This window comes from Hypomesus transpacificus, chromosome 16 (genome assembly GCF_021917145.1).
Source record: "Hypomesus transpacificus isolate Combined female chromosome 16, fHypTra1, whole genome shotgun sequence".
Taxonomy (NCBI): domain Eukaryota; kingdom Metazoa; phylum Chordata; class Actinopteri; order Osmeriformes; family Osmeridae; genus Hypomesus; species Hypomesus transpacificus.
This window is the reverse complement of record NC_061075.1, coordinates 1465525-1531539: the sequence shown is the minus strand read 5'-3', so window position 1 is coordinate 1531539 and position 66015 is coordinate 1465525. Positions and strand designations below refer to the sequence as shown.

Here is a 66015-nt window from a genome sequence, read left to right as displayed (position 1 = left end):
TGATCGTTTCGAAAATCGATACCCCCCCCCGGCCATTAGTCCTGCCAGAGGAGAGCGGTGGGGTGTGTGCGTGTGTGGTGTGTGTGTGTGGTGTGTGTGTGTGTGTGGGTCCTCCCTGGGGGGGCTCCATCAGCAAATAATCCTCTTCACCAGCCAGAGAAGATGCCAACCATTCATCTTAGCACAGGAGTAGCCAAAGCAAAAGGGTTGAGTGTGTGTGTGTGCGTGTAGGGGGGGGGGGGGGGGGGGGGGGTGTAGTGAAAGGTTTGTGTGTCTTTGGGCTATGCCATGTGCTTGAGGGATGACGACTGCAAAAAATCATTTATAAAAGTACAGTGTATTACCAAATTGGGAAGGCATGCAGTTAGAGTACTGCGCAAGAGGCTGCAGTTGGCTCAACTTCCTTGTTCGCCGTGAAGTTGTTGTGTGTTCATTAGCAGAGGTCAGGTGAGGCTCCGACCTCCCCCCTCCCCTCCCCTCTCGCTCCTCCATCTGGTTCAGAGTCTGTCCATATCCCTACAACTGCTCCCTTTCATCCCTCAACACACCCACACACATACACACTGGGTGCACACACACATACACGTACACACAAACCTCGCTTCACTGCTGAGATCCGCATTAGAAAACACCACTGAGAAGACACATCACGCTCCATATCTGCACCTCTTGGCTCTCTCTGTATTCATTGACAATGACAACAAAATAGGTCATTTGTTGCTGGGTCGGACTCCCCGAGGGCCTGGCTGTGGTGGCCAGGGTCTGGTGACGATGCGTGGGGGACATGAGAGGAGACAGGAGGCTAAACTTTGTGCTCCACGATCCACAAGACCCTGGGTGGTTTTTTGAAGTTCCGATCTGACATAATCGCTTCCTGATCCTTGATTACCACGTTCTGTTAAATCTGTGTTGGGGGGGTGGTGGGGGTAAGCGTGGGGGGGAACAAAAAGCTAACATTCCTCCGTCTCATTATCGTATGAAGTATAAACGAACAACAAAAAGAAGGACGTGCTGGACAGAAATTGATTAAGGACATGAATACATGTTTCCAGAAAGCGAAACAATCGGTGTTCCATTTCAACCAACAATATTAGTTGTTGTGTAATTAGCTGCTGCAGGGGTAATTAACGAGAGAAAGAGAAATAAAAAGCCACTTACATTATCCTTAGCCCATTGCCAATTAGGACGCAATTACAACCCTGGCTTCTTGATGTGATGACGTCATGGGCCACATAGACTCTTTAAGTCCCCCCCCCCCCCCCCCCCTGGCTGGCGGGTACGCGGTACGCGGCGCACGTAAAACACAGCCCTCCACAACAACACTTAGCTGCAGGAAAGGCCTCGCAGAGGTCACACGTAGTGGGAGGAAACTCTGAGCGTGCGTGTGTGTACTGCCTGGGCGTGCGCGTAGGCCTGTGTGTGTGTGTGTGTGTGCGGTGTTTGCGAGGGTCTCTGTGTGTGCTGTCCGCACGTGGGAGTGTCGATGCCGGTCGGGCCGGCGGAGCCCAAAGCCGGTCATTACGCGGCGGCGGCCGAGCACCACTCCTGAAGACGCCCCCCGCTGAGGTATGGACAGTGAAGAACAGCCGGGGTCGCGACCCCGTCCTCCAGCACCTTAATGCACTCCACTCTCACAGAGCACTGCCTCTCTCCCAGCACCAGAGGAAACAAACACCACATAGGAACAGAGAGCTGAGGGGCGGGGGGGCGGGGGAAAAAAAGGGATCCCAAAGAAAAAAGAGGAACAGAATCTCGGAGTTGCATGTAGAACTGCATGCATGTGAATGCGCCCGGGTTTCTTTTCAGCGTCGATAAATGAGTTTAGACCTTCCATCAGGCGCACGTCTCACACACTGTCAGGAAGGGCCTTTTTAATAGTCTGCCTGGAAAACACAACTTTGGATTAAGGGCTATTATACCCAAGGTCCTCCAGTTCTGCATTACGTATTCATTAGTTTAATAAAAAGCAGCTTGTCGGGGAGGTGAGAAGACGAAGCAGTGGGCTCAGTTATTCAGCTGTGTAGCAGAGAGTCAACAGACAAAGCTTGGTACCATCCACACCTTTCCCCTACCCCCGAAAAGGGGGAAGGGTTCCTTCCCTTTTGTCCTTATCTCCCAGAAGATGCTTCAAAGCCTGACCCAGCATGGGGTCAGGAACAGAGACCACATGGTCACACAGTATCAGACAATGGAGTATAAGGGAGAACTTTCTTTTGTGGAGTTACAAACATATTTCTCAAGGACTACATGGCTCATGGACACTAATTCAATGACAGTAGTCGATGTGTTATAATGTGTGTTTTCTCATTTACCTAGAACGTGTTTAATTGATGTTTGATTATAACTCCCCTTCAGATATAGTTAAATCAGTCAATCTTGATATCAAAATAATTGTATCATACTAACAAAACCAGTTATGAACGTTGTATTGCTCTATTCTGAAGTTTAAGCATTTCATGGACATTTGAGATAATGGAATTTAAACTATCAGCCACTTCACACCTCTGGGCAGATCTCAAGACGACGCCCAGGTGGAAGTAACTGACCAATGAGAGAGGTCACCTTCACATGGATGACCCCCTGTTCTTTGGAGTATAAAATCGCCGAACTTACAATCACCCCCGCTTGTTCGTAGGATTAACTTGGGGTGAACGCGTCACTCCCTAACCTTTACCTCATAACCTGCACCTTCACTTTGCGCCCGGAACTTTGACGAGAGATTCCGTTTCCTATTCGTTGGATATAACGAACCATTGACTCCAGAACATCCAGACAGCTTCTGCTGCAGCTGCTAAGGAGGGTTTAAACACGTCGAGTAACAGAGGGGTCAAACCTGGACTTGTGTTGACCCTGAAAAACCAACAACATTATCTAAGCTGTGGTCAGAAATATAGTGACGAGAACAACTGGAATGAAGCTACAAACAAAGAACAACCACATCCCAAAATGATGACATAGAAACGAATCCCGTTTCAAATAACGCAGTGGTTCGTATCAGGATAGAGTTGAGCAAGAAGCCACCCAGCGCTGGTGACACAAAACGTGTCGCAGTAAAGCGACACAAAACGTGTCGCAAAGGCTGGTGGAACCATCCGCGATGAGAGAAAGCAGCCCTGATCATTTCCTCCTCTTATCAGGGGATTTCCGGAGGGAGAGAGGGTCAGAGGAGATGAGAGCGGGCTGAAAATCCAGCCTCAAATTCAGGGCCCAGCGTGAAGTCGTTTCCTCCTCAGCCCGACTGGGGCATCTGGATCGTGAAAACACTTCCAATTACCAGAGCTTCTCGTACTCACAGCTCTGTGGCCCAAAGGGGGTTCTCCCCCAGACTCCTGAGGACCCCGGGGGCTGTCCAGGGAGAGTGCCTGCAGGGCCCCCAGACTACGGGCATTATCCCTGGTCAGCTGACCCCCGGTACACAGGAGACCTCCATCACGCTCACTGGCTCCCCCAGGATGTTTCAGAACACTGCATGTTCACATGGGGGGGGGGGGGGGGGGGGTAGCACTTCAAATTTTGATCACCTGGTCCTCCTCTCTTCACTACGCCGGAGAGGCGACCTCGATTGCGAGTGGTTCAAATTGCGTGCTGTTCTTTTCTCACACCCCGCCCCAGCATCCATTGGTCCGTTTTGTGGAATGTAATTATTGTCGAATCTCTGAAAAATCGATTCTCCGTAGCTCTGGTAAGCCATCTCCGTTGTGCTGATGTGGAAATCTTGCACAGTAACGAGGATGAAGCCGACTTTGGACAAAGAGCATGTGCTAAAATGAGTAATATGTGAAATATAAAAATGTTAACTCAACATAACGGTGTCTCACTCAGCACTTGTTGCATTGGGTGTTTTAACATCTCTCATCTAAGCATCGGTTTCAGCTGTATTAAGCTAAAGGTTCCTAATAGAAAAATAAAATACAAAAATGTGTTGAATTTAAATAGATTTAGATCATCTCCAAATATATTCAGTCTCTAAAGCCCCACATCATACAAAAACATCATGATGGTATTCTCATGTATGCAAATGCTATTCTAATAGCTAATCATGAACTTTCCCGACCATGCTCTTTAGAATATTGATCTCAAAGCAGGCCATAAAAAGCCTTGTTAGTCTAAAACGCAAGGATATTAAATTATCCATTGTGGATCAATTAATGGAATTACTATTTGAGGTGCAGCGTCCTTATTAATATGCTAATGTAATCCTGACAAGAATATGGGCTAAATCTTCACTGCGAGTCTCTAAACAGAGGGCCCAGTGAAGTGGAAAACGCAGTATCAACCCAGAGGTATTTCAATCAACAGATCTGAGGACATGTCTTTGAAACGACAAGCGGGATAATGAACTAATTAGGATCCAGTCGATGTGTCAACATCACTTGCTAGACACCTGGTTTCATCTCGGTGATGAGCAGTGCGTTCCGTGCCAGAGAATGAAGACAGCTTTCTGTCAAAATCCTACAATTTGACGTTGACATATCTTTCAAAAGTCAAAGGTTTATAAAGACTCAAAATTTGGAGTAAATAATGCTAATAATAAATCAAAAACATATACTGAATAAACACCATTTTCTATATGAGTGGCATGTGCATGCATACAAATGATTGGGCAAAATAAATGAGGCAAGTTCTTGTCTGAAGGTCTGGATAATCTGGCTTTTGCGCCCCTTACGGCTGTCTCTCGATCAAACTCCTCTTAATCCCCTGGATCCTGTTATTACCACGCTGCGGAGCCTCTCTGTTTCAGAGAGAATCTGCGACTGCCGATATGTTTTCCCTTCCAGGATTCCGCTCTGCAAAGATAATTGACATGGATGATGCAGTGTAATTAAGAAAAACTTGGGGATAGCATTACCGAGGCAGATATTTTTCCTGATCCTTTTTTTGATGATGGGAAATCTTAATGACTCTTATTTGTCTCCTATGAGGCATTGGGATACGTCTAGCAGATGTTGCTTGATATGGAGCTAAGCTGCAGCTGCCCTGATATCAGTCGATATCACAAGCCTACACGTCTGCGAATACACTCATCGTTGGAGCTAGCAACGGTTTCAGACAGCGAACATCCCACGCCGATGTCTGCTTCTGGAGTAAGAAAAGAAAAATGCTTTGATATGAAGCATATCTTAATAAAAGAACTACAAATACAACTTTGTTGGGTTGTCACGGGTTCCAATCTTAACGTGTGTGTGTTCTCTTCCAATAGGGAGCGGAGATGGTTTTGTTCAGGACATGGCTTGGTAAATGTCTGAATTGGTTTAAGATTGTATCGCTTTGGAGATTTTAGTCAAACCTTTTAGGACACTTTCCTTCTTTGCATTTCTATTTGTGTCGCTGTGTTTTGGTCTCACCTGAACATCAAATATCAGACTTTTTTTCCTGAAGACTCTTGCCAACAGGCCTCAGCTTTTCCACAGATATGTCCTCAAAATAAGATGCAAGAACTTTTAAATAGGTTGTGGGAATTTTGGGCTGGGCGGCATTTGTCGCCAGGGACATTGTTTGGATGTGCAATGAAAGTCTGGGACAGCACTGGCATTACTCAAAGCCACGCAACACTCAATTAACACTTGGTTAGCATTATGGGAGAGCAGCTCTCCTGGCCCTTGATTAATATGTTCTCTCTTCCCTTGCCAGTCAATCATGAATCATCCTCTGTTATGAGGAGAGACAGTTGCCCCCCCACTGAGAGGGAGGAAGGGGGGTGGGGGGGTAGGAGGCACTGGAGGACAAGTTGGAAAAAGCAAGCTCTCCGTTCAAGTTAACCTTCAGCTAGGAGGACTGATTCTCTCCAGAGTTGTCAACAACACAGGATGAATTGTACCGAAAAAATTGCTAGAGACCATAACAGCGAGCCCAGTGCATATTTTTATTGAAACTATCATAGAAAACTGTGTGGCTTTGAAACGACACGCATCCCGTAGTTGTGAAAGCCATACAGAAGACTGATGCAGATCTGACATGAGAGATTCAACTTTTGAAGTTGGGCTGTGTTTCAGACTAGCTTCATATTGAAAATCAACATAAAATATTAACATACTGACGGATATTCGTATTTTGCTTCAGAAAATGAATCCTGTTCAAAAGAGGAACAAGTAACAAGCTAAGAAATGGAAGATGCTATCTGTCCTCTACATCTGAGCGTGGAGTGAACCAAAAGGTTCTACTCAAAAGCCACATTTAGACAGAACTACTGAAGACAAGGTAGCAGGTGGACACTCTAGTAGCAACAAAATAAAAATATATTACAGAAAAAACTGATTGACGGGTGCTTTCGGTCGGTTGTGCCCATTTATTCCTCTCAAGAATACATCAGAGATTTCTGAGAGAGCTTTTCTGTCAGGCACTGTGGTCGGTGGAAAACCACCTGACAAGGAACTAATGAAAATGTCACCGGCTTCTTCCTCCATCTTTACATTTCTCTAAACTCTCGACTGCCTGTATTAACATGGGAGAAAAGCTGTTTCCCTGTCAGCCCTGACCTCTCCCACAGTATTTGGTTAAAAGGAGAGAAGAGGCTATTTAAACCTGCACGAGGCCTTCTGTAGCTTGACATAACGTGCTTGTGACACTGTGAGACAAGGGGGTTCACGGGTTAATGGAAGTCATGGTAACCAGCATGATCACAGTCTGAGACAGGGCTGGCCTCCATTCCAAAATCTGGGGAGAATAAAAATGTCAACGCAAGACAGGGTAATAATAATCATCGCGTGTGGATATTCTTACATTTTCCGGCTGACACAGAGGTTGTAAGTTACACTTCATTTACATTTTGCTTTAACTGTACTGTGAAGGTATTTTTTTGAATGCAGTATTAGATAAAGATGAAATCTGAAAAGGTTTCCAGATAAAACTTGAAGAAATATCTTTTTTTTCACTCTAGGGTTCTATTTTGGACCCCTAAATTATTCTTTCTGACCTGAAAATTGTTCAATAAGAAGCCTAAGAACCTGATCTAAAAACGATTCTGGTAGGTTCATTGAGGGTCTTGCCTTTCACACCAGTTCTAACGGTTTGAAACACCTTCTTTTGACTGTACACACAACATACGCGTGCAGTCGATGCACATTCTGAAATCACCGCTTCTGTGCGTGCAGAACTGAAGACGTGTTCCCGGTGCTTCCGCAGTGGCGGGGGGGGGGGGGGGTCCTAGACACACACTAGATGAACCACTCCCGTTCCCTGCTCTTCAGAGGAGTCCCTGGTCAGTCTGCCTCGGCTCGGGCATGTCCATTTCCTGCCTTTGCTGGATCGTAAACATTTCATCAGGCCATCTGTATTAAAGCGAGAACCCATTCGGGCGCAAAGCTCATGGGATGCTCCAACAATTGCCTGAAACACACAAGTGCTCCCGAAGACACCCTCTTTCGCTACCAAGGGGAGGGGGTCTAACTCAGCACTGATTTAACTCTCTCCGAACACACACAGGGGGGGGGGAGAGAGAGAGAGAGAGAGAGAGAGAGAGAGAGAGAGAGAGAGAGAGAGAGAGAGAGAGAGAGAGGGGGAGAGATGGGGAGCAAGAGAGAGAGAGCGGAAAAAAAGGTGATCATGCCTTTCAATTAAATGCCGTTTCAAGATGCCATTTTTACCAAGCATCCACGTAATGTGCTAACCAGGATCTTTTCCAAAGTCCTCGGATTCTAATGGATTTGACTATCACATACAGTACAGCTCGTCCTTCTCGAGCTCTGGCAATCTGAAAATCTAATTAGAGCTCAAAAAAGCCATGGAGTCCAGAGACTGTCTGCAAGATCTGTTAATTGCTTAGAGATCTTGGCCCCAATGACTATTCCACTTGCTGGAAATTTCCAATTTATAAGCCTGTTTTGTCTGCCTGGGCTGTGCACCTAGGTGATTTGTTCATGGCTCAGAGCATTAATCATTGGCATTATTTATCAGGTCCTCTGAGGTGATATCCAAACAAAATGTTAACCTTAACGTGGCCCAAATTAATAGGACTGCGATCAGTTTATCGGCGCCGAGATGCGTTTTTCCATTATAGGTGATATGGTACATTTGCAATTAAGCAAATCTGTTTACAGCTTTGAGGTACTTTAACAGCGGATGGAATACTACGCAAATCCCATCAATTAGCCTCTTTTCAAGGCCGGAAAATAAACATAATTTTTCTAAATGTGAATGCGGTGTGATAGGCCAAATTAAACGAGACACTGTAGCAGTGTTCATCAGTAACATTGCTGCCCACTCTCCTCCAAATGTATTAGTGCTTGTTTGCCCGAGTTGTAAACCCTTCCTAACGTATTGTCATACATTTCCCGGACACTGACCTACTAATGTACCAATCTAAGAAAACAATTTGCAGCCTCCTCTGTCTCCATTTTGTGGACATGTTCCAAAACGCCTGACTAGAGTGGAATTGATTCTGTGTGACCATGATCCAGTGATCCACACAGAGTGGAACTGACAGTGATTACAACTGAGTGGACCGGCGCCACCGGGTCACCTCTCCAACCCGCCCCGCTCTCTGGTGCCTACAACATCGCGTTCGAACCCTTCCGCAAGTCCGCAGACAGACGCAAGCGTTCTCAAACCATGATCCTCCCAGTGCGCGACCATGCCTCTTTTCTCGCTGTGGAAAAACCGCGGTGTCAAAAAGAGGATCAAATATGTACGGGAGGAGTTTTAATAAGCTTAGATGTAGCTAGCGAACAAGCTGCCAAATGAAGTAGCACTCGACTCATCCAACTCAGGCCGCGAGGAGAAGCAGCGCAGTATGGGGAAGAGAACATGCCACACGGACGCTTACGCATCTTAAGCCTGACGTCAGAACCACGGGGGCTTCAGTGAGTGGTTTTAGCTCATCAGACTGGACATTTACGCGATAAAAGCTTCAGTGACCGGGTTTTGAGCAGGTCTTTCGGGGATTACAATTAGAATGGGATTTGTTTGATTTGATATATCTTTTTATTTATTTTACTTGTGCCCATTTAAGTTAGCACCCGAGACCAAACCCAACAAAAACTCCTTCTGAAAGATAGCAATGCTGGAGCCATAAACACAGCCTGTTAGATGTGGAGAGTGTGTTTAAATTCCATGCAGGCAATGGCAGTAGCCATTTCTATCTTGACATAAAAACAAAGAAACAAGTAGGAGGAGGCACAGCACAAACACCTGCAGCAGGAAGAAGACGGAAGGAGGATTCAGCCCTCAATCCGAAAGATATGGGAGAACTAATGAAGACAAACCAGCATATCGGAAGAAGTTAAAATCTCTAAATTGTCCTACTTCCGTACACAACATGCTGTCTCCTTCCTCAGGACTCTGGGAACTGAAGGCTAGTCGGTACAATCTTATGGATGACTTTGAACATGAGGGGATATCAACTCTCCTTGCCACGCGCAAATCACCTCGGTGTTGTCACTTTGATGACACCGCAGGGTGTCTGGTAATGAGTCCCCATATGGCAGCTCTCCACCCCGACGACACGCGGGGACTGGTGACGGCTCTACGGGAAAACACACTCTGAAGTGGTAGTGTGTGTGTGTGTGTGTGTGGAGGGAGAGAGTGTTTCCCATGTCCAACACAGTTTAATCCACTGGCTAAGAGCATGCCTTTTGGACTCTGTTCAGCTTAAACCATGATCTGAAGAAATTTACAGTAGGCTGCATTACTCCACAGGCGGCTCGCAGCTGACATCATCAGGGCGTGCCAAACTCATTTGACAACGACCCCCCCCCCCCCCTGCCTCTTCCTTAATCTACTGACTCCTTCCTTCTCCCCTTCCCTCCCTCGCCCTCTTATCACCATTGCGTGCTCCGTGTCGCTAAACCCCAGACTTCCCCCCCCCCATCCGAGAGGTCGCTTGGCAGGGAAGGCACGCGGGGAGGGGTGGGCTCCCTCCGTTCGGCTACTGTGGGGCAGGCTGAGGGGGAACTAGAGGCAGCCGTGTGGGGCTAAGATGCTACATGCCTGGGACACTTGTGGGCTGCGTGCGGCGTGGAGAGGGCGGCATAAGAGCACTACGACGGGATTAGGATTAACGACCTCCGGCCGCGCTACCGCTAATGTGGTTTTCTGCTGCGCTATACGACGTATAAGCTTCACAGGGATGGGGAGGGAAGGGAGATGGAAGGGTTGAGACAGGGAGGCAGGGAGGGAGGGAGGGATGGAGGAGAGAGGGAGGGAGGAAGTGGAGAGGGAGGGAGGATGGGAGAAGAGGAAACAAAGGCGCATGAGAGGAGAGAAGGAGACAGGAAGCAAGGGGCAGTGGGGGAGGAAGGAGGGAGGGAGGGGGGTTTTCATTGGCGTATCAACCCAGCGACACGAAGGCGAGTCTCTCCTTCATCCCTCGCTCGTTCCCTGGTGCCCGGCTGAGGCCTGTGTGCAGGGCCTGTGAGGGTGTGGAGACTCCGGAGAAGGAAGCTGTCACCCGGAGACACGAGGAACATCCCAGACCAGGCGCTGAACACGGCCAACTGTTTCCTCTCAACACAAACATTGTTTCTCAGCCCAGCTTGGGGATGTGTTCCGTCCAGCAGGCAGATAGGTCTCCAGCCTGTTCCGTACAGCAGGCAGACAGGTCTCCAGCCTGATCTCGAAGGGCATCTTGGATCATTTCTGACGGATTTTTATAGGAGGAGTGAGTATACACCCCATGGTTGGCCTCAGGGTGGCCCTCTGAACACAATGCTACCTGTCACACACACACACACACACATATTATCTGATATGTCAAATACATAAGTGTTATATGGTAAGTTCAATATTAGAGTACAACCTTGGACCTTAAAGTAAATTCAGTGGCAACCTTCAAATCTCGCATTTTCATTTTGTAACAGAAACACTCAGATGCAGCGATAAACAAACAGAAAATTGGGCAATACCCAGTAGATTATAGTCAGCACAGTAGATTAGGAGGCCCGATGTCACTCTAGAGAGTAGAGACAGGAACAAATAAACACAAATCCACGATCAACAGAATCAGAGAGCCCAAACCCGACTTTTTAACTAACTGTGAAAGGCACAGGGACAAGGAAAACGCAACAAATCAAGCAGAACCCCACATCCATCATTCCATAAAGCCAGCCGCAGCCCCTGCCCCAGCCTCTACATTAGCAGCGAGTTGTAAACTGGAAGTGTTAACTCAACGCTGACAACGGAACCACAGGCCATGCTACCACACACTGTACTGTCTCACAGAGACCCGTCTCATTTATCCACCCGGGCTCAAGCGCTACGCTACGCTCACATCACCCCGCCGTTTGCGTGTTCGCCGTTTTCTCCTTGCTAATGAACCAAGAGCCTGTGTGACACGCCAACATCATTTATCAGCACGCGCTTAGACCTGTTAAAGGACGACTACAATCACTGCTGATTATCAGCTAAATCATTCCATGTAGTATTTAATGTAATATTGTATAACATGGAGGAGGAGGGCCTCACTGGTATTTTGTGACATCACAATAAACCTTCGTGTAGGAGAGGATGGAGCAGTTGAAAACAATGAAACCGCTACAAATAACACACACACGCACACACACGGCTGTGAGTTTCATCTGAGTGTTTCGAACGGAAAGTCAAAGTCTAATGTCCCTTCGGTGGGTGTTGTGGAAAGTTCCGGTTGGAATAACCGCTCGCTAAGAAGAGGAGATCTGCCGTGTTGGCATTGTTTAATAGCTTCCTTCATACCCCAACGATAATAACAGCTCTCTGTATTCAAAACTCTGCTCCATTCATCTTAGCTCGACTTCATTCATTTCCCAGCCCCAGATAACTTGCGAGAGGGAAGTGCTTGCCTCAGCTCTCCAGACATTCCTCCCGCTGTGCCACATAGTTCCGAGTCGCCGTGGCAACAATGGGCCAATCTGCTGCTCGCGCAGGATCGCACGGCCAGATCCCCCTCCCAGAGGAAGTCAGGCGTCGCACCCCCGACACACACTCGATACGGCCGCTAAATCAAACACGCTTCATCTGAACCGGCGTGCAGACAGTCCACGAAAGGGCCGAGCTGAGCCGACGCAGCCATTGGACAGGATGACCTCCCACAGGAAGTCAAAGAGAGCCTTACCGTACCTGGCACACAGGAAGAGGGGCCTCCGGGTCTTGGACGTGTCCACGCACCCCACTCTCCCGTGCCTCTCTGGTCCCTCGAAGGGCGTGTCTCTTTAAGAGCCGAGCGGCTGAGAGGACTAGGGGGGGCCCTGCTGGTCTCTCCGCGTGGCTCCTGCAGGCTGCCTGAGTTACGAGGGGTTGTTCCCAGAGAGACGCTTAACGGCTTCACAGTAAACGCCAGAGGCGAGGTCAGACTTTTTCTTTTTTGCCGCTGATCTAATTGCGCGCCGCGTTTGAGGGCCATCACGAGTGGACCGGCGTCGCACTCAATCACATTAGCTCCCTAACTGCGTTACCTTGAGGCAGGGTGAGCTTGCGGGTTCATATTATGTGGACCTACCGGTCACTGTCAACAGACACTACATTGCGGTCTGGAAGAGATGGGATTTCCTGTAAGAAGAAGAAAAAACGTTTACCAACTTCGCTGTCTCTGGAGCTGAAATGTGGTCGGATGATGTTATTACAACTGTTTTATCCAATATTACTTGTCTCGGTTTCGACAGATAGCACAGCAGAGGACAGGGCTGTGTATCAACTGGTGAATCACTCCCCCCTTGAGATTTGAAGCAGTGTTCTCCGGCCAACGCGTAAACACTGTTGCTTTATGCAATAACCACAGCTTGGAGAAAGTCTGTGAGGTCGGTCTGTTGTCAGGCAGAAAACAGAGATGGAGGTCACATGTTTTAGCACGCCCCCCCACCCACTAAAAAAAAACTGTGTTCCCCTTTCAGGGGGGACGGCCAAGCGAGGGGGGAGGGGGGCGCGGGGGGCGTTGTTAGGGAGGTATTCATCACAGAGGCCGATTTCACCGAGGTGGCGAACCTCCAGCCGTGTGCACCTGACGCATCGAAACCATTAGCCAGCATATCCTCTCCCCCCCCTCCCCCAAACAAAGAGACGAAGAGAGAGCAGGGGCGGGGGGGAAGGTGCTGACACCACAGCTAATGAAGAGAGCTGAACACAGGCTGGCCTGGGCAAGGCTGAGTCCCAGCCTGCTAATCTAGCGCTGGGGCGGGGGGGGGGGGGCGTTCGAGGGGTGGGAGTAGGGCGGGTGGTGGTAAGTGTGTGCATGGTGGGTAGCGGTAGAGGGGTGGTGAGGGAGGGGGGGTTGGGGAGGGGGGAGGGGGGGGGAGGGGGGGGTTGGGTGGGGGGAGGGGGGGTTGGGAGGGGGGAGGGGGAGTTGCATGCATGGCAGCAGTGGCTGTTATTGACTGCATTGGAGGCTATAAATCATGGGAGCTGGCCGCTGTGTGAGAACGCCCCAGTGCTCCGCTGGATGAGAGCGGCGCCTTCCAATCTGCTCTGAGGTCAGAGATGCAGTGGACTGGACAGAAGGCAAACAACGCCATGCTAACCACTGCTGCAGTGTCCCGAGAACAGAGACCCGGACAGTCTCACACTTCCGCTCTGAGCCAGACTCTCGACACACACACACACACAGCACCAGGCGAGTAAACATGCGGCTAAGAGAGAAACAATCACACACACACACACACACAATCTCAACTACCCTTTCTCTGCAAGTCCACCGTAATATTCACACCCTTGCATACCCATTTAGCCAGGCTGTCCATCAAGGTGTGGACTGGAGTTCAGCTGGAGGAGAAGGGAGGAGGTGGTTTTCATTTTCCAGTGACATTTCCCTCCATGTGGCTAGGCAGGCCAATCAGATGGAGCGCTCATGCAAACTCATCAGTTCGACATCGGCGGGACCCGCGTGCCTCAACTCCTGAACCAGGAAACAAGCAGCGTTGACGTTTTATGTGCCCAGACCTCCCACCCCCCCCCCCCCCCCCCCCCCCCCCCCCCCCCCCCCCCCCCCCCCTCCATTTACAGCCAGACTGCATCAAATCTCTGCTAGACTCTGAGGAGACCTGCAAAATGCTTCCCTCTTCCACACATCAGTCAGTAAAAGCACAACCCGCACGAGCAAAGCGTGAATCCAATCGCTGTCCCAAGGTCAATTTGTGACAAGAGGAAAAACAAAGTCAAACGCAAATTAGCTTACAAGATAAAGAGAGCAGCGTCGACTTCTCATAGCTGTGAGAGCGGCGTATCAAATGTCTTATCCCCATTGTGAATCTCGCCACCCCTCGCTGTCAAAAGCGCCTTGTGGGCGTGTTAGGCATCCTGAGTGGCCGTGGAGACGAGCAAGAAGAAGGCAGCCGGTGAGAGAGAGAGAGAGAGTGAGAGTTGTGGAGGCTTACATTATTTACATCGCTCTGAATATTTCCACAGCGTCTGAACTGGTCTCTCAAGTGGCTGGGAAAGAGAGATGAATGGTCAAAGGCATCTTTTATAAATCTCTCCCCTCCCTGTCTCTCGGTTTTCTCTCTCTTACCGGCTGTGGCTCCCTGGAGGCGTCCAGCTTTTGATGCGGCCTGACAATACAGAGAGACAAGACAGTCGGCCTTGTTTAAGTTTTCAAGCACAGCACTCGTCTCCTGGATAAAAGCACAGGACAATTCTGCCATTGTTTTTCTGTCTCGTCCAGTATGAGAAGTCAGAGGGATGCCAGCGGGGGGGGGACAGCAGAACTATCGCTCCATGTGGAAATCCAAAAGCAGCCAGGAGTCACAAAGTCCAACACATCAGACAAGACAGAGAGGTCAACTAAGCGACTATCAAAACCTGGTATATATTGAGTGCATGTATCCTGATATATCACTTGCACAGGCTTAAATGTGCAGCAAAGAACGACACTAGACTAGTCACTCCCACGGAGGAAGCTGACGTTTTGGCACAACCTACGGATTGTTGATAAAATGTGTTTCACAAAACACAATGGTTCTAACTGGAAATATTTACCAGTATAGTAAATATTTGTAGTATCGATGGTAAATGGGGGCAGCGTCGAAAGAGAAAAAGGAAAATGGAGAGGAGACAAGGGGAGAGGAGACAAGGGGAGAGGAGACAAGTGGAGAGGGAGCTGTCACTGAGCTAGGATGCTACAGGTAATGAGCAGCCTGAACAACGACAGTCTCCTCCAGCCAATTAGGGAAATGGGTCAAAGATGCTCGGGTAACACAAAACGAATCCTCCTTCCAGACAGAGAAAAAGCTGTTGACACAATCACAATCACAATCTGGCTGCATTTCTTCTGACCTCTCTCTCCCCCTCTCTCTCTCCCTCTCTCCCCTTCTCTCCCCCTCTCTCTCTCTCTCTCTCTCTTTCTCTCTCTCTCTCTCTCCTCTCTCTCTCTCTCTCTCTCTCTCTCTCTCTCTCTCTCCTTCTCTCTAATTCTCTCCCTGTCTCCCTTTCCCTCTCCCTCCCCCTCTCTCTCCCCCTCTCTCTACCTCTCTACCTCTCCCCCTAATCTCCCCCTCTCTCCCTCTCTCTCCCTGTCTCTCTGTCTCTCTCTCCCTCTCCCTCTCCACACACACACATGGTTGAGCTTTGTGAAGACCACTCCAGACACATCAAAATGGATTCAAATAAAAAACGTATGCTTAAAATCACTCTCTAGCATAAGACAGGACCCACTGTTGCCCGTAAATTCCCTGTAACCATTGTTCTTTTTAGAGGCATGGTAAACACAGTGGACCATTTTCCATCTGTTACTACAGTGTAGTGGACATCCGGGAGATCTGATGGATCATGCAGCCATACCACCTGCTGTGCAGTCACTCAGAGAGAGACATACACAGCACGGCATTTAGAGAGGTGGACAGAGAAAGTAGAGCAAAGAGAGAGAGAGTAGGGAGAGAGAGAGAGAGAGAGAGAGAGAGAGAGAGAGAGAGAGAGCAGAGAGAGTGAGAGAGAGAGAGAGAGAGAGAGAGAGAGAGAAAGAGCGGAGCGAGAGCGAGAGCGAGAGCGAGAGAGCGAGAGAGAGAGTAAGTAAGTAAGTAAGTAAGTAAGTAAGACTTTTTTTATATAGCACTTTTCATACAAGAATTGCAGCTCAAAGTGCTTTACATAAAATCAACAAAAACAATAATACAAGTGTTGATCTAACTAGCCGCACTCTATTTGCGGTCTCTCGAATCCGTCTTAGATCCGAGCTGCCACTTGCAGTTTCTAAGAGTAAGAAAGGGAAAGAGAGAGAGAGAGAGAGCAGGGAGAGAGAGCGAAAAAGAGAGAGAGAGCAGGGAGAGAGAGAGAGAGAGAGTAAGAAAGGGAAAGAGAGAGAGAGAGAGAGAACATAATAAGAAACTCATCCTAATAGAGAATAACACCCTTCTTTTGATTTGAAATCTATGCCCTTTTCTATCAGTCTGTTTCCCCTCTTCTCCACATTTTTACGGCCAAATTCAGCAGGAAAGTGCAGACATGTCGAAGCCCATTCCTTATTAAAATATAATAACCTTATATGCAATTTCAACACATCTCTTTTCCCATTGATATGCAGAACCAGAACAGAGAGATTCTTTTTTTTTTTTCGAAAGGAGTGTTTTTGGAGAATCCAATCTTCCACCCCTCAGGTCTTTGTGAAGTCAAAATGGCTGGGACCATCACTAACCCCAGCATTGTAATTATGCAGTGACTGCAAAAAAAAAAAAAAAAAAGGCAGAAAGAGAAAAATATATCATTATAGCAGACAAAGAGCTTTGGTATTGCTTTCAAGTAGAGATGAGAAGACGTTCCAATGAAACCGTTTGCAGTGAGGTAACCTGTGGCTGTTTTGATCTACTACATGTTCCTCTTCTTCATCAACGGCAGAACCTCTTATTAGTTTCTGGTTCTTCAAAAAACGTGACGTTTTCAACATTAACTTTATTTCAAAGCTCCTTTATTTTCCTATTTCAAACTGTGAAGGACAACGAACACGAATAATTGATTTATTTGATCGTTGAGCTGTGTATCTGGGGGATGGGGCAGACTTGAAAGGATTGTCATATTACCTGTTAAGCATCATATTGAATACTGCTCGAGTTTGACAATACATGAGAAGTTTGTTTGGAATTTGTAATCTAAACGCAATCTAATCGAATCTAATCTCCTGTTCTAAGGTCGTTTGCATCTCTTTGTTTCCCCAACGATGCCGATGCCTATTAAAACTTGAATCCAGACTGGACCGAAACAGCGTTCAGAAACACAACCCCGTTATGAACCCCCGAAACTCACAACAACCCTTCACGAACAAAAATTAAAATCCTAATGACTTTGTTCTGAATTTCCTGCTCTACATTTTTTATTTCAATTAGAGGAGGGGAATTGAAAGTGGGAACCCTTCGCGTGGGTACAGGTGGCACAGGAGGAAGGCATGATGGTGTCGAGGCTGTGGGTGGATACTGAAATTAGGTAATTAATGGAAAGAGAGGGGAAAAGAAACTGATGTGTAATTACTGTATCCATATACATACACATATTTAAATACAGTATACTGTTCATGTGTATATGTACGTATGTAAAACATGAGTACAACCAATTGACCAGTTAACCACCATCTCCCTCCCTACTCTCATCCTTGTGTTATACTTTATGCAAGTATGTTTATAGAAGTATGTACTGTGCACAAGTACCGGTCAAGCACATTAGTCTGCTCATCTAAATACAGCACTGTACCTTAGCCACACAACTTCTTGCTACACTGAAGGACCTACTGTATTCGCCTGGTTTACTGTTCGCCCTATGCATGTTAAATCAGAGCTACAACCTCCAAGGCTTGTTTTCACGACATAAATTACTTCCAAGGATCTCCTTCTTAATCAACCTAAGCACACGCGTCTTCCAATAAAAGATGATGGCGCTACTGTTCTGCAAAGTCAAGGTAAAATATTTTGTCCGTAAATGCGGGCCGGAGAGCACTTTGCATGTCATATAAAGATTTCATACTGTGGTGAAATGAATATAACTCAGCCTGTAAAGCGCTTCATTCAATCACAAAAGGGACACCGTGTTCCCAATGATTCTGTTGGATTGATGCGACTTACATATATGGCAGAGTAAGCATATATTTAGATACAAACACAACTATTCCGTGTCTGTGGATGACACAAGAAACACAGTCTCTGCCAACAACCACAAGACATTTTCATTTTACCCCTATACACACACACACACACAATCACATATTACACCTTTACAGACACACAAACTCACACAAGCACAGGTTTACATATTACCCCTTTCCACACAATTGTATAACATCATTCACAACCAAAGCAACTCAATCCAGACTCACACTCCTGAGAACACTCAGGATTTTCCCCTCGGCTCTATGCCAGTCCCACACACACACGCACGCACACGCACAAACACAGTCACAACAGCAGCGGAATGTCCTGCAGGCCCTGTTTGATGAGTGTGTGGAAGACGGTCTCCCTGCCTGGCCTCCAGCTCTACTCAGGAGGCTGTGGCCAGAGCCAAGCATCCGGAATGACCTCCACAGTTCACCGAGGAGGCCTCATCTCCCTAACCTCTACACTGGTCCTGACCGCCAGTGATGGAGGCTTTAGAATCGTTTTTTTTTTTTTTTTTTACAGTTCTGACATTTCAGAGGAACAAGCCGTGGTCTGAACTCTCCATCTGGCGGGCGTCTGTACCTGCCTCCATTCTCCTTCTCTTCCCCTCCTATTAGCCCTCCCACTTTCTCCCTCTCACATCTCTCTTTATCTCCCTCTCTCTGTCTCTCAAAGTCAGGGGCTGTCCTTGAGCTGTGATAAGCAGACCATGTGTGCTGTTGAAAGCAGAGTGGTAAATGGGGGTGGGGGTGTTAAGGTAAAGCAGCCGAAAGACTATAATAGTCCAGAGATTACATCCTGCCTTCTGGAGGTCTTAGCATTGTCATATTGTCAATAATACCAAAAGTGGATTGCACATCGGTACCATGGCACCAACACCTGTGTGTGTGTGTGTGTGTGTGTGTGTGGTCGTGTCCAGGAGTCTCGTGTGTGTCCCGGAGATTGCCAGGGCTCTGAAGGCAACTCGAAATGCAGTGATTCTGTGAGGTTCTGTATCCCTATCTGATTATGGTGCTGTGGGATGTATAAAGAGAGACAGCAAAAACAACACGCAGCTCTCGGGTTTCCACGGAAACCCAGCCACGGACCCACGGAACCACGTCCACATAAATCCCTGCCCCTGCGCCCCAGCGTGGGCAGCACATTCCCCCAGAGAGGTCATTGATAGGACTCAAAAGAAGGGAAGACGTCCCTGTCATGTGAAGTCATCACAGGACGGGTGAGCAGGTCAAAAACCAGAGGGGAGGAACAGGACTGAGACCTGTTTTGTACGTTCATCAATAAAAGTGCCATGTCCTCTTCAACATGCCTTTCCTGAAAGCATGGTTACTTATGAGGCATGTTAATCCATTGATATCATGACGGCTTGTCTGTTATCTGTTATATACATACACACACACACACACATTATCTGTTATTATATACAGGTATATCTGTATAGAATAAATAGCATGCCAGCATGGAGCTCACCGTTCTGGAAGCAAACACCTCCCTTGTTCCTGCAACCTCTGACCCTGAGATAATACGACTGTGTTCTCCTATTTCACACGGCGCTCTCTTAAAACAGAGGTTATTGCCCCGAAGCAGGGAGAAACGGTTAACTTTTATTTTCATTTTGAAAACCGGGGCGCTCAAATAACTTTGTAGCAGATAAAAAAAAGTCATCTCTGCCCGAAACGAGGGAAGAAAGTGAGGCAAACCACCACACTGTGTTTCTATCTGAACTCTGTGGCATCTTTAAAAGCACAACAAATGCCATTGTCACCTATTTATGCAGCATCCCTGAATCCCTGAGTAGGGCTTTAACAGGTGTTTGGAGAAGATAAGAGGTCTCTTTTCCACAGTTTTAAAGGGTTACCGGCTTTGGCAGGAGGTGACAGGTATTTCTTGGGTAACAGGTGTGTCACTTATTTGGGTTTTCAAAATGTAGACACAAGACCTTTCTTCTGTGCAGGAGGGCTGTCCGCTTCTGACAGGAGAGGAACTGAGAGGGAGAAACCGAGAGAGAGAGTAGGGGAGAGAGAGAGTAGGGGAGAGAGAATAGGGGAGAGAGAGAGAGAAAGAGAGTAGGGGAGAGAGAGAGAGAGTAGGGGAGAGAGAGAGTAGGGGAGAGAGAGAGAGAGAGAGAGAGAGAGAGAGAGAGAGAGAGAGAGAGAGAGAGAGAGAGAGAGAGAGAGAAGGGTGACAGTGAGAGACAGAGGGAGAGCGGGATAGCGGGGCGACAGAGAAAAAGAGATGCGTGCAGTATCAAACACTGTTTATGTTCACACAAAACAGGTACACAACTTATTTCGTGAATCTTGTTTGAAGAATCGTAATCCAATCTGGGTCTTCAATGTTTGTGATCAAAAACACATACCAAGCTCCGGAACACTCCCCTTGATTCACTCATGTCTAAGTGGCTAAGCTAGGCTAGGCTAGCTCCAATTACAACCTGTTGCCCCTGGCTTTGGTGGCTTCCAATCAATGCAGCTCCTGCAGCCCTCAACACAGCCTTCTGCAGGGGCTGTTTCCTCAAGTCTTAAGGCCTCGCAGTGCGAAGGCGTGGAGGTGCTGAAGCGAATCATTCCCTGCCACAAATGAAGACGAAAGTCTAAGAAAGCAGAATTATTTAGGCCAACTCAAAGAACGCACGGGAGAAATGGAGAGGAGGAATGTTTGAGCATATGGGCTGGAGAAACTGTGGCACACAGCACAACATACACACACACACACACACACTATTTACACCACTTTGATCAGAATAGCAGGCAAGAAGGTTCTCACACCATATGCGTTCGGAATGCAGTATCCACTTGAGGGAAAGCCATACAGAGCACTTCACATGCCTACCATCCCAACCCACCCTCGGAGGTGCAAAAAAGAAAGAAAAAAAATAATAAAAAAAACACTAAAAGAACAACAAATGCCAGCCACAGCGAGGGGAAAGAGCCTCTGTGAGACATGAACACAAATCCAGCCAAATCCAAATCCACGACTTAACACGACTCAGATGTTTTGTGTGTCTGTTGACCTATTTGCCAACAGATGCTAATTAATGACTATAATCACCTGGCGCTGAGTTGTTTGTCTTAATTATAGGTGCGGGGATGTCACTTCTAGAGGTTTCTAGAGCGAGCGCTGGATCCCAAACACTGCTGTAATTATGGACATGAGGAGGGAGGCTGACAGAACGGCTTATTAGACTCCACAGGAACCTTTAAGGATGGTGTGTGTGTGTGTGTGTGTGGGTGTGTGTGTGGGTGGGTAAATAAAGCTCAGCACAGTGGGTGATTACTTCCTAAATAGATAAATAGATAAACTACAACAACACATGGCTGTGGGGTAAACCCCATCTTGCATCTCGCCCGCACGTTGAGAACATCTACAGAACCTTGTGTTCCGGCGCAGGGCAGAAATGCCAACCTACAGAGGGGTGACGCAGCACGCTGACCCTACTGTCACGCCGCTGGGTGGGACGGGAAGCGTCTCGCCACGGAGGGTCCTCTCTGACTGTCACGTGTCTTCTTCTCTGCACGGAGGGGGTCTGGGTGGGAGGGAGAGAGAGAGAACTAGACAAAATGTCAGCCTTCTGGACACTGGCCATTCTTTTGATATTACAGCTCTGAAATGAAGAGAGCACTGCACCTTTTTCTTTGCTTTCCTAAAACGCTGAGAAGGAACATTTTGAGCGAGGGATGAAGACAGAAAGAGGGACTGAGGGGGAGGAATAAGAATGACAGAAGAACGGCAAGGGAGATGGGGGGGATGAGGAGGGGGGAGAAGGGAGGATGAGAAGGAAGGGGGGGCAGAAGGAAGGATGAGAAGAGATGAGAGGGGGGGGGTTCTATTTAGATTCTGTTGCTTACTTCCCTTTGTCATTTGATCACAGGAGGCAATCAATTAGCCAACATCTTGTGGAGCCTGCCTAATTAGAGCAGCTGATGGCAGGGCTGCGAATGCGCCTGTTGTGCATCATTAAAATCTCCAAGTCGTTGCGCGCCATGTGTTAAGAGAAAGTTGTCCTCAATGAAGATATCCGTGTTCTCCTGCAATAATCAATGCCGGGCGCCATTACTGTCCTCAGAAGTCGACGAGAACTGTTACACTCCGTTCTGTCACATTCCATCTTGTCTGCTGCGCAGCATCTCTCTCGACCAAGAGACTGGCACTCTCTCTCTTTCTCCACTATTCCATCACTTGGCACAGCTTTTCTCTTGTTTGAGGGCCGACGGGTTATAAAAGTTTGATAAACAGGAAAAATGGCTGTTTTGCTCTCAACTTCTGTTTGTAGTTATGAATAATTGGTAAACAGCGACAGCTTAGCCCGACGCAAGGCTGAACCTCGTCTGCCGTATGTGTGACAGAGAGGGAACCAGATGTTCCTATGATGCAGAGACCAGACAGGCCTGGAGTCAGTACATAGGCCCTGCTTGTTAATTAATCACCTTGTTAATAGAGACAACAGAGTGAACAGAACAAAGTGCATTGTTACCCCAAACCTCTCATCGACAGAAAGCAAACGCATTTGAATCCACGACCATTCCCATACAAATGAAAATGTAAAAAGTAACAAAATTGCACTTAACAGTCAACGTGTTGTGTTTTCGATAAACATCCAAACAAAATGTGCCTTTGAAAACATCGCTGTAGTGGCAACGTCATTCACATCAACGGCAATACAACCTGCCAATTAGCACCACAACCAACTCTCTGCTCCCATTGGCCAGAATCAGAGTTGTGTGCCAGCTTAGCTCACCTCCCTGACCTCTGACCCCAAGCTAGGGGTGGCCCCCTCTCCCACCGCCACGTGGCAGAAGGATTCCAACCCCGTCGCCTCACTCACACAGGAAACCGCCTTTTCCTTTGAAACTCAAAGCGAGGGAGGTAAAACCAAGACTAAAACACTGACTTCGGGGTGAAACGCTTCACTTGACCTTTATTTAGTGAACCAATTGAGCAGTCCCAGACTGGGTGGGCTGAGGGAGTCATCAATTTGAATGTCTTGGAGCCTCTTCTTTATGCGCGGCACCCACCGTTAGTATGCGTTATGGTCTTTCACACGCTTCCTGGGACCAGAGCATGAGAATGTCTCTGATTACGACTCAATAGGAGGAGAGGAAAGGAGGGAAGAGGAGAGAAGAGCTAAGAGGCGGTTGGCACACATTTCCGTACGGGTAAACTGACATTCAAACACTCACTGCCGAGCGAGATGAAAAAGAAACGGAATTAAAGAGGCTTTGCATTTATTTGATATACGAGGAGGAGCGAGCTGGGGCCGAGCGCAAATAAACATCCACTTCCATTCCGTTTCCCCATTTCTCAGATCCTCTTCCTCTCCTGACTATGAGTAGGCTCCAACTTCGCAAATCCACAATAGCCATGGAGATTTCCATGCCTAAACAGTCGAAACATCATTTCTGTCCAGGCGCTGGGGGAGGGGAATGTCATAAAAAAAATATAAAAAACACCAAGCGATCACACTGACAGTTGTGAAGGGGGTTATACTGTGGCTTTGAAATGGACTGAATGGAGATGATCAGTTCCACAGCTGGTGGAGCATGATGCTGTGAGTCATGCTGTAACATCAGACCAACAAACACAATCCCCGTTTGGAAGCTCAGAGTTTTTTTATTATATTTTTTATTCTTCAGGCATTTTTTTTTCATGCTTTAACGGACCGTTATTTTTCAAAGTGGGAGAGGGCGGAGGGGCCAGGGGGAGACGCCGGGCGTAGGGCCCGGGGCAGATTTGAACCCAGGCCCTAACCCTAACCTGGTGAGCTACCGGGGTGCTAGAAGTTTCCAGTTTCCTCATCGGTTAATCCTCAGATTGTCACCGAAGCTGACGGGTGAGTCAGGTCCTGTGAGGCGAGTGACAGGCGGCGGTGGCGGGGGGGGGGAACGAGGACCCCCCCTCCTCTCCCCACGTTCTGGGAGGGGACGCGGCCCCCCATTTGTGACGTTGTGTCCCAGTTTGGGGGTCTGGGCGGCGTGGCGGGGACGGGGAAGAGGAGGCGACACGGTGTGTGTTGAGTCTGGGTGTTTGGCGAGCGGGGGGGGGGGGGGGGGGGGGGGGGGCTGTCTGGATGCTTGGCTGCACCTGGCTCCCGCTCGGCCAACACCCGCAATCATCAGGAGTGGCGTCACGCGAGGAGCGCTGGACTTACCCAATACTCCCCCCCCCCCCTCGCAGAAATGAAGGTTGACAAATAATTGAAAAAGCAAATTTGAGAGAATAAATGAATCAGCTATGTGACAGGGGGAAAATTGAGATTTTCAAAAGAGCTGCAGTGTGCCGACAGTCGTGAATTTTTATAAGCCAGATAACATGTCACCAGATACTGTTTAAAAAGGAGATTCAGATGCAGACAGGCCCAGACAAGGGTAGGAGAGAGACTGAGACAGACAGCTACCAGAGACACTGCATGGAAACATCCGTCTGACACTCGGTTTGTGCGTCGATGTGTGTGCGCGTGTGTGTGCTTATGCGTCTGAATGTCTGGTTGAGTCCCTGTATGATTATGTGTGTGTGTATGTGAGAGAGACAAAGACAGACAGACAGACAGACAGACAGAGAGAGAGAGAGAGAGAGAGAGAGAGAGAGAGAGAGAGAGAGAGAGAGAGAGAGAGAGAGAGAGAGAGAGAGAGAGAGAAAGAGAAAGAGAATAGAGAACTGTCAGGACTTTCCTTATCAAGGTCTGGTGATAATAAAGAAGGAAGGGATTCTCCTCTCGCTTTGGACAGATAACAAAGAATGTTCTGGACACTGAGATAGGAGCCCCAGCTATGGCCTCCTCCCTCCACTCCCCCATTGTTGATGAAAAGAAACGCCTGATCCCATCTCAGAGGGAAAGGAGAACACAGAGAGGTGACACAGAACACACCGGAATCTGCCTGAGACGACTCAGAAGGGGAGAGCAGTAAAACATACTGTCAGAGTTTCACAGCTGCTTGTCCTACTGCTGAGAAGACCCAGCAGCAGAAGATCGAACCCCCGCCCCCCCCCGCCCCCCCCCCCCCCCCCGCCCCCAGAGCCAAGACTCTGCCGCTAGGCCAAGAAGATGTGACGTGGAGGGCGTCAGATCCAGTACAGTAGCCAGGAATGGGCAGGACCGGGGGTTCCCGAATCACCCCGGAAACACGCCGTCATTGTGAGGTCAACATGCTGTCATTTGTGTCGTTTACCACACACAGACTAATTACACACACAGACGCACACTGACAGTAAGGCGAAACCACAACATTTACCCAGGAGCTTTATCCAAAGAAGTGGTATTAACCCAGCTTCAGATCTGACAGAGGAAAGAAAGTTTGTGGTCAGAAACTAATCCCCAGTGTTGACCTCTGACCTGGAGATGGAGGCGAGGGGATGTGTTTAGTCATTCGAACAAGTGTAGACAGGGTCACCTCATGGAGAGAACCTGAGAGAGTCTCTCTCTCTCTCTCTCCCTCTCTCTCTCTCTCTCTCTCTCTCTCTGGGTAACTACAGTGGCACAGCAAGCTTGGTGAGTTAATGTGCTACCTGTCTGGAATGCCAAAACACGTGCATAAGCACACGCAAGCACGAACACACACACCCACACGGCCATTCCAAACAGAACTGGTTTGTTTCTGGGTATTAGAATCCTCATCTGACACTGGGCTTGTATGCCTTTAGCCAGACACATAGGATGGAATGTGACCAAGGAAATCCCTGTATCTCATATCACAACACAAACAACTCTGTTTTTGTTTTGCTAGGGGTGATCTGTTCCACGGCATTGAGTGTGAATTCGCAAAGTAGGCTGTTTTAACCCACTGCTGTTTAACCCACTGCTGTTTAACCCACAGCTGTTTAACCTACTGCTGTTTTGGTCAGTAAAGTAAGATATGAAAATAAGTGCATGCTGACATTTGGCTGACACATTAGCAGTTACTCGGTTCGAGGGTGTTCTACGTGTGTGTGTGCATGTAAGCGTATACGTGTGTGTGTTGGTATTCCAGCCAGGCAGCACATTTATTCAGCATGCTTTCTACTCAACAGAGAAAGACAGAGAGAGAGAGGCCTCTTCTCTGACAGGAAAAAATGAGAAATTATGATTATTCCCCCACAAATATTGTACAAATTGGATTTAATTGCCATTTCCCACTGTAACAGTTTAGAAGTAGGAGGCTTCACTTGAATGAACATACAAGGTGCTTTCTCCTCTGACTGTCTTTCTCCCTGCCTGTCTCCCTACCTGTTTCTCTGCCTGTCTGTCTCCCTGTCTGTCTGTCTGTCTGCCTGTCTGTCTGTCTGCCTCCCCGTGTCTGCCTGTCTCCGTCTGTCTGCCTGTCTCTGTCTGTCTGTCTGTCTGTCTCCCTGTCTGTCTACCTGCCTGTCTCCCTACCTGCCTGTATGTCTGTCTGCCTGTCTGTCTACCTGCCTGTCTCCCTACCTGCCTGTCTCCCTACCTGCCTGTATGTCTGTCTGCCTGTCTCCCTGTGTCTGCCTGTCTCCCTACCTGCCTGTATGTCTGTCTGCCTGTCTCCCTGTGTCTGCCTGTCTCCGTCTGTCTGCCTGTCTCCCTGTCTGTCTGCCTGCCTGTCTCCCTGTCTGTCTACCTGCCTGTCTCCCTACCTGCATGTCTGTCTGCCTGCCTGTCTCCCTGTGTCTGCCTGTCTCCCTACCTGCCTGTATGTCTGTCTGCCTGTCTCCCTGTGTCTGCCTGTCTCCGTCTGTCTGCCTGTCTCCCTGTCTGTCTGCCTGCCTGTCTCCCTGTCTGTCTACCTGCCTGTCTCCCTACCTGCATGTCTGTCTGCCTGCCTGTCTCCCTGTGTCTGCCTGTCTCTGTCTGTCTGCCTGTCTCCCTGTCTGCCTGTCTCCCTGCCTGTCTGCCTGCCTGTCTGTCTGCCTGTCTCCCGGCCTGTCTGTCTCCCTGCCTGTCTGTCTGTCTGTCTGCCAACCCACCTACCTGTTTGCTTGCTAGCCTGCCTCCTGGCTGCCTGCCTACATGCTCTTTACGAGAACAGAACACCAGCAGAGGGTGAACTAAGTGGCCCCGTCCCCCCATTCATATTACCTCCCGTCTCTCCCAGCCCTCTTACCTCCAGCTAATGAACGGCACTAAGCTTAGAGGCAGCTCTCTGGAGACAAACAACATGGCCACAAGCAGAGTCAGCGCAGCATGTTGCATGGTAACAGACCTAGAGAGGGCTGAGGTGAAAGATCTGTTGCTCGGTATACAGACACCTGCCAACGCGACACAAACACACACACACTCTGAGACACACCGTTTGAACAGAGAGAGAGAGAGAGAGAGAGAGAGAGAGAGACCAGAGAGAGGGAGAGGCCAGAGAGAGAGAGAGAGAGAGAGAGAGAGAGAGAGAGAGAGAGAGAGAGAGAGAGAGAGAGAGAGAGGCAGCTGAAATGTTTACCTTGACTCTGGGCGTTTCTGTGGATCCCCCAGTAGGTTATTTGTTGTTGTATGTGTGTGTGTGTGTGTGTCTGTGTCTGTGTGTGTCTGTGTGTGTGTGTGTCCGAGAAAACAAAACAAGGATCTGCCTCTCTACTAATCTCCCATGCAGGTTAGTCGTCTGTGTGTGATCCTGTCTCTAAGTTGTAACAGAAGAAGGACTTCCTCCTCCTCCTGGTGAACGAACACATTAGCATAATGCTGCTTCCTGACTCACCTGGACTCATCAAACCTGTTCTGCTCTGGAAGACAATCCCCTCCTCGTCTTTAGTACTGTACTGTACTGAGCACACCAGTCACACCTGCCCAGTGACCTGATTCAGAAAGGGAGTCAGTAACTGTCGTGTTTTGGGAGACTATAATCAAAATACTCAAATAGGACCCAAAAAACAAGTTAACTGTGTTCATTTGAAAAATAAATGTTGCTCAGTTGTCCAGGTGTTAAGATGTTGAAACATTGACGTTTCTGAGACAGACGTGTTTTGTTTGACCTTGACATGAGATACTGAATATGATTCAGGCTGTGAAGGGTGGAAAGCACATCCACCTCAAGATACAACAGATATTAAGACACCTGTCGACTATCCCACACAGATCCTAACTTGAAAAACTCTGTTATATTGCAGCAACGCAGGACCATTGGGATATCACATCATTTATACAGTATATCGCTGTTCTGAATCAACGACATTTATTTGTGTTAGACAAAATGTCAGCAGAACATATTTTCAAACTAAATAGTTTATGATCTGTGACTAGAACACAACAAATTAAAACAAATTGGTTATTATTTGAAAACAATTATATTTTGATACAAAGCTAAAAAACAACAAAGGACATGTTCAGAAAGTAAGTACCCAGCAGCTGTCAGAAAATACCGCAGAGATTTGCCTTGCTGTGCCCTTCAGATACTCAACTAAGGATGTGATCACTTCCTGTTCAGAGTGGTCTTCAGCACACTATTATTCCATTGATTTTCGGAAATGTGCTCTGATTAAACAATACCAAGCTCACTCTGAGAACACCCCTAACTTTCAGTTTTACTTCAAAATGTTCCTTAGTGTGAGAGAGCCAATCAATTGCCTGGACAGTTGCTAAGAGACCCTTCGTCTGACCTCTCATTGCGGTCGTCAGACATCCTAGCTACTTGTAATCAGTCATAACATATCATTATGAAAAGTGTATTAAAAGTTGGGAGTGCAGAAAATCCTATTTCATGGCCGACACTGAGCCGACTTTAGCGGTTAATAACTGACAGCGTAAGGGGAAATCTAGGAGGCACGTTGAAAGCCTTGGCTGGGCCACTCCCCACCTCACCCCCTCTTTCCCCACACCACCCCTTCCCTCCCCACGCCACCTCCTTCCTTCCTCCCCACACCACCCCCTTCCTCCCCACGCCACCTCCTTCCTTCCTCCCCACACCACCCCCTTCCTCCCCTCCACTCCCCTCCTCACCCCCTTCTTCCCCACACCACCCCTTCCCTCCCCACGCTACCTCCTTCTTCCCTCCCCTCCGCTCCCCACCTCACCCCCTCCCTCCCCACCTCACCCCCTCCCTCCCCACACCACCCCCTTCCTCCCTCCCCACACCACCCCCTCCTTCCCCACACCACCCCCTCCCTCCCCACGCCACCTCCTTCCTCCCTCCACTCCCCACCTCACCCCCTCCTTCCCCACACCACCCCCTCCCTCCCCACGCCACCTCCTTCCTCCCTCCCCACACCTCACCACCACCTCCCAGAGGTGAGAATTTTGTCATCCAAGACTCAATAATGGTCCCTTAATTGCCATTTAATTAGCAACTGATCAATACCCATGAAAGACGGAGCATTGACTAAGTGGTGGCCTTGCCAATATATATTTTTTGTAACTAATGAAAGAATTTCACGAGCAGAAAATAAATAAATGTATACATAGCTTTGTAGATTTTTTTTAATGCAGAGATAATAATCTATCACGGCACATTCACACACAAAGATTGAAAAGGTTTGGGCAACATCTATCATTAGCTTGCTGCTAAACAAGCTCCTTCTTAATTAGTCACACAGCATGGCAAAGCTCCATCGGTTGTGTACGTGCGACACGCTGGCCTCTGCTTTTAAACGGAAGCCGAGTTTCAACGCTAAACTTGCTGAGCAAACATATGCTCCCGCCAGCTAACATTACTGATGGAAATGACTCTGAGCACCATGAAATTCAGAAAGGAAGTCATGACTAGAAAGCAAAACAGCTCAAATGAGCCCAGCCAAAGAACGAGTGTAGACATAGAATACATTAGCTCACACTTACAGTGACTGACATATTCACAGATTTCTGGCTGCCAAACTCGGAAGGACAATGATCCCATATGTCTTTCAACAGACAATGTTCACAGCCATGTTGCATGCGGTAGTACACCCATGATATATGCTGCTTGGCAAGCAATGTCATGCTGGCACAGCATTGTGAAGTTCCATTAAATATGGATGCATGGATGAGATTCCGGTGGGCTTTGAACCGATAACCTTGACATTGTCTGTTCAAGACTGCGACATGGCTGGCCGAAGCACCTTTAGGAGGATTTCATGATATACTGTTAAGTGGATGTCTTCATGGCCATCTGAGATGTGCATTAGTTAATAGTTACTCATCGAAGTGCATCCTCGTTGGGTTACAGGATTGGCACCACCCCAGGTCAGTGCGTTTCCTCCTGCAGAGTGTGGACGTTTGGAAGTCACGCAAGTTTATCCTCAGTGGTGGAAAATGCGTACTTGAATAGGACTTCTGAAGAGGGCATTTGTCAGCATCTTCAATTCAAAGGCTTCTCTATGCGCTACAGTAATGAAAGTTTAAAAGCTTGTGGCCGGAGGGGCGGGGGGACTGGGGCATGGAACCAGATCTATTGTGTGTGTGTGGGGGGGGGGGTCTTTGTTCTGTTCCCTTGATGGAAACCTTGAGGGGAGGGGTTGGAGGGGGTGAATAGGGATGCGACTGTGGTCTCTGGTTACTGACAGACGGGCTGCAGAGACAAGACCTTGGCTCTTACACACTGGTTGTTTCTTAATGTGGAGATCTGCTTGATAATACACGCACACATACACACACACTGCATATGAATGCGTGTGTGAGTGCATGTGGGTGTGTCTCACCACATACACAGCCACACACACACACATGCACGCATGCACACAGCCTCCTCTTTACCCACAAGGCTCCACAGTATCAAATGCATCATTTGAGGTAAATCAATAGTAAGTCAAGAGGCCGAGACTGAGTTCACTGACAGCACTTGTACTCTGGTGAAAGAGGCATACACAAGCATGTCCAGTCAGCCGGGGTAATCAGCATTAAAGGCTTACATGAGTCGCGCAGATGAGCTGGGGGAGAGAGGGGAAGGGCTTGTGAGGCTCGATGTGGGGGGAAAGGAGAGGGGAACAATAGCCTGGCTGTTTAGCGCTGATCTTCCAGACGGGACAGTGAGGGCCAGGGAAGGTCTGGACAACATGAAGGGAGACAGGGGCGCAGGGATTCGGTTACTCTGTCTTCATTCTATCTCCCCCTCTCTCTCTCTATCTCTCTCTTTCTCTCTCTCCCCTCCTTGGCTCCACCCCCGCACTGTCCAGGTCAAATTTGTTTGTCTGCAAATCCATAATCCAAGATGCAGCCGCACAGAGGTAAAACCGCCGTGGTGAGTCCTTCCTCCCCCGTCCTCCCCGTCCTCTCCGCCGGACGCTTAGCCGCCCGACGGCGTTTCAAAATGTTTCCCTCATCGGCGTTCCGGGCCGGAGGTCAAGAGAACGCACTCAAGGGGGGGGTGGAAGCCCCGTATATCCTTCCAAAACCCACCGGTCACCCGGCTACACAACCACACACTTAGTTTTTATATTTGTATTTTTATATTGTAAGTGGTAACTTATATTTTATTTTATGACAACTTATATTTTATTTTAATGTACATTTTATTTAATTCTAATTCCACTTAGTACTGCTAGTTTATGTACCCTATGTACCCTTAGTATAGATAATCCACATATTTAAAATGTAGGTTCCTGTATGTTTATTGTATGCACCTTCCTGCCAAAGTAAATCCCTTGTCTGTGCAAACTTTCATGGCGAATAAATCCCATTCTGATTCTGATTCTGACTTCCAACACTTGTTTTGACTCTGTCTCAGACTAATCGCACGGTCCACCCTCCCACTTGGCAGACGCAACAGACATGGAGATAAGACTCCGTAGGAGGGAATAATAAGCCGGGCGCGGAGCTGAAGGCCGTGCCTACTACCTACGGCCTCACAATAAGGCCGGAGATCTAAGCAGACAGGCAGGATGGATCGTTCATTAGGAGTGAACGCATTTCTGAACACGTGGGAAGTTGGAGACACCTTGGCAGAGCTCGACACGCGAGTGGGTCTGAACGTCGCATTGAACAGGCGGTTCGAGTCTGAATGGACAAACGCCCTGGGTTGAGGTTGAGTCCATTTCGATGCGGTCGATGCGTTAAATAAACCTGACTCGCTCACCGGAAATAATACAGAATACTGAATGAATCCATGTTCCAATAGATTTTTTTGTTGTAATAATTGCGTACGATTTCAGAATTGACCCACCTTCCTCCCTGGCGGGCTGAGGGAAGAAAGGTTTGGTCTTGGCACTCACGTCAACCACACCACTCCCTGACTTCATCTTGGACTGGGTCACTGGCTTTCTGAAATCCTTATTTCATGTCAAGTCTGGATGACAGAGGGCACAAACAGAATGACTGCCTCTGAAGCTGTATGACAGCTGTGTGTGTGTGGATGTGTGTAGAAGTGTGCTGGTGTGTGTGTAGATGTGTGTAGAAGTGTGCGGGTGTGTGTGTGTGCAAGCAAATAAAGCCCGGACTCTCTTTGTGCAATGTGAGAGTTGTAGCTATTGTATAGAAAGCAACTGCATAAATAGAGAAGGTTGCCAGAGTGAGATTTCTGACATTTCTCCTTAGGGGTCAACAGGGTACCTACAACTGCTATTATTACTATTTATTCTACTACAAGTATTGGATCTAGGTCATCCACACAATTGTGGAAAATGGTTCAAGAGAGTTCAGCATCAGAACAGACTGAAAGAAAGATGTACTCATATACAGAATATGTACTCATATATATTATCTGGTCCACATCAGACACAAGAGCTGTGACCATGTAGCGTCTGTCTCCCTGTGAAACGACCTCAGACACTCCAGAGCCTCCCCTGGACCTCGCCACTTCCAACAGCATCTGCCAGGTGTGCATCCGCCGGGTACTATTTGCAGCACCAAATGACAAACATGATTTTTCATTGGGCCGTGCCACCCTTACCCACCGCCTACCCACCACCCCCAGCCTCCTCCTCTCCGGTCCCCCTCTCTACCCCCAACTCCCCCCTATCTCCCCCCCCTGGCCGTTGGCTAGGGACCCCTTGGGTATTGCAGGCTTCTATTTGAAGCTGTTGGACCTACTTTCTGTACCGTCGAGGGCCCTGCCTTAGATGCACACTTTAGAAAGGAGAGATGCCCCTCCTGCGCCCCGCGCCGTGCGGCAGGAACCCCCCCCCCCCTCTCTCTCGTCACCCCCCCCCCCCCCCCCCCCCCCCCCCCAAATCTGCAGAGAAGAAGGTCACAGTGCCGTTTTGCCCTTCCAAGGCAACGCAAGGCTTCTGGTACGCATGGCAACCATCGCCAGGGTCTTTGAGGCGGGTCGCGCCGCCCTGCGACGCCCGCCAGCGACGCCCGCCCTGCGATGCCCTGTCACGAGACCGAGACGACGTCCCTGTGGTCGTCCCACACATCACTCAAGCCTCGGGCTCATGGCAATAATATGGTTTTAATCCACCTGCAGTATACGTTCTTGCAGTGTCTGGAGACCCAAAAAGAGTAGATAAGGAAGGGATGGAGGAGAGAGAGACAGAGGGCGGGGGGAGAAACCGAGGAAGGAGAGGAAGAGAAATGGCAGGCGGAGGAGGGGAAAAATATGCAGTGCTGAGGACCGTCTTTGCAGAAGCTCGACGAGCAGTGTGTCGTCACCTCTCACCAGTGTCCTTCCTCACGTCTGTCTCTCTTCTCCTTCCCCCCCCTCTCTCTTTCCCTCTCTCTCGCTCTCTCTCTCTCTAACTTTACCTCTCCATGCCTGTCGCCCCCTCAGCCCCTCTTCTCCCTTTCCTCTGTTCTCTCTCTCTTCTCTCTCTGTCTCTCTCTCTCTCTCCACCTCACAACCTCTCGCTTTCACACACCAGCACACGGACTGCCAGTGTCTGCCGCGTCAAAACCAACATCAGGCCTCTCTCTCGATTAATTACTCCCTCTTCCCCTTTCTTCATAATGGGTCACGGTGGGAACAGAAGGGATTGAACTCACACGGTAGCAGGTCCCCATGCAGCTGACAGGTATTGTCCTCCAGTGTACTCTTTCGTCCTCTTCCTGTTACATGTAAATGATAAAACCGGGGAACAGTCATTTGCAATTGACAATTCAATTGACCCCTGTGTCGGCGTGAATTAAAACACGCACTGTAATAGACCCATCTGTAACGAGCTTATCGAATGCAGAATTATGTTTGGACAATATTGTATGATTGAAAATGTTTCTTTTTCTTTGAAAATCAACAGCCTGCTTCGTTTAATCTGTAAGATCATTAAAAAACCGAACCTCAGGCTTTTGTGACAGGGCCAGAATGTTCTGTTTTTAATAAATCAACTGTCTCGAAGCCCTGCAGTGTAGCAGCCTGGTTATCCAACAAGCTAGCATGCTAACTTCCATCAGACCTAATATATAACACAGAGTAAACAGACATAAAAAAAAGAGCTTAAACTACACTCCCTTTCTGCATTTGAACCTGATAGATTTTCAAGATGACATACTCAGAACAAAGCACGCATTGCAACTATACATAAGGACTACACAATAAAGAGGGGTTTTGGCTGCTGATTTCAATCCACCTTAACTGGCTAAACGGCGGAGCGGTGAGCAGGCAGCTGTGCTAATCCCAGCGTTGAAACCGAGGCGGTTTCCAGCACTCCATAAATTCTGGGCCTTATCTCCAGACAGTGACTTGTAAATGGTAAGCAACACCATCAATCACACCGGGCCGGCCGTGTGATTCATAATAATGTGTTTCCACTTTAGCTTCCCTGTGGGGACTTCAAAGCAGGAGTCCTCTGGCATCAAATTCACCTCAACGATCAATACATGCGGCTCAGTCAGTCCTCGCTGCATGCTGCCCCCCCCCCCCCCCCGCACAGGACACAGATACATCAGGAGGGAGCTAAAGCTCTCCGCAGCTCGACCATCCGCTGAGACGAGGACGGCCAATGAGAATGACTCGTGTCCAGATGCGTATCGTGCATGTGGAAGGCGTGTTGGCTATGCTTCCGGGCGCAGACGCCTGTATGTGCAACATAGATCGAATTTGCACTGTGTGCAGTCGGCATGGTGATGCATGTTGCTGTTGTTAGAGCAGTTGTGTGCCTCCCACAGTATATTGTTGCCACGGAGAACAGAGGGCTGTCAGACAAGAAGATGACAACAACAACAAAAACTGACAACGTCTGTTCAAATTATACGTAATGTGCTGCCATTATGGTTGTGAATACTAATACCAGGAATATGAAGCTGTGGATATTGAATCTGTATGATACGCCTACAGACATATATCTAAGTCACCTTTATAAAACGCAATGTTACCAAGTGTCAAAAATAAATCCAAAACATTGAAAAATGAACAACTGAATATTATAAATCGAATTTAATTGGAAAGAAAATAAAGTGAACAAACTCCATAAACAAATATGGTTTCAAGAATTCAGCAGGTAGACGGAAAAAAAATCCCTGTCGACAAAAAAATAATAAAACAACAAACTTCTATCATTTTGATGTGGAGTACCCCCCCCCACGCACACCCAAAACGGCACACTAATGATTCCATTGTTGCTGTCAGAGAAGCAGCCTCTTGTATTTGTAACCAAACACGACTCAGGGAGAAGACACACAGGAGAGAATCATTCCGTGGCTGCTTGATTGACATTCAAGTAGGTTAAAACAAGTGTCACTGCCTCAGAAAAGCTCAAGTAACAGTAATGCGTCATGACAAGGCAGATCTGAGGCAGGTTTAGACAGAGTTCTCCATGGCATATTCCCATTAAAACTGAACAACGACTAACAAATGTGTCACAGAACAAAACACGCTGCAAATGAAAGAAGGACGGATTTCATTTGAGGTTTATTCTTCAATATTCACTCGAAGACATGTTAGGAATGGAGATTGAGGGATGTTAGGTTTTCCCTTTGAAGACGCCCCTCCCCCCCCCCCCTCCCGTCGTTGTGCCTCGTACGCAGGTATTATTCAGTTTTATGTGATATTTCGATGCTTTCTCTCAGCCAACATTGGGTCACCTGTGGGCATAAGCAATCTGCTACCTCCAAGCACATCCAGACCAAAAACATAAAAATAGAAGGTTTTCCCAGTCAACATCACATAGCATTGGCTCTCTCTCCTTCCCCACCTCTCCCCTTCTCTATTTTTTCACCTTGAAATAAAATGGTTGAATATTTGTGCTCATTTTTGTGCCTATCTGAACGTGGAGCCGCGTTTAAAATACATGAAAACAATCAGACAGAAGCTGACAGTGTCCTGGGTAAAGACAGATAGGAACGGGGACTACGTCCTTCCACTCATTTTAAGGCGGGAGTCTCATTATGGCAGCTTTAAATCAAACTGAGATGACATATTAGGAATGATTAGGGCAAGACATTAGAAGAGGGAGGAGGGGAGAGAAAGAGAGAGAGAGACAGAGAGAGAGACAGAGAGAGAGAGAGAGAGAGAGAGAGAGAGAGAGAGAGAGAGAGAGAGAGAGAGAGAGAGAGAGGCGGAGAAAGGGGGAGATGAGAAGAGAGAGAGGGGGCGGAGATAATAGGACAGAGAGAGAAAGAGAGGGTAGAAAGAGGGGTGGTGAGAAAGAACAAGAGCCAGGAGAGAGAGAGAGAGAGAGAGAGAGAGAGAGAGAGAGAGAGAGAGAGAGAGGAGAAAGATTGAGGAGAGATCATAAACGGGGTGAGACTCTATAAAAATGGAAGGAGTGATGTAGTAGTTTCTGCCATCCTGCAGAGGGAAGGGCAGACAGACTTTATGCATCTACCATCTCAAGTGGCATTACGGATGCTTGAAGCGCTACTCGCAAGCCCAGCCGTCAACACAAGGGCGCTAAGGGTGAACTAACACTGAACTTGATGGAGAAATAAAGTCCGATCAATCTCAAAACTAATTTTATAGAACAGAGAGGAACTTGAAGTAAAGTAAGTCATTTCAGTGACACCATGATTTGGTTGGCTAACAGAAGTTTGCTTCAAATTCTACAAACACTGAATCACGATGGGCGTTTCAGCGGATCACAGTTCCACTTTCAAAGCACATTCTTCTGAATATCGTCGATTTTGACGCGGAAACTTCGGAACCTTTGGGGAATTTTATTTTTCAAACGTTGTATCACAACACCACACACACCACAGTGTGTAGGAAGTGCTACACCGCAGTGCCGTGGCCCCTCCCAATAGCAGAACAACTTCATCACAGAATGTACCAGACGGATCCTGAGGCAAACGAGGGAAGGGGAGAAAGTGGAGATGGGCATCAGAGGGCACAGGCTTGGACAAACCCCCTCGACGCATCGACAATAACACACTTTACTCTTCTATTAAAAGTACACCTGACAGATAAGCTGAGAGGGTACTTGAGGGCAAGGAACAGCTGCATGGGCAGTTTTAAGAAACTGAAAGTGGTCGAGCACTGGCTTTAAGGACCCGATTCACCAGACACTGATGAGTCTTGAACTGAATAGGCCATTACATTTGATTATAGTCTTTATCTGGCTTGGTCAGAGTATGCCAGGCCCGATCATGGCCCACACCAAAAAAGTCGACATTCGTAACAGTTTCGGAGGTCATGTTGGCATATTTGGGAAGCTATTCTCATTATAATTCCATATCCCTAGACAAATACAAAGACGCACATCAAACACCGAGCCTACTGTGCCATTAAGCTCTGAAGAAGGAACACTCATTTCACCCCAGTGCATTGTCGAATTGAAGGCTACATAGGAAACCGCAGGGGTTTAAGGGGAACTTGCTGTGGCCACAAAGCATCCCAGCGGTACTAATCTCTCTTCCATCAGAATAAACAACCCAAGTATCCATTCCATCCCTAATCTTCATCTGTTCCTCTGTAACTCCCTGGAGAGAGAGAGAGAGAGAGAGAGAGAGAGAGAGAGAGAGAGAGAGAGAGAAAGAGAGAGAGAGAGAGAGAGAGAGAGAGAGGCCAGACCCAGACTCTAACACCTCAACAGGAAATCCTCTCTGCCTCCGTTAATCGCCCCCTGGGCCTCCTAACGGTGGCGCCGCAGCGGGTCACGGAGGAACCAGAGGAGCCACTTCAGTCGACAGACGTAAAACACACCGCTCGTCTCTCCGGTGTCGTCGCAACACCAGGATGGCTCGTGGGGCGACGCGGCCTCCCGTTAGATCTGGGCGCCGCTGCCAAGTCGACAGGTGGCGTCCAGGGGAGAGCTGAGGCATGGCGGCATGCTTTAAGTATGATGTGGCATCAATGAACACTTTGCGAGTATTCGCGTCAGTGAGTTCTAAAACACGAGGGCTAATCATGTAACGCGACGGACAGTGCAGATGTTCAGTTTGATGAACACCCCCGGAAAACAAATGGACCTGATTAAGGATTCAGACGGTTCATCGTGGCATTTTGAGACTACACAGGTGTCACATGACTGAAAGAGAAAGCACCCAAAGCTGGAGTGTAATTACATCTTCACCCCCCCTTCAAAATAAAGGCCCTTTCACCCTTCCCCTTGGCACGATAGAATCATTTGATATCAACTAATGCCAGGAAAAAAACAGAGCCAGCTACAGTATTGTGTTCCACATGTTCCATTCTCATTCAGTCCACCAGTGGTATGAGCAAGACTCGTCAATGGCAAAAGGCTACAAGACGTGCCCAACTCCTTCAGCGGAGAGCAGAGCTCACAATTACACCCCCCCCCAGCCCACCCTCCACGCGACAGTCACAACTGCGAGCAGTTACGTCACCGGCACTTCATCTAACCCAGGTTTAATGGGCCAGGTGGAGCGTGCCAGTTTAATGTGACTGCAAGGGCTGTGCAAGCCGGGGGGGGGGTTTAAGCCGTCGGAGGCGACAGGTGACAGGTGTGCGGCAGGTGAATCGTTTGTCACGCTCGGCGCGATAAGGCCCCGGCGCCGTGGAGCCCCGCTGACGCCACCTGTAAGGACTCACCGCTGTGCGCGCCTACGCGGGGGAATGTCAGCGTGAATTATAATGCAAAGCTAACCTTTGTCACGGAGATTGCCGCCGCTGATGTGTAGCTCGCTCGTCGCAGCATTTGAAATAAGTGCCCCCCCCCCCCCTCCATGGGGCCGACGTCCGTTCCTCTCGCCTACTAAACTGCACACATATCTCTTGCCGCCGAGTCATTCAAACAACAAGGATGGGCAAACATCACAAAGACCATCCGCTTTTGCGCCTCATTTAATCTTTTTTTTGAAAGACTGGCGTTGTCTTTCTTCGGGGTTCGCCATACCCAGGAGACGAACATCCTTCCTATCACATCCGTTTAGGAATCCATCCCATTTACAATATCAGCATCCGTTTGTGAGAATGCCTGGTGAAGTTCCGGAACCAGGAAGAGGTGCACCAGGCAGTTCTGTATAGCAGCCTGCGTGCAGCCTCAACTGAGCCCATGGAAATGTTCACATTTTGATTCAGTATTTAGTAAGGACAAACAGGGTGTGTACTAAAATAGCAAATGCAGCACTAGTGAGCAAGCTGGTGAAGGGGTTAAAAGTGCTGTGGCTTGTTTATCAGAGTGTAATGTCCTCAGGAAGTCCCTGACCCCCACGAACGGGAGGCCCAGTCTTAATTGGCTTCAGAAGACACACATTCAAAATTGTGCAGGCTGGAAATTAATTTAGAGACACACAGTGGTTTCATGTTCAGTAAATAAAACCCTGTTTGTTTCAGCTGTTACGGCAAAACATCTCCTCTCATCCGCCTCCCAAGCGCAGAGCTGTGCATGTGTGAACCGTCTGGAGTGTTCAGGAGTAATACAGCGTTGTTCACGCTGTATCACCCGGTGGTTTCCTATAGGACGACGACATCACATCCAGCTACACCGATAGACAATGCTGCGAAGCGACACAGGTGTGATAACAACAAGCTCCGTTTGTTCCTCACTTTTGCCACGTCAGCTGAATCCCGCCCGTCTGAGGGACCCATAGGATGTCATTAAGCTGCCAGATGAACAAGCCGAGCAAGAAAAACATGTTCTTCTTGTTCAAGACATCAAAGGGATAGGCCTTGCTGGGCCCTCTATCAAAGTGCACGACAGTGGCACAGCATCGGTCCCCCGCGGACACTGTCAACTGCTTTTATTATTTATGAGAAGCTACTCTTAAGAAAATACCTAAACAAGAAGCGACATGAAAAAATAAAAACCGGTTATTAAAAGAAGACAAACAAAATACAGCAAGTCTACTGAAGGTGAGTCAGTCTATCCCTAATGTTAGTTTGGTTTATGTTGACGTTTTCAAATCCTTTTTTTTCTTTGTGTGTTCGAGCCACAAAAAATCAAAGCCACCTCTCTGTCAGCCCAGAGTAGAGGAGCTGAACGGGGCAGTCTGATAGGCCGAAGGTCATAGTTGAGTCAGCCTGTGAGTGGAAGCCTTGCTTCAGCACAACGTCTCTCTGGATCTGTTCATCCGACACACTAACCCGGGATGACAATGGAGTAAAACTCTCTGTGCCCGGGCCTGAGAAAAACGTCCACCGGCATTTACAGCGAGCGCCTTGAAAACCCCCCGCTACACTTATCTGACAACGAATCAGTCATTCAGAGACGCCGACTGCCTTTGAAGTGTATTAGCAATGATGTCCGTTTGAATCCGACGTGAACGGTGGCTTGAGGGTCAGTCATCACAAGCGCTCTGAAACAGACCAGGACGTGAAATTTCACCCGGAGCTTAGGAACCTATCAGAGTACAGACCTTGTGGTTTCATCCAATCAGCACAAAGATGCTAACGTGAGCCACTGGATACATCTGCGTTGGTGGAAACCGTCTGGAAATGACTGCCGTGCTTGGATAAGCTAGCGTCCAGGAGCTTCCAGTAACGGCGATGCGCCATCGTCATGTACAATGGGGGACAGACTGATGTACTACATCCCAGAAGCGACCTTGAATGGGTGGGCCTCATCCGTCACATGTCACACGTACATATGGCGTCTCCGCAGGTGACGAAGCTTCGGGAACAGCTGACTAAGCCGGGGCATGTTAGAGAGCATCGCAGAGGTTGTTAGGAACCCCGTTTACACCAGCAGGTAGTCTTGACTTAAGTACAAAAGTCACACGTCTTAACTATCAAGATGTGTGTCGAGCTCTCGTGAGATCTCAAGATTTCACGTCGACAAAAGGGGTGTCAAAAAGAGGAGAAAGTCCGTTTTAGCTGTTTACGCGCGCAATCTGCACGCCTAGAGAGAGAAAAAAAGGATTTGGAGGCTGTTTAAAGTGTGACCCCGGGTGAAGAATCTGTGTGAAATCCACTGGATCAACCTGCATGCACAGCTGGGAGACAGTGACTTCTCCCCCGCGTCCTCGCCATTGTGTCGAGTCAGAAAGAGGCCCCCGTCTGAGTTTGAATTCACAGAGGACGCCCATTCACCCCCCCCCAGCTGCTTCGTGTCCGCCAGACTGGGGGGATCACAACAGGTGGTCTGAGGGCCCTCTTTAACAGCGGCTTGGCTCTCGTCCAGTGTTTCCTTAGTGAGCGACATGCATCGCTAACGCTCCTTAATGGAGGGGGGGGGGGACACGCCAGGGCGCCCAATCTTCAAACAAGGTGTCCGTCCCCTCGCATCCGGCTGCAAGAACCTAGTCACAGTTCTCAGAGTCTCTGCTTTGTGTGCAACGCGAGAAGAATATTTACAGTCCAGGGACATGGCAAGGAAAAAACCAAGAGGGGGAAACGATATGAGATTGTTGACAGTTTTGTGGAGGTCCTTGGAAGTACTGTCACAGCGACGGCTTCGGTGCTTTGTCAGGTAGGCAACATTTCGTTTTGGCGTACCACTTCTTGTGACACATTTTACATTACATTTAGTCATTTAGCAGACGCTCTTATCCAGAGCGACTTACAGTAAGTACAGGGACATTCTCCCCGAGGCAAGTAGGGTGAAGTGCCTTGCCCAAGGACACAACATCATTTGACACAGCGGGGAATCGATCCGGTAACCTTCTGATTACTAGTCCGACTCCCTCACCGCTCAGCCATGAAACTGAGAGCTTCTATCCGAGGCTCTCGACGGTCTTTGTCGTTTCAGCTCCTCTAAAAGTACCCCCTCAGCCCTGAGCCGTCGAAGGGAGACGTGCCGTAGGAATCAGGGCAGCGTACTCTCGTCATCTTCGCTTTAGGGGACGCATCAGCCCTAGGAATCACGGAGGCAATATCTCGAAAGAACGTTTGACTCTCGCGTAAAAGTGTTAATTGCATTGAGAGACTGTGATGGACTGTGAACAGAATGGCTGCCCCTTGTGGTTTTGTGTCTGGTGTCTACGCTACAGTTCCGTCATAGATCCGATGGGTAACAAACGAATACAGTGGCGGTTTTCAGAAGCAGATACACAGTAGCACTCAATGGGATAGAGTAGATATTGAATAGTATTACAGGAGATTGACTGTGTGTTATTGACAGTCATAATCAAATGAGACATGATGAAGTGTTTCAGAGTGGTACAGTGCAGTAGGAATAGTGCAATGTACTGTAATACACCTGATATGCAAAACAGGGTATTTACACATTGGCTTGCAATAGGGATGTGTAATAAATGATGTGTATTGCATGAAAATAGCCTCATACACAAGATCAGAGTGACATGAGTACATATTCCAATATTTCCATAATATCGAATATTGATCGGAGATATGACCTTGGTGCTTTTCTTGACTGGATTTGCACATTTTTATTTGCACGTGGATTTCACAGTCTGAATGAAACCATGTTTAACCCAATTTGTATAATCCGACAGATACATTCAGCATGCTAATAAGACCTTGCAATATTGAGATCACATTCGAATATGTTCACAATCAACAGCAGGCAGTGGAATTACAAAACAGATATCGAATACATGATTTAGGCTAAACTATAAACAACAAACGATACAGTCTAAACTGACGTTAAATCTATATTTATGCAGACTACAGAATATGATTAACGTGCATCTATCAGCGCTAATCAGGACTACTTCTACAATATATCAGTTTTATAAAACAAAATAACGCAGCGATAATCGTCAAAATACAGTAATCGTTCACAATCAGACAGAGAAAGCATTTTTTAGCGATTACACCAATTCAGGTACAGTAGGTATCCTGTTTGTCAGTGAGGAATTGTATATATCTTAGACCAGACATGTTTCCATAGAAGAAGAACAAGATGATACTGAATGCACTGGAATGCAGAAGCCATGTTGCCCCAATTCTAAATGAACACACAAACTGGTGCAACTTGCTAACGTGCCACATCGGCATAGCAGACAATGCAACTGTATAAATCTTTGATAGCCCGTCCTAGCAACACACCACTTTGAACTTTAAAACCAACTAGAGACAAGCATTTCATTCCCTGCCCTTGTAGCATGTGGCTACAAGCAAACAACAAACCAAGGGTTAAAAATCCCAGCTCCCGGACTATATCCTAACAGCATGCCACGCCATTTTACCAGCTCCATTCACCCCACCATCTTTACCAGCCTCACGAGCACCCCAACTTCCTGCTCACTACAAAGACAGTCACGGCGAGAGGAAAGAACAGAAAGAGGAACAGAAAAAGAAAAGGGTTCCGGCTGCATTAATGAAAGGTCATTGTCCAGGGGCTTACCCTGGGAGCGACGGAAAGGGCCCGGACTCGTGAGCAACGATCGACCCGGTCCGGGAGCAGGACCTGCGAGGAGGAGAGAACAACAAAGACAGTTTGTGACAAAGCTGAGAGGCGCCGCGGTCTTTGAGGAGCAAAATCGATTGTGACATTTTTCATTTATTTGTAAATGCCTCTTTGGCGGCACACTCACTCGAAACGACAGTTTAGCTCTCACGGAATGAGGGAGGTGATGGTAAAAGAGAGGGATCCTGACAGTTGTGGTAATGAGATGGCATATTAGGGCCTCGCTCTTACACCATCCTCTTCGCCCAGGATCACGCCCTTCACTTCCAATCCCACACCCCGGCCGTTTGGAAATGGTTAACCCCATCAACAACGACACTTACCCTCTTTCCTGCGAGACTGAAACGTTTGCGGGTATGTGTTTCGTAAAGGCATTCAGAATATCTTAGTCCAAACAATGAAAGGAATCACCTTTAAAAAAAATCAGGAATGCATACAATGTCAATGTACTATTATGCTAATACAGTATGCTTTAGTGATAAGGTGAGCGGTCTCTTTAAACAGAGTTTTTGTCAAATTTTGTTATTTTATAACTGAGAAGTATAATCCCATATCAGCAATCTTTTTTAGTTCTGTGCCGTCACAGCAGTTGCAGATAACATTTTATTCACGTATAAAAAAAAAATATATATATATGTATATATATATATAAAAAGGGAAAATTGCACCATTAAAAAGGATTCAGCCATCATCGAAAAGTAATGACCGAATAAGTCATTCTATCCTGAAGTGGGTCAAGCAGGGGAAAAAAGGTAGTCGATGACAAGCCAGATGAACTGCCCTCTCACCCTCCCTGTGTCTAGTTAGTACCCTCCAAGCTGTCCGCGTGGATTGAGAGTTCGCTACGCAGACGGGAGTACATGAGCAATGAGTTATGTACTTCATTAAGCCAAAGTCATTTCCCTCGCAGATATCAAGTCTCCTTCGGGCCCCTCTATAATCCATCCACCCACCCAGTCAGCCATAATTATCTATATTTAGCCCAGAGGACTACAATACTGAAGCTGGTCACACATATGTGGCTGAAGATGCATGGAAACGAGCAATAGCTTTGACAGACTATGGATGTGGGACAAATGCGATAAAACCATTGTTCAGCTATATAATCTATATTTATATATATAAAAAAAACAATTGATATTATAAAGTCGGTTACAAAAGTGTCACTGATTCCATGCAACAAATATGGAAATGCACATGAGGTTAACTTAATCGGTATATTGTTCATTGTACTGCTGTGGGGATGTCGAGGGATAGAGCTGTAAATCAGAATGAATGTACTAGCTGATTGAGAGCAGTGCGATGACGAGGGGGACATTATAGCTGTACGGTCAAATGCAGTGTTGCATAAAAAGGAGCTAGATTCCTGGTGTCATAATATGGAGATGATGGTTAACATGGCTCTCCTTCCAGATCCCTGTAATTATTTCAGAGTACACTCGAGTACAGTGGCTGTCAATCACGGTGCAGTTGCAGGCTACATGCTAATTGATATATTAACATATGCTGAACTGAACATACACCCACACACACACACTGTACACGGAGATCAAAGATGTGTCTCGCCATGCATCTTGTCACATTTTTTCTCGCGGAAAATGTAGAGGAATTATGTTGTATTTGCATTAACTCGACTCGAAGCTTTCAAAGCTGTATAAACCTGTAAAACGTAGGTCTTTATATCTTGACACAACAAGTTGTGTTACTGCAGATTGTTACGCCGGCACGGCTGCAGGGTTCACGTGTTTCCGATGAGATTCAGAGGCTGTGCCAGACATTTGGCATGCATGTTCTCATTTATTCCTCTCAATCCGTTATTTCGTCTGCCCGCATAAAGCAGTATTCTTTAGAAGTTGGCGAAATAAAGTCACATGACTGAATGACCTTGGTTAAAATGCTCTTAGGATGTCCCTTGAGTTAACCGGCTAAAAGCACAACCCTTTAGAAGTCTTGAATCAGAACGATGACCTTGGCGGGAAGGTGTTAAATGGAGCAGCTCATGTGTGTTTTTTTTTTGGGGGGTGTAAGTATATGTATGAGGGACTGCTGTTAATAGTCCACCATTTTCCCATTTCTCCATGTCATTGATGCCTGACAGGCAGTAATTTCCATTCCCTCACTTGGACGAGTCTCACTGAGGTAGAGATTATGGAGACACGGGTTTAGCTTTTTCTAAGCACCCTCTGCATCCTGTTTAGATCTCTATAATGTTCAGGCATAAATAAAAACAGATGCCTTTTTTAAAGCAACCAGCCAGTCAAGCTGAACAAGAGCGCTTCGGCGTGTTTCACATTCATTTTCCCGCCACTGTCACAGAAGCATTCATATTTCCTACTCAAAGTCCCTGAAGTTGTCAATGCGAAATCCTTTGACTAATGGCTCACGGAGAGAATGAATTGGAAATGTTGGGACGAACATTCAGTTTCTAATTCATCTATCTTTGCCACTTTTATCATTCATGCAGTCAATATTACTGGGTAGCTAACAGGGCCCTTTTATAATTAGCTCCCTCTATCTATCTATCTATCTATCTATCTATATGCGTATACACAGTCAGACGTGAAATCTGATTTGCATACTTCCGGAACTACCAAGAGATTTAAACCAGGAGGTCACTGATCGAGACCTCTCTGACATGCTTAACCTCGTTAGGTTAAAGGCTGTTTCTGAGGCGTTCAGGTCATCGCCAAGGGAATATGTACTTATGCAAATCCCACCCAGTACAGCTTCCGTCTGGGTGGAGAATTGTTTTTTGTTGTTGATGTTAACGTGTACCAGACCGTCACGGCCTGTGGAGTCGGCAGTCTAAATGATTCCCGTGCCTGGTTGAGTAGAGATGTTTGGTCTGAGTATCCCAGGCTTCGGGCTGGCTCTGCTCCTCATTCCCACCCCGACTTCTTCCAGGCTACCCCAGGCAAGGTCACGACACCAAGCCATTTGGACCACACACTCTTAACCCTTCCAATGAACCGTGAACTCAACAGGCAACTACAGTATTTAGTTGGTCTACTGAATACCAGTACTAGCGCAGGATTGATCTGTTTGAGATGCTAATCAAACAAACTATTTCACTCAATCAGGAGGTTTGAGACAGAGAATGTTATTTGATTACTTTGCTGGCTGTCGATAGTTGAACATGTGCTGTCTGCAAATGCCTTTTGTTAGAGCATCCATAAACGTTAAAGTTGTTAAACTCCATCCAAAAGTCACAATGCACACTGATGAGAACGTCAAAGTATGACTGAAACTAGCATTGTATTGATTATTTCTATTACTGAATTAAGTTTCCATTGTAATCCAGTAATATTCGTAGACAGGTGCTTATCTGCGGAACATTCATTTCCTCTTTAGTTCACGGCATTGCTAGGCAAACTTGAAGTGAAACACATGATTGTTTTTGTCTCAAAGATTCATTATTTCTCTTTGCTACTCAGAAGGCTGGTATAAATACATTGCGTGCCTTTCTTTTCTCAGCAGGTGTGATGGAGAACATCATCCTGGTCTCCACCTCCCCCAGACGGACCTCCACCCTCATACTTCCTCTCCTCCCCCAAGGACTCATCTTAGTCCTCATCCCTGACACATCCGAGACTCCGACCTCCTCTCTGGCTCTCTCCTGCCCCCCCCAACCCTCCCCCTTAGCCCCTCCCCCCTCTCACTGTCACAACTGACACATCACCCCCTTCCGCATACGGTCCCAGAGGACAATATGTGACACTCACCCATGCCCTGCGATGCTCATGTCGGAAAATCTACTGGAGGAGATCCTGTGCCTGCAGTGTTGGCCCAAGGACCAGGAGGAAAATATCCCCCCACCCCCCAACTGTTAAAACTCTCAGGGTCCGTTTGATTGATTCCTCATTGGTATTGGGAGTCAGTGGTACACGACTGTACCTTCCAGAGCTAAACCCAGATGGAGCTGGAAGGAGGGGAAAGTGTTGTTAGACCTGTACTTTATACCGGCACCACCCCTGTGTCATTTCATCAGTCTGGCCCTGTGAGATCACAACACAATAAACGTGTCATCTTTCCAGAAATTACAGCAACCAAACTCATTTCATCACTCTGGGAGGGAGACAGGGTGACATTGTTTTTTTTATAAGAGCAAAGAAGGTCACTGCCACTGTTGCCTGCTGGGGTGGAATTAAGCCTGTGTGTGTTTTGGTGATTTATGCTTCTCTTTTAGACTTCACAGTTAGCATCCCTGTGCTCTGTTTGATTAAGGTGGATTTAAAAAATATTGACAGTGTTATATTATGATTACATTCAGTCTGTGACATTTAAAATGTGACATTTAAGGCACTGGGTAGAAATTAGTTTTATCTGATGTAGATACAATGCTTTTCTCTCCCAATTCGGTATTCTGCGCATATGTTTAAGCTTGTATAGGCTACAGTTAATAATAAAGCATATGGCAGATTTTACTAAAGACAACTTCAATGGGATAAGATAACGTTATTTAAAAATCAATGTGTGGTCAGGCATCCTCTCAAAGTAACAATCCAAAAGTATTCATGAACCATTTCAATGAAATGTTACTGAATCCAACTGAGTCTTATTTGCAATGTTTAACTGCGTATATCTACTAGCAGATTATGAGAGCGCATTCCTGATTGAAATTCTGGTCGTTTCCTCATGTTGTTCCAAATGCTATTCAAACAGGCTTAAGTCCAAGTCCAAGTCATTGAGAAAAGGCTAAGCAGATGTTAGTGCACTGACAAGGACTGGGTGAACATTCATCTCACACTCTAGGCTCGGATCTAGCCCATCCCACTGTTCCCTACTACAGTGACAGCTCTGTAAATGGCAATGAGCTTCGAAAAGACACTGTTCCTGATTATAATTGCCTTACCTTCGGGTGCACGTCAGCAACTAAACGGCAACAGAAAAGAAGCCTGGCGCCTGGTGAATTCCAATTTAATTTCTGTGGTAGGTGAACAAAAGATTTTGCACGTGTTGACAAAAGAATAACTGATGAAACTTGGCCACACTCCAGTATCAAATTGACCACAACTGAATGTCACTTAATACACACAGGTGTTTATTTGACATTCTCTAATGTGCTAACACACGCTGTCGCTTGGTTGAACTGTCATTGCTTGATTTACGTACTTTGTGTTGTAGCTTACACATTCGTATCCCATACTCCCAACAAATATAGCCTAAATCAAGGTCATATACTATTTTACAAAATAAATAAATCACATGGCGACATCATTCTTAACGTTTTACTTACGCGCACAGCAATTATCGAATGTTATGAAATGCTTTCTAAACGGACGTTGGGAGAAAAGAGCGAGCGGCGAGATCAGACAGAGGTGGCAAAGGGTGGTTATCAGAGACGTGATGTGTTCAATTGTTGGTAGACACAAACAGCATATAAGAATATAAGTTATTTGGTAGAGAGGAGCTGCTTCATGATGGTAAATAAGGAAGCCTCATCGTTCCAGAACTGGGACGTCTCTCTGGCGCCGCAGTCACAGCAGCTGCATCAGCGCCCTTGGTCAGAGACAGGCAGTGTAAACAGATCTGTATTTATCCTCCTCACCACCGCGCGGGCTCGCGCGCGAACACACACGCACACACACTAAACTCTCTCTCTCAGACACACACATGCACACAGTGTTCCCAAATGCCAGTCAGGCACGGCTATAATTGGTTTCTAATCGCTGCCAAGAAGTAGAAATGTCACCGTTTCCGTTGTCCACAAAACTTGATTGATTTCCAATTAGCATGAAAGTAAATGCCAAATTCTTGGAAACCTACTTCTAATAAAATGATCAGAGGAAACATACAGTAACATCCTAACCTCCATTAAATGGGTTGGGGAGGCTTTTGAAGGCTCTAAATAGTACAAAGACCAGATGTAGACGTCTTTGCATAAATAAGAGAACGCAGTTTATGAAATCAAACATCGCCATGTTTTCACTGTCCTCATTTGCACCCTTTATATTTTCTCATATCTTTTCAGCACATGTATTTCACATTGTGAATGAACTTACACAGTACTCTTAATCCACTCCATAAAAAAGTGTGGAAATTGCACTTTTTGCAGCACCAAATAATTTGACCCCAAATGCAACAGTGAACAACAGTGGATATTTATATTTTTGTGGAATCTAAGTCTGGTGGGGTGATGTGTATTGAAGTCTGTTCAGTGTTGAGTATCCTTGGGCGTTTCATTTCTTTGTTGCCTTCCATTTGGTACAGTAATTCATTTCTTTCATGAAGGAGGACCAGGGTTTGATTCACACCTTCTCTTTTGGCTGTCCTGAAATAAACCAATATTGTGAACAAACATGAACAGGGTTAATAAAGAGTGGTCAATAAGCCTTGTTGTTCAGCTTATTAAAATTATTTATTGTGCTCCAGAAGAGTAATTACTATTTAACCAGAAAGAAAGACAAGTGACAAATAATCTACATTACAAATGCCAAACCAACTCACATAGGCCCCTTTCACAGAAACACTGAAAGAGCATACACCTTTTAACCCGAGAACACCTTGTTAGATCCATCTGGATCTTGTACAGTAGCTGTTTGTTTGTATGTTGTGGTTTTAGAAAATGGCACTCGTTGCATTACATTCATTCACAATGCTTGTCCCTCCTCTTAACACAGAACAGGCTTAAGTCACATGACCTGGTTGGTTGAACACTGGGGAAAGATACCGTCGCCCCCTTTTAAGATTTAAAACCACGGCTGGGGAGCTCCAGGGCAGAGGGCAGCGAGGGGGATGGCGGGCAATAGGGAGAGATAGAGAAAGAAAGAGATCGAGAAGAAGTAATTCTGAGCTACCCCTATGCACTTACACACTCCAGTAAAGTGTTAGTTTGTTCTAGTTTCACACACCTGGAGCAGTCCCTCTCCCGGGACAACTTTGTCGACTTGTCAAGTCCAACAACTTCCTGTCTATTGCTCCCCGTGCGTCTAACAGGTTTGGCTCACCCCCCCTTCTCCCCCCCTCTCCCCCCCTCTCTCCCCCACAGCACCTGCGACCCTGCTGTTTAAGGGGCAGAACAGGAGACGGGGGAGGAGAAGCAGCGTGTGATTTTAAGGCGTTCACGATGAAGGAACAGAGTCGTTTTGGCTCCGCTCCGGGGAGAACGCGGACTAGCCGACCACGCGTCCCTCTCTCGGTCCGTCACACGAAGCACCGTTTTTACCCCCCCGCCAGTGACTGGAAAGTCTTCACACTAGCTGACAGTAGCGGTTCCACCAACAGGTCATAGCGGCTCGGGCTAGCGCCATTAGCTGTCGTAGTGAAGCTGCTCTAGGGGAGAGGAGGGGGGAGTGTGTGTGTGTGGCGGAGAGGGGTGTGTTTGTTTGTGTGTGTGTCTCGGGGCAGACGGGTGTTGTTGTTACTTTGCGGGGCGGCCTGCGAAGGTTCGCCAGCCCCGCCACATTCACACGCTAACAGGTGTGTCGTCCAACAGTGTGTTACGGGAGGCGGGGCTCTGTGGGTAAACCATGCTATGGAGCCAAGTAAACCGGGAGTGCCGAGACAAAGAAAGAGGTGAGAAAGTCCACGGTCTGAGGCCCCAAATGAGACACGAGGAAAGGTGAGGGCCGAGGTAATTACTGGGTGCGAGACGAGGTCAGGGTACCAGGCCGGGTTGTGAGCGGTGCTGCGGTGAAAGCCTAAGACGGATCTGCCTGTCTGCAGTGATGAGGCCTCCGAGGACAGGTGCATGCTGGGACTTTTGGGATGTTTACCTCACTCGCCGTCTTTCTCGCAGTCTCCATCTATCTCTTTCTCACTCTCTCGTTTTCTCTCTCCACCTCTCTCCCAACTCCCTCTTCTTTTCTTTAACTCTCTTTTATCTCTCTCTCCGCACACTCTCTTTCTCTCGCTCTCTCTCTCGCTCTCTCTCTCTCTCTCTCTCTCTCTCTCTCTCTCTCTCTCTCGCTCTCCACTCCCTCATGTCCTCCACCTGCTGTTAGGTGAGGGAGAGAGCAGGATGAGAGGTTCAGCTAATCCAGCCTGTCAGGCCAGCGCCTCCTCTCTTCAATTACACATTTATACGCATGAATCTTTAAACAGCGCCACAGAACAAACTACCAAAGGATAATAAGAGCGGGCGGGGGGGGGGGGGGGGGGGGGGGGGGGGGCGACCTATGCAGTCGAGAGGATCTTCCTTTTCCTACCATCCCCTCCCCTCCACATATGCCTTCCCTGGCTTTATATCTATGGGCTGTTTTCATGTTTAGCGATTGTTCATACAGAAACCCCTCCCCCCCCACCCAGCTACAAGTTAAACAAAAGAAAGATGAATGGAACAACAGTGCAGGTAATTACTTCTCTATGGTAGGGTGGGTTTTGACTAGTAGCAAGAGGGAGAGGAGTGAAGAGAAAAACCAATATGTATAATAGCAAAGAACATTGATCCAAACTGAAATTACAATGAAGGTTCACCTTGGTAGGGCTCTCCAAAACAGTGAGTGATTCACCACTATCAAAAAGTAGTACCAACACACATAGTACAAAACTAGTCCTTATATCCAGGTTCACTCAAGCTATATTGTGTATGCACTGTAGTTATTTTACCATGTCCCCACCCTCCCTCTGCCCCACACTGTCCCACGATATGACCCCCAAGCCCACATACCCACAACACTACATTTCCCCAAATCCCGTGGGTTCCTTCGGCCAATCAGGAGTAGTGTTCTTTCGAAAAACTAATCCAATGGGGATGAAAATTATTCTTAATTATGACTTTATCAGCGGAGCAGCCATCAAGCAGATAAATTGTCATGCGCGTCGTGCTAAAAATATTCCAGTGTCCTTTTTGATGTCGTCCAGCTCTCGGTATAGACAGCACTTGTGTGATGAAGCTGTAACTAGAACTGCAAGTCGATCCCCGTCCATTTTCATCCTGGAAAATTTGCAGTCTCGACGACCCCTTCTGAAGAGGCTTTAAACAGCATTGGTGCTTGATGTACATATCTAGATATGTAAATAGGTTCTTTACAATAAAATAGTCCCCCCCCCCCCCGAAAAAATAAAAGGATGAAAAGAATCTAAGACATTTTCGAAAATGTCTTCTCCATTGTGCATATTCTGTTACAGAGTTCGCTCCTCCTTCACTCACTATTGTTTTTGTCATATTTTACATTGCCTTCATTGGCTGAGACACATGCCTTAAATTGGTTGGTCAACATCTCGTCTTAGCTCCGGAAAGAGTCATTTATCGTTTGACGCCACAGAAAAGCAATATGTTTTCTTTCATTTACAAAGCGGCCCCTGCCTCCAAAGCTTGTCTGAGGTCCTTTTCAGATAACACCATGAAAACAATCTTTTTCAAAAGATCCAAAGTAGATGTTTGTCCCTGGAAACAAAAAACGCTGACCTTGTTTTGTAGTGATACCAGAACTAAAATATCCTTTGTCAGTTTTTTTTTCCTTTTTTCTTTCTTTATTTAGTCTGAAATGTTTTTTTTTTTTTGTTGCAATGTTTATTTTTGATTTTTTTTTTGTATCCTCTTTTCTACAAAACAAAGTTGTCGGCCCCGGCAAAAAATCCTATTAGTACTCCCTTAGGTACTGTATTCACAGGGCAAAAGCAGAATTCCTGTATTCCACCTGTGTTGAGTTTCCTGCTGGGTAGTCAGCTCTGGTAGTCAGTTCTCGTACTGTACGCGGCACGGCACACGCGTATGTGTGTGTGTAGGTGAATGTGTGTGTGTGTGTGTCGGCATCCATCCATCCCCTCATGTGGAGGTTATACCCTGGTGGTAGAGTGTGAATGCGGGTGTGGCAGCGTGTTATTCTGCCCACTACCCGGGTAGCTGTTGAAGTTGTGCAAGGACTGCAGGCCCTGCATGGTGCTGGGGATCATGGTGATGGTGTTGGGGGTCATGAGGGGGATGTCGTCCGGCGAGCGCCGCATGGCCAACGTGTAGTCGGGCGGGCAGGCAGTTCTGAGAACAACCTCGTGGGGGTGCATGGCGTCCCCGTGGCAGTCGCGCTCCAGGTCCGTGTGCTTCATCTGCAGGGACATGATCTCCTCCTCCTGGGTGTGGGCCAGGTCGTTGGCCGTGCTCCGCTGGGGGCTGCAGCGCCGGTGGACGTCGTGCCGCCGCTTGTCCTTCTTGTAGTAGAGGGCGGCGAAGGCCAAGATGTTGAGGAAGAGGAGGGAGGCGCCCACGGCGATGGTGACGCTCAGCTCCGTCGAGTAGTCCCTCTGGTCGAGCAGCACGGGCTGGTTGTGGCTGTCGTGGGTCTCCGTGGGGAAGAACGTGGGGTTGGGCCGCTTGGTGACCGGAGCCTTCTTGGGGGGCTTGGGGGGCGACTCGGGCTGGGGTACCTTGGTGGTGGTGGGGAGGAGCTGGGTGACCTCGTTGAGGCTGTGGAGGTGAGGCACCAGTTCCAGCCACAGGTTGACCTTGTTGGCGCGGTAGTGCTCTTTGACGCGAGGCTTCAGGCCGATGTGGAGGTAGAGCTGGTCCTTCTGGTTGTAGCGGGTCCAGGCCACCTCCTCAAAGCGGTTGGGCTTGGTGTGGATGAACTTGGTGTCCTGAGGCACTGGCTGGTTGGGGTCGCTGCGTAAAGGAGGAGGAGGAGGACAAGATGAAAAGCGTGAGGATCTACTTGTGAGGCGACACTGCCTTTCTCATCTGCATTTCAGTTTGGATGGCTTACAATTCATAAACAATTGAAGGACATCTGTAAATTCAAACCTATAAACATGATGTTGGTGTTAAGATCACGGATGAAAAACACTTTACCACCCTTCACTGTACACAACGCATCTGAAACGACGACTTTATAAAGCTATGCATTAAACTCTAAGTGTATAGTCCACTGTATTTTACATTGTCTTATATTACATGCAAGGCAGCCCCTTGAGCAAAGAAGCCAGAATGTCAGAATGGTATTTCAAACTAGCAGGACCATATCGTAAAGTGTCTCGACCATTCAGAGGGGTGACATTCATCCCACAGGTACTCTGGGCGCTATGGCACTTTCATGTTCTATATGTAGATCATAAGTCTGCTTCAGTTCCTCTGAGGCTGTCTAACTGCTGACAGAAAGGGACATTGTTCTCCATTATGTTCCAAAAAACAATTACCTCCATGAATACATGCTTAAAGGCAGTGTGGGTAAAAAAAAAAGGATTTTAATTCTGTACAATTGATAATGTCACTCTTCAGGCCACCTCACTAATTACGTGTTTGACTTTCCCTGGTGGAATCTTGACTGGAATACAGATTGAACGGTTCTCGCCTGGGAAGCCTCATTCGACCACAGAAGGGGAGAAAACGGCATTGTTTACTTTTGGAGACAAATGTAAACATGACACGTTTGCACATGATGGATTGTGTTTTTCTTTGCAGCAGAATCCAGACAATATAAAAAACGGCAGGAAAAAAAGAGCTTTTTCCATTTCGTTCTATTAAATCGACCTGTATAATGACATTACATTTACATTTAGTCATTTAGCAGACGCTCTTATCCAGAGCAACTTACAGTAAGTACAGGGACATTCCCCCGAGGGTGAAGTGCCTTGCCCATGGACACAACTTCATTTTTGATGGCCGGGAATCAAACCAGCAACCTTCTGATTAATAGCCCGAATCCCTAACCGCTCAGCTCCCTGACTCCCATGACGCAGTGCGTTCCATCCCTCTGCGGGTCTTACCCGGTCTTGGCGAAGTTGGTCCAGTAGGTCATCACCACGGCGCTGAGCATCACGTCGTTCTTGGAGAAGTTGCAGGGGAACAGCTCGGTGGGTCCGATCATGGGCAGGCCGAACACGTAGGGGATCTCGTCGCCGTGCGCCGCGTCGGCCCACGGCGGCACCTGCTCCGTCTGACAGTGGTGGTAGAAGGCGTAGAAGTACGTCGGCGAGCCGAAGCTGGAGTGGAGGTCGGCGGTGGCCACGGCTGGCGCCACCCACTGGTGGTCGGTGAACAGCGCCAGCAGGGTCTTCCTCCGCGTCTCCGGGTTGTGGCGGTCGGCCCAGTCGGTGTACATGAACTTAATGGTCTCCCGGAGGATGTCCTTCCCTTCCGGGTAGCCGTACAGGTCGTCCACGAAGCTGGACACGGCGTAGTCAAAGTCGTTGGCCTGCACGCCGTTCTCGTTGTCCACGATGAGTTCCACGAACTTCAGGCCCTCGCCCTGGTTGACGCCCAGCATGATGTCGTAGTTGAGGAACTCGCCCTGCTCCATCAGGATCTGGGGGTCGTCGGGGATGACGTCGCCGTCGATGACGGGGCCGAAGGCGATGTGGTAACGCGCCGGCTGGATGTCCTGCTCCACCAACTCCTTGTAGTGCTTCTTCTGAAGACACTCCACCAGGTCCAGCGTGTCCTGCAGGTTGCAGCCCACCTTCCTGGCCAGCATGCGGGCGTACTTGGCGGGCTGGAAGCTCACGGCCCAGCTGGAGAGAGCCGTGCCACTTTGGGCGATGGCCCTTTGAAACAGACCTAGAGAGACAGATAGAGAGAGAGGACAGAGAGAGAGAGAGAGAAATAGAGAGGAAAGGGAGAGTGAAAGAGAGAGAGAGAGAGAGAGAGAGAGAGAGAGAGAGAGAGAGAGAGAGAGAGAAATAGAGATGAAGAGAGGGGGGCGGGGAGAAATAAATCAAGATGTGCAAAATACACTTTTCCAGACCTAAAGAGGATCTGTCATAGAGCTGAGAAGGAGGGCAAGTTAAGATTTTATGACATTGTTAGTCTGAGCAAGTGCTTAGCTGACTCCATACTGCAGAGCACTAGACAATACTACACAGCTAAGGAAGGATTTCAAATGTCAGACTTTCAATGTTCTCCGCTCTATTAAATGAGAGAGAATAAAATAAAACGGATTGAAAGATGAGAGTGTGAAAAAGGAATCTAGAGATATGTGCGGATGTGAGGCCCTTGGGTTTTCATTCACTGAAGATATGGCTGAGAGGACAGAGGGCCATGAGATCGACAGATAAAGCCAGGGTGAGAGAGAAAGACGATGAACGAGGGAGGGGAGAGAGGGAAGCCAAACAAAGAGAAACTGAAAGGAAAAAGTTGATGACTTTTCGAAACAAGCCCTAGACTACAAACCCCAGAATGCACTGCAACCCAAGCTTGCGCCGTTTCTCCTCCTACCTTTGGTAGAGTTGCTCCAGCGGTTCCCCTCGGAGTAGTGGGACAGGGTGAGCAGGTTGACGCAGGATGCCCCAGCCCCGGACCCAAACACGGTGATCCGCAGGGGGTCTCCTCCGAAGTAGGCGATGTTCTCGCTGGTCCACCTCAGAGCCTGGATCTGGTCCAGGAGGCCGTAGTTGCCCTTGGCGGCCTGGTCCCCTGTGCTCAGGAACCCTGGAGGAGACCACGAGAAAACCCAAGGATGAGCATGGCGAGGTGCTTTGAGGAACGACTGGTTGGTCAGTCGGAGGTTAGTTAACGGTGGGAAAGTTCCGGTTCAGAATGTTGGACGACAAACATGTGTGTGCATGTGTTGGTTCCAGTGCGCAAGAGTCAGATGATGGAGCCAATCTGCTCGGAGAACTGTGCTGATTAGCAGATGTGGGTGATGGGAATCTCTGCTGCACCTCTGGGTGTTACAGTGCATTTCAGTGGAATACAGGAATTCCCTTTGGGGGGGTTTTGAATGTACTTAACTACACAGATTATAAGGTGAACATTTTGCAAAAGGTTTGGGGTTCATGAGGGACATTGGCACTTGAGACTATTAATATTCCAACTTAAATACTTTAGAACTTGGCTCGCATGGCAGTGCTCCCTCAAAGCTTAACATGCAAAACTAACAAGCCTGCGCATTTAAGAATGTAATAGTTTTCTGCAATAAAACAGGAGTTATGCTCCAAAGAGTCAATATAGAGGACGCAATGCAAGATATAATTCTGTGAATTCAATTTTGAGGCAGACATTTTTAAATCCATATTTCAAATTAAATACAGCCGATATATGGATAAAATGATAATACGCAGTGGTGTGGAGATGAATAATATGCTGCTAGACTGTTAAACAGACTGATTAGATAAATTTCCAAATATAAGTTTGGATATGATGTACGTTACACCCTGTAAGTTAATGCGTTCATTCATCAGAAAAGAGGACCTTTAGCATGAATTAATTTGCATATTGTACCAGGATTTGTAAACACACTAATGGCATTACAGACAGTATTAAGGAAGGATTAGATTTAATTAGAAACTGAAAGTACTGTCTCATTGGTACAAAATCATTGGAGATCCCTGAAGAATACAAAATGGTGGCCAACATCCTGTGAAACAGAAGTCGTATTTGATCAGTGTGAGCCGCAGCAGTCATGCAACCAGTAACAAGGCTCCTCAAAGTCTCCCTGAGGGGGTGGGGGTGGGGGGGTGTATGGTATGTAACAGATCACATGTACTGTAACTCCACACTGTCCTCGGGGGGCTGTGGCCCAAAGCAATCCCTGAGACAATTAACTCCGTATCATCCTCCTCCTCTTCCTTCTCTTTCCCCTCATTGTTCTTGTTCAAACTCTTCCTCCCACCCGTCCCCTCCCCCCTCCTACTCCTCCCCCCTACTCATCCTCCTTCTTCGCCCCTCTCCTCCCTTCCCTTTTCTTCCCCTCTTCGTCCTCCTCCTCCTCCTGCAGCACTCTCTCAGCCTCTCTGTCCAATTAGGCAGCACTCGCGCCACTGTGGATCAATGTGGAAGCAGTATATATAAAAGGGTGATGTCTTCTATGTGAAATATTACTGATTAAGGCTTGGCTTCCCCCAGGATCCACTCTGGAGTTGTTTAATGGCAGTCCTTATCCCCCACCCTCTGATTTCCATGCTAAAAGGTCCATTACCTGGTAGAATCGACACAAGAGTGCTCTCCCCCTACAGCCTTTCCTACCTTTTCTCTCCTTCCATTCTTGTCTTTTCTTTTCACTGGCCTCCCACCTCCCTTGATGACAAAGTCGAGGAGGAATCGATTCATTGCGGCTGCTCCTATCGTACGCTATGAAGTCAGACCAGATATGGAAATTGTATATTATAATACAAAAACTGTACGATCACAGTTTCTGGTGAGATATAATATGCGACACCGACGGCCACGCACTCCACACTCTTCACCACTCAAGCATTAATCCAAAACTAATTTTCCCTGGGTGGGCCACTGTCACCCTTCTGTATAGAGATATAATATTTTGTGATCACATTAAAGGTGGATCACGCGGCAGCCCCTGCTGGATACACACGCAGCCCGGATCGCAGCCACATGGTCAGAAGGGACTGCTTAATTGAGTTTTTCCATTTCAATCTGAGGTTTTATTTATTTATTTGGTTTGGACTTCAAAGCCTAATCTCCTGGAAGCAACAACAGCAGTCGGCAAAAGCGTGTTTAATTGATTCAATTTGTCTGAGACGGGCTGGGGTGAGAATCAGGACAGGCGAGCCACAGGCTTGAAGATGATTAGCAATCAAGCAATGTGTTCTCAGAAGTTTGGGTGTGGGGGCGAGTTGTTGACGGCTTAGGAGGACCGCGGGTGAATCAGCCACGCACACACACACAAACACACACCCAAACACCTGCCCCCCCCACACACACAGACAAACACACACATCAAGACACACAAGCACACCCACGCCCCCCCGCACAAATCCACACGCATGTTTCCGTTCCAAAGCTGGACCCCGGATGTGTGTAAAGCCAGGGTGTTCATGTTCCTAGATCACACAGTCAGCTGGCTCAGCAGCTTTCAGACACATCCAGAGGTTTGAACAGGAGCGAGACTGACAGAGATCAGATCCCTGTGAACACACTGTACCGACATATATAAACCTCCGCAGCGCGGATCCCTGGCAAGATAAGATACAACACCAGAGCTAGACCTGCCCTTCCCAGATGAATTCACGTCGGAGTGTGTGCGTGTGCCAAGCCACAGGATGCTAGGCGAAGAGGCCCAGCGATCTCCCAGCTTTGTGGGCATGCGTGTTTGTCCGCGCAGGCGTTTGCGTCTCTGTGTGTGCATCTGTTTCCTCCGTATTTTTATTTGTTTGCATGTGTGTGTGTCTGTCAGCGTGCGTTCCTCTGGATGTGTATTGGCGTGTCTGTCTGCGTGTGCACGTGTGTGCACACACTTGAGCCGGGGGGAAAAGAGGGGTTTTTCCGTCCAGAGCTCCATTTTGCAATCAGTGGAGGAGAATCCCTGTATCTGTATCATTGACATAGTTCATAGAGTGTGTGGTAGGTTGGCTTGTCAATCTGGTGAACAGAGCCGTTCACAAACAGAGCGCGTGACATCAGCCCCGCTCCCCACTGCATCCCAGAGAGGGAAGACTGGCTGGATGTCACAAGCCAGAAATGTGTCTGAGGGCGACGTCAGTAACACAGACCATTTCAGCTGAGGGGGGGGAGAGAGAGGGAGGAGGGGGGGGGGGGGGAGAGATGGTGGCGTGAGAGTGAGAGATGGGGTGTGAGAGGGGGTGAGAGGAGGGAGAGAGAGAGGGAGAGAGAGAGGAGTAAGGGGGAAGGGTAGAGCGAGGCCGTGAAGGGAGGGAGAAAGAGAGAGAGAGGGTAGACAGAAAGAAAGAGAGAGAGAGAGAGAGAGAGAGAGAGAGAGAGAGCGAGGGAGAGGGGCAGACAGAAAAAAGGGGAGATGGTGGGAAATGATTTCTTTTCCATACTGATACATTTTTCCACACCCGTGCTCAGTGGATCATAATCCTCTGGAGGCATGCTCATCTGTCCAGCACTGTTCTCCCAACACACACACGCACAGACCCAATCACACACTCTCACAAACACACACTCACACACACACTCCCGGACACACGCGTCCAGGCCCGCACACAAACAGCATTGTTCTCCTGTCTGTCTGAAGCCACACAAAAGACCAGTACACATACGAAAACCCATCCCAGAGTCAATACACAGACTGAAGGACTAGCAACACAGAGAATTCTTCCCCCAGGGCAGTGGTGGTCTCCATCCAGTTACCCGCCTCATGGACAGTGTGTGGAGGGGTTTTTCATGCAGAAAGGGGTTATACTGGAGCTGCTGCACAGCAGCCATCCAGACAGCTAGGCAGGTGTTGAAGAAGGCTCTCCAAACGTCCTCCAGGGACGGTAAGGAGAGGCAGCGCTCAATATTCTGTCCTCAACGGAGAGAGGGTCGGAATGGAAAAATAACAGCAATATAGTAGAGTGACTGTGTGTGACCGTATTTACATCGTTGACCTCTGTGTGTGTGAGCGTGTGTGTGTTGCTGTGTGTGTGTGTTGCTGTGTGTGTGTGTTGCTGTGTGTGTGTGTTGCTGTGTGTGTTGCTGTGTGTGTGTTGCTGTGTGTGTCGGCCGCGTGCGAACACCGGGAACGCCAGGCAACACAAGCAGACACAGAGACGGTACTTTTTAATCAGGGACAGAACGCTAGCCTACAGATCCAGGACAGAGATGAACAACCTAACCCTAGCACACCTGCTACCTCTCCATTCACAGACTATTAGAGCAGGTTAGCTCTCACAGGTCTTCTCATTACCCTGCCTGCGTTTGATGTCGTAGTTCCGACCACGCACATGAACCTCCTTATCTGTAAAACTGCTAGAACTGCTAGCAGTTCTAGCAGCTAAAAGAGCAGCAGTTTACTGCTGCTAAAAGAGACAGAGAGAGAGAGAGAGAGAGAGAGAGAGAGAGAGAGAGAGAGAGAGAGAGAGAGAGAGAGAGAGAGAGAGAGAGAGAGAGAGAGAGAGAGAGAGAGAGAGAGAGAGAAAGAAAGTGCCAGTGTGTGCGTGTGTGTGTGTGTGCTTACGTTCTACAACAAACTCATTCTTCTCACACAGTAATCTCCTATTTGCAGGTGACAAATGCCAAACGGGAGCCAGGTATTAATTGTGAGTACTGCATTGTAAAACTGTATCTCCAAAAACACTGATGTGAGACTACGGCGACTGCCGTGTAATTCACAGATACACAGAAAGGGCTGTGTTGTCAGTGTGTGTGTGTGTTTGACCTGGCTGACCCACTCCCATATGAGCTGATGCAGCCGTCACCCAAACAGCACGTCTAATCTTCCTCAGCTAAACCAGAGGAACAGACCAGTACCAACGCACCTTCCCATAACAGAGGTGCGATAACGCAGGGCGCCTACAGACATGGCGCTGCATCATCCTGCATACATTAGCCTCGTCAGATCCGTATCGAGCCGACACACCTGCCGCATCCCCTTTCAGGAGACGGTGGGAGTGAAATGAGCTTTGCCATGTCCAGTTGCTTCCTGGTTGCTCATGCAAATGAACATGTCCCAGGGAGTTGGCGTACCAACGCTTTGTTTTCAGCTCAAAGGGAAAGGACTGGGATGCGGTAGAGGCCGACAGGTTCACAGTGTACTCAGGTCCACTTTCTATCGATTCAGACTTTTGTCTCAGAGCCCAGCCCGTAAAATAGCTGTGTATTCTTATGGAGTACAGGAGCAAGTGCAGTTAGGTGTGTGTATGCCTGTGTGTACAGTGTGAATGTGTGTGTTCCTGTGAGTATGTGTGTGGGTGAGAGCAGGCACATTGTATTTGTCACTGTATGTGTACACATGCGTGTGTGTTTGTGGATTTGAGTCTCTGTATGTCTACCTGCCTGTGTGTGTGTGTGTGTGTGTGTGTGTGCGGGCACGTGTGTGTATATAGGGATCTGAGCAGCCCACGCTGAGGTATCCAGCAGAGATTTATGAAAGCTAATGTAAACACAATTCTGCTACAGTGGGGGGATTATTATTGGATGCACAGGATCCTTGCCAAACGGAGAGCTCCTCAGAGAAACTGAAGACTATTGACTGTACAGAAAAGCACCTCTGAACTTCAGACTGGACAGTCATGTCATCATGGTTCTGCTTGTCTTCTTCCTTGTTTTTACACACCAGCATCATCGGCAGGACTTGGGCGCAAGCATGGAGTTAAGCAAACAGATCAATAACCCTCGTACAGGTGTGGTTTCCTCTGTAGAGATCGGGTCTGTGGATATGGGGTCTTGTGCCTCCGAGCAGTGATCAATAGCCTGATGCATGTGCTCTACTGTGCGTCCATGTTCTCACAGGTGTAATCAATGTTCCCTCCAAAGTCTTTCTAGGCCGATATCATGGTTACTATGGGACACAACAGACCATCATTTGAGTCTCCTCTCAGCTTGTGCGTATCTTTGAATCAGTCTAAATGTTGCATGGTAAATGGTGAGTTATGACTCTGGTGAGAGGATAGAATGTTTCATCGATAGTTATTTATTATGCCACCCAGAACTTCTGTAAAAAACAGTGACATAGACATCTCTATCTCTTCTCCTCCCTCTACCTCCAACTATTTCTTAATCTACAGCCCCGCTCCCTCCCTTTCTCTCTGTCTCTCTAATAAAAATCAAATATGACTGTCGACTTCAAACGAAATAACCAAACCGTTCATATGTATCTAGCTCCATACAAGTGTGTTAATTTGTGCCTAGGGCAGTAGAAATCCCCCCCACCGGCCACAAACTTTAAGTGAATTCAAATTCATCAATGTGGGTGAGACTAGATTCCCGGGATGGGATTCTGGGAAGTGTAGTTTCAAGGTTCCCGTTTGGACTTCAAAGTATCGATGGAAGCACGCTAGCAATTGCACAGAAGCGTGTGTGCTAGTGTGTGTGTTAGTGTGTGTGTGTGTACGTGTGTGTTAGTGTGTGTGTGTGTGCTAGTGTGTGTGTTAGTGTGTGTGTGTGTGTGTGTGTGTACGTGTGTGTGTTAGTGTGTGTGTGTGTACGTGTGTGCTAGTGTGTGTGTTAGTGTGTGTGTGTGTACGTGTGTGTGTGATGCTTCCTCCACCTCAGTGCTGTTGACGGCACCTATAAGAACTCTGTCTAGAGGTTTTAATTGTCCTGTATTTCACACGTGTCTGGAAGACAAGGGACATGAAGAAGTGTTCCTCTTTGGTGGGCCTTGAGGGCTGACTTTATAATTCATATCATCATCAAGTCAGCAGGGCTATTTGCGGCGCGTTGATGCGACGGCGTCAGGCTGGGCTCAGCTGACGAGGCGGTGTGTGGGGAGGGTGTGAAGAGCAGACATCACCAACCGCAAGATGTGTGTGTCTGTGTGTGTGTCTGTGTGTGTTATGTAACTCCCCTCAACTTGTGTGACTTGTGAATTCCAACGCACACAAAAACACACGGACGGAAAGACAACAAACGCACACACACGTGGATATGTACACACGTAAAACACGCCCACACACACACACACACACACACACACAGCCTACAGGGCGTGTTTAGCTGCGGCTCACTAGGTGTGTGGGGCACCTGTCTCATCGCGGCACAGTCTCCCGTGCTCCGGCAGATGGAAACAGCACACGGGGTCACGAGGTTACCGCGGTAGCTACACGCTGTCAGAGAGCAGGGCCTGAGAGAAGCAGCTGTACAGCGGCAGTGTAGGTGCATGGGAGGGCTGGGGGGGGGGGGGGGGGGTGCTCGGGGGGAGGGGGTCACAGAGTCAGCCTGCTGTGTTTGCTGCTGCTGTGTAGGAGTAAACCTGGGGGAGGAAGTTTGGTGGTGAGGGTGTGGGAGAGGGATGTGAGGGTGGGGGTGAGGGATGTGAGGGTGAGGGATGTGAGGGTGTGGGTGAGGGTGGGGGTGAGGGGGTGTGGGTGGGTTGGCAAGACAGGTTGCGTCCTCCTCTGCGGATGAGAGGGGCCCTCTCAGCAGTCGGAGAACAAGCCTCGTCGTTTCCCCACCCCTGCCCAGGAAACGGTTCCTGAAAACGTTCCTTCCTGCGAAGCCGGCACACACACACACACACACTGCCTGGCCTCCACATCAGACAGGCCCGAGGGTCTGCACACACCCCTCCCGTCTCCACGGGGGACGCCTATTTTCGGAGGCCCACTTTGTGTACACGTGTGTGTGGGTTACAGTGTGTGTGTGTGTGTGCAGTGTGCATGCGAGCCTGGGTTCCTGCTCGCTTTGAAATGTTGGTCCCTGTAGCGGCGTGCTTCCAGAACCTGATGTGAATTGTTAACCAGCTTCCTTTCTTAGCTGAGGAACTCCATTAGCATACTGATAACAGGTCTCAACAGAGGAAGGGGGGAGGGGGGTGACAATGTGAGAAAAGGAAAGTGTGGGAGGTGGTGAGAAAGGAGGAGTGAGAGAGCGAGAGAGAGAGATAGTGAGAAGAGAGGGAGAACGCAAGCGACCTTGCATATGAAGTGAATTTAAAGATAGCTTCACACATTTGAGCCCGGGTGTCGGATGAAGAGCATTCTGGGATGTGGGCAGGAGCTGGAGTAGAGAGGCACAGGTGAAGATGACGGAGGGATGGAGGGAGGGAGGGGGGGGAGGGGGAGGGGGGAGGGAAGGAGGGAGGGAGGGGGTGGAGGGAGGGAGGGGGGAGGAGGGAGGGAGAACAAATTCTGAACCCACAACAGCCTGTAAGTGACCACTGATCATGGAAAGGCAGAGAAGTGAGGTGGGGGGGGGGGAGATTGGGTGAAAGAAAGTGTGCCTGTGAGGGGGGGGGGGGAGGGGGGTCGACGGTTCCGACCTGTTCCTCCTCGTATGCCGCCAGTCACTCGGACTCCGAAACCAGCTGACAGGAACCTGAGGGCTACAGTTGTCTAATGACGCCCCCCGCCCCGCACAGGAAATGATGTCGCCGGCACGACATTGCCCCTCGGGTCACAAATAGCTGGGTGGGAAATGTCAGCGGTACTCTGCGGTCCAATCAGAACCCGGCGACGAGGGGGCTCGGAGTGTCTCGGAGACGTCTCATTGATGGGTTAGAAAGGGCACCGTGTGGATCTATTGGAACTGTCAGGGTGCACACACACACACACCACACACACACACGCTCGGAAGCACAGGCAGCATGCACACACACGCAATCAGTACAGACACACATTCACACGCACACATGACCGACACTATCGCAGACACACATTTATACACACACACAAACACTCAGCACCATGCACTCACATACACAAATGCACTATGTAAGCATGCACACACACACACACACACACACACACACACCACACACACACGCACGTCATGGTTATTCATGTCTCTGTCTCTGTATCAAAACAAAGCAGGGCTCATACTAAACATGACCCTCAAGTTATTAGCCACATGTTCGGTTGCTGGCAGATCATGTATGTACACCATGATTCTGGCATGTCTCCCATGTAAGGCTAACAGATGGTGTCACGGCAATCACAAACACCATATTGCCCACAGAGGGACCACACAGCATGAAGGCAAATACAGACTTTCTCATCGCTCAGCTAGGGTAGAACGCTGGGAAGATTAGCACTGGTTGACCAAAGTGGACCACAAACGCTGTTTATACAGGACCAGCATTGGTCTGGGAGTCCACATATACTCTGTCTGTTTGTGTTTACAAAGTCATAAAAAAAGTAACTCAAAATCTGAAGTCAAACAACACTTTGCCCGCCGTTGTAATTGCTGTGGAATCAGCTCAAACAAAGATGGCTGCCGTGACAACACTGGAACTGTGTCGCATGGAGGTCATTGAAATGAACATTCTATCTCTGTCTCTCTCTCTCTCTCTCTCTCTCTATCTCTCTCTCTCTCTCTTTCTCCCTCTCTACCTCTCTCTCTCTCTATGTCAGCTCCACCCCTCTCTCTTACTCAATATCTGCATCGTTCACTGTCTGTCTGCCTGCCCGT

At 48.1% G+C, this 66015-nt stretch overlaps 1 protein-coding gene and 1 long non-coding RNA gene across 2 annotated transcripts; both read right to left on the bottom strand.

Moving 5' to 3' along the window:
- Positions 1 to 16161: 16161 nt before the first annotated feature.
- LOC124478770 lies at positions 16162 to 27591 on the bottom strand. Its single transcript, XR_006957268.1, has 3 exons — positions 27347 to 27591; positions 20329 to 20539; positions 16162 to 19953 (listed from the first exon to the last, which is right to left on the bottom strand). It is a non-coding gene; the product is annotated as an uncharacterized LOC124478770 (long non-coding RNA).
- A 24789-nt stretch (positions 27592 to 52380) lies between these two features.
- On the bottom strand, positions 52381 to 58311 carry LOC124478842 (neuroligin-1-like). Its single transcript, XM_047037309.1, has 4 exons — positions 58275 to 58311; positions 56479 to 56691; positions 55032 to 55821; positions 52381 to 53931 (listed from the first exon to the last, which is right to left on the bottom strand). The coding sequence occupies exons 1-4, from the start codon at positions 58309 to 58311 to the stop codon at positions 53112 to 53114; spliced, it is 1860 nt and encodes a 619-aa protein (XP_046893265.1). The 3' UTR covers positions 52381 to 53111.
- Positions 58312 to 66015: the final 7704 nt, after the last annotated feature.

Coding starts and splice junctions, on each gene's coding strand:
- LOC124478842 (XM_047037309.1), bottom strand. CDS start 58,311: ATGAATCGATTCCTCCTCGACTTTGTCATCAAGGGAG. Junction 56,692..58,274: donor CGACTTTGTCATCAAGGGAG/GTGGGAGGCCAG, acceptor GGTCTCCTCCAG/GGTTCCTGAGCACAGGGGAC. Junction 53,932..55,031: donor ACCAACTTCGCCAAGACCGG/GTAAGACCCGCA, acceptor TCCTTTACGCAG/CGACCCCAACCAGCCAGTGC.